The sequence below is a fragment of the Numida meleagris genome, chromosome 4 (genome assembly GCF_002078875.1).
Source record: "Numida meleagris isolate 19003 breed g44 Domestic line chromosome 4, NumMel1.0, whole genome shotgun sequence".
NCBI classification, from domain to species: Eukaryota; Metazoa; Chordata; class Aves; order Galliformes; family Numididae; genus Numida; species Numida meleagris.
Window position 1 is genome coordinate 84,094,807 of NC_034412.1, and position 72,089 is coordinate 84,166,895.

The window sequence follows — 72,089 nt, forward strand, 5'->3', positions numbered from 1 at the left end:
CACAACTAATTGTGGCAGAAAGGAGAGGCTCCTTGATTCTAGGTTGTTTCCACACTAAGGCTTTGGAATGCTTGCTAAATTTTAATAAAAAGTAGATTCATAAAGGACTGAAGGTTTATCCATGCAGCTACACATTACTCAACCTGCTGCTCAAATGGAGTCAGGACATGGGTTTCATATAGTTGGACTCATGCCCTTGGTGACTAATTGGTTGCCATTTACACTCATAGAGTCATTGACCTTTCAATTTGTAATTTATGAGGGAGTCTTACATCTGATGATACTTCAAAATATTTAAGATCTAATTCTTTATCCAGAACAGCTGAATAAATGCTGTAAAAAGTCACTGGGATTTGATAAAGCTGAAATAAACCCCAGCACATTATTTTTGTCAGTGTGCTGCCGATTTTAATTTTTTTTAACTTCAGGCATTTCACTTGATCTTAAAGTTACAAGTAGGAAAAATATATCCGGATTGAAATGGCATCTGCGCTGCCCTATGCAGATGTGTCTTGAAAGGAGCATCTATGATTGTGCTTGTGACCAACCACTCCATCAACACCAGCTGTTTCTCAACATGCAGGATTGTGCTGATTTGACTACCAAGTGTCAGTGTAAGGAATGTTCCAAGAACTCTTTTTCTGTTGCTGCCCTGAGCACATTACCCCTTCCTCTTGCTACTGCCCTTATGCAGGGGAATTGGACAAGGTGGCCTTTAATGGTGCCTTCCAAATCAAATGATTCCATGATTCTATGGAAAGAAAATTAATTTTAAGCTTGTCTAAAAATAAGTTCGGTCTGGAAGTATGATTTCTTGTTACTGTTATTTTTACAAAAGCTCAAATTTACAAATACAGCAAGAGTTAACGCAGAGTGGGTAATACATTTTGCTTTTGTTTTTTGCATCTTTCTTTCGTAAGCAAACGTTACTGGGAAATAGACTTTAGTGGTGCAGAGCAAGGCCCCCTAACACTGAAAGTACTCTTTGCAAGTGGGTTTTTCTCACTCTTCCAGGTGACCATTTTAACCCCATGTATATATTTAAAATATATATATATATTTAATGAGTTCAAATTCCTGTTCCTTACAAGTTGATCTTTTCTTTTGTAAAAACTATCAGCAGAGCTGCTGCAATTTCTCCAGTGATTTGCAGTGTTATGTTACCCCTTCCAGCTCCCCACTTTCAGTTCAAAAAAAGCTTTGCAGGAACAGGAGAGGAGTTTTGTCAGCAGGGGTTCAAGGCTGTCGGGAGAAAAATCTGAAGTACTTGTCTGGCCGGAGTTACATCTTGGATGGAAACCTCGCTGTCTGGGTGTGACTCCGACCAAGAGTAGATGAGGAATTGGGTGGCTGAGGGCGTGAGAAACAGGAAGGCTGCGACCAGCCAAAGGGATGGGGACCAAGAAGAGGATGGAGATGGGATGCAGTGAGGGTGTGTGTGGTGAGCGCTCGGTTACCGGAGCAATGTACAACACCAAACAGCCCACCAGGAAATGAGTTCTGCCCTCACAGTAAGGTTTTCATTTGGGTGTAGTAAATAGAGGAATGTGCCGCGCCTTTCTCGGAGCAATATCTGAGGGAGGGTATCATTATATGTGTGTGCAAGCAGACAGCACTATGGGGAACAGGCGGCCCTGGCATTTTGCTGACTTCTTGGTGTTTCCCTTTGGAGCCTTAATGTTCCTCCATATGGCTTTTTTTGAATATAATATATGTGGAATATAATATGCACATATGAATAATTATACTGGGGTGGAGCCAAGGCTGCAAGGCAACATTTAGTAGAGTTTGAAGACAATTGTCTCGCATCTTAATTAAGTTTTCAGATAGATTGAACTACCAACATTGTAAAAAGGGACATTTTCAGCTTCTTAAATATATCAGAATCGTATCCCTCAAGATTTTTCCAAGTGACCACAAATGGATTCTTTTGAGAATTTGTTCATGTTCTTAATGTTCAATCAGTAATTTGTGAAAATTCGTTTTAGTCTGTGGGATTTTTCTTATACTGGTTGCTACAAATTATCCATGTTATGTGATCATGCCTTGGTTTTGCACATTATTCTTTTTGTTTCCTTATGGAAAGCTTAAGATTGAAAAATGTGCTATCTTGTTCTCTGCTTCCAAGTTGCTTAAGGAATTGTAACGCATATTTCTATACTGTGAAATAATGGCTTTATTTTTCCTGTAAATGCAAAGATTGCATCCATGCTGTGCAAGGGATATCTCTCAGTCCTTGTGTAGTCCTGCTGGCTGGCTCCATGAGAGCAAGTCTGAGCGCAAGTGGGATCCAAGGCCTAAGGAGCAAGCAGGGCGCAAATACCAGCACAGTGAATCACCAGAAGACATAATCGACGCGGGAATAATATTTGCAAGTAAAGTTTGGTGTATTAGCCTAGGACTATGAAGTAAAAGATGTGGAAATATTAACTGCTGTGATTATCTGACAAGTGAGCAAAATTGCCAATAGTCACTACAAGTTAAGCTTGGAATTAGTTAGTCATAGCAGGCTGAAGGGTGAAAAAAAACCTCAAGTGCCAATAGAAAATGCCAAAAATAACTACAGATAAAACAGAATGTTTCTTTTTTTTTTTTTCTTTTAAACTCTCTCTGGCCTCCTTGCCCCTTCCCATCTGGTACTAATTTTTATTTTATTTTATTTTATTTTATATAATCTTTAAGACATCAAGAGCATTAGGACTTTGCAGCTTTGGAGCTCTGCTTTTCGCATTTAAGTGAAAAGAGCCAAAAGATCATACCTCTGGAGTACGTTCATGGTTCAGTAAGGAAGGGTTTTAGGATAGGGTGAACCCTAGAATGTTTTCAATATTGGCTTGATAAATGAAGTTGGAAAATGTTTGGGGGCAGTTTTGTTCCCTGTTGATTTTTTTTATCAGCCTTCAGGAGGATACTCCTGCCTCTGAGATGGACAGAGAGATGCACTTAGCAAGCGAAGGGTTCTCATGTTGATGGAGGGATGCAAGTTTTGTGCTTTCCTATTTCTGAAGTGACATCAACTTGACTATGAGAAGATGCCATTAGTGAGCAGCAGCATCTCTGTGTATCAGGAAGCAGCTCTGGCCTCCCCTAGACATTGTGCAAGAGCTCAGCTGGAACAGGAGCCCCTTCCGTGCAAGACCAGTGGTTTGCTTCATACCTGCTGCCTGGGAGAGGGTGGCAGGGGTACTTCGGCACATAGTGCTACTGAGAACAAAAAGGTGGTCACATTCAGATCAGCTGTAGACCACAGCACTGCAACTGCTGCCTGTGCTGATGACCAGGAGAAGGAAGCAGGTTTATCTGTCCTTCCTGGGAGGTCCAGGCTACTCCACAGTCTGAACACTCTTCATTCTGCACTCAAAACACTTGGAGAGCTGACTGTGGATCTACTGAGTACCAGTACCATGGTGTCTGTGGTCATAAATCATCTACCAGAGTCTTCCCCAGAACAATGCCACCTCCCCAGGTAAGATTTTGCTTTCATATCCCAGTATTTGCACTTTTTAGTTTTAAGGAAAGATGTGAAATGAGGGGAGCGTCTCTGCTTTGAAAGCATGCTGTGACATCAGATGATGAGAATGGCCATCTGCCTTTTTGGGAATTTCACTATGTGAATTGAGTTGCAGTCATGCAGGGCTATGGCGTTCCTTATATTAATAAAAGAAAATGTTTGAACAAGAATAGTGTGTGTGTATATATACATGTTTAACCTATCCTTTCTTTGCCATGGTTAAGAATGCTACATCATTAATATTCTGTGTAGTAGATAGTTTTATGAGGAAGGGAGCTATTAGAAGTGTAAGATTTACAATTCCTTTGTCTAACTTTGTGGAACAATATTAATTTCTCAAGCTACTGCCTAAAAGAAAACATGTCAGTGTTGATATATACTCTTTGGTCAAATACTCACATAGAGTTTGATCCATCTGTTGGATTATACAAATTTTTAGAAAGATTAATTGAAGTATGTAAATTACGTCCTGTTGAGGTTTCTCCTTGTCTAACTTTGTGTCTGTCAAATAGATAATTACGCTGATTAAGTTTGTCAAAGAAAAGGAATTCTAACCAGATGTATGAATAAATGTTTTGTGCTGTTACAGCAATTAAAATACAACAACTTAAGGAAGCATTGAATCTATTAGACTTCATAAAAAAGGAGTATTTCTATGAAACCACCCAGGAGATTTTATGGAACCCAAAATATGTAAGATATTTGTTATGTTTCATTTGATAGTTTTGTGTTTTCTCTGTGTTTCTGTGAATTCATAAAGAAATACAGTGTTTTGGACAAATATTGTCACCTGTTTTTAGTAATCATGTGTTCAGTTGGGTAATGTCAGACCTACTACAAGTCTGACAGGTATTGAGAACTACGCTCAATATGTTATACAGTTATGGATTGAATTCTGTTTATTGAGGTAGCCACAGAGTCATAGAATCATAGAATGACTTGGGTTGGAGGGGCCTTGAAGATGATCTAGTTCCACCCTCTGCCATGGGCAGGGCTGCCACCCACCAGATCAGGCTGCCCAGGGCCCATCCAACCTGGCCATGAACATCTCCAGGGATTGGGCACCCACAGCTTCTGTGGGCAGCCTGTGCCAGGGCCTCACCACCCTCTGGGTTAAGAATTTGCTCCCAACATCTAACCTACATCTCTCCTCTTTTAGTCCTTAACTAATAGTAGAATAGGAAACAATGGGAATCTCACAGGCTATGGAAAGCAGGTGGGCCTGAGAGACACTTTGCACAGAGCCCAATCTGTAAAGCCCAATCTAAAGAAACATTTGCTGCATTGTCAAGTTTGTTGCTATGAAGTAATTTTCTTATCAGACAAATATGAGAGTGTATTGGTTCCAAGTGGGGCTGAAGTAATATGGGTATTACAAAAAGTGAAAACTTCAGTGCGTAATTTTGCCATTTAGAGTTGTGCTGGGGACTTACAGCACAGATGCGCTAAAGTATAGGAATAGTAGTAGGTTGAGTATAAGAATAGTAGTAGGCTTGATGATCTTGAAGGTCTTTTCCAACCTGAGCAATTCTGTGATTCTATGTGAAGACTAAGAACAAGGAACTTAACATATAATCTCTTGGAGACAAATCCATTGTGAGTAACCGCTGTGTGAATTGTGCTTTTGGCTTCAGTGAGAGAAAATACACTAAGCCCACTATCACATCTTCTTGCTCTCAGTGATCAGTAATTGAGCAACATAGGGTAGGAGTTGGGATTGCTCTTGTTTGAATGTTATTTCTTTGTGATAATAGGAAGCAGACCTTTCCCTTTTACTTATTAATGGCAAGAACGTATCTACAAAAGGATCTTTAGTTTAAATATAAATGTAATCAAAAAGAAAAAAAGGTCACTGATGAATAGCAAGAATGTGAGAGAATAAAATATACAATAGTGATCCACCACCATCGCATGGTCATAAATTCTTCATACTTTAATGTGAACAGTAACTCCACCTATAATAGTCTAATTATTTGTTGTAATCTATCTCCATCTTTTGTGTGAAGTCCATGTTTATTGAAACATTTTTGGGGATATATCTCACCCAATATTTATCTTATGTTTTTGTATGTGGGATAATCATAATTCCTAGCTATTATTTTATTATTATATAGAATTTAGGACTGTGCACTCTACTTGATTGTAATTCATGGCATGCTGAAATTTAGTCTTGTTAAATAACCTCTGTGATGAATTGCTCAGTGCTGTTTCTGGGTAGAGGAACAGAAGACTTGGAGTCAATTGGATTTTTACTGTAAACTTGAGAAAAGCTCAGCTTCTAATAGAAGAATAACTACGACTGGAGTATTTCAATGTGGCTAACAGTACATTTAAGACAAATTAGTTATTTTCAGTCCTGTCTATCATAAGGAATTCTACATGACAGCTGGCTGTTGAGGCATAAATTGGCATTCTTTGGTGTAACTGAGACGGCCCTTCCCTTCTTCCAGTCTTTGCAGTCCCTCTGCTAATCTGACAGCTCAACAAAGGTGACCGGTGTCTTTGGTTTTGAAAAGAGTTCAGGTGAACTAAGCCCAACAGCTGTGAGTTTTCTCCCATGAACATCTGGCACTCGTTGTGGTATGTATTGTTGGATGTTTTGTTTTACATTTGCCAATACTGCCTTAAAGCTACTAGAAGGGCCAAAGTTTATTTTGGCTGAGTAGTCAACTATTTAGTATACACAACAATTTTAAATTGCTCATTTCCCTCCGAGCTCCTACAGCTGTTTTGATAAGTTGTAAAACAAAGGAAAAAAAGCCTAGACAAGAGTGCAACTATAAGATGGATTCTCTGGTGCATCTGCACTGGGCTTGCAGCTTGGGTGGCTGCAGGTCAGCTATAGAAAAGAAAAGGGATCATTTCGCACTGGTATTCATCATTACTAGTAACTTAGGACAAATATTAATATTAGTGAAATCAAAGATCCTTGAGTCTTAAATGGGCTATAGTTACTTGTAATAAACTACTTAAAACATGATGAATAGCTCTAAGATTGTAGCCTCTTCAGCAATTAAATGTCCATTAAATACATTTTTGGATCTTTTTGATCACCAGAGTGGTTTCTTTAAAATTCAGTATATTAAGGTGTATCCACTACAATGTGGGTCAACTTAACTGTTGGTTAAAATGTGGAAGCTTTTCCTGAACACGGTGATTTGGAAGTATTGTTTTATTATAATAGTTTCTTAAGAATTTTGACTATAATATCTTCTCTAGTGGGGCTACCAAAAGAAAAATTTTCAAAACAAATAAGAATATCCGCAGAGATTTAATTCAGTCTAAATATGATTCCCAAGAGAAAAAAAAAAAAAAAATCACAGAAGTTCTGCTGGTGGGTCACCAAGGAGAAACGATTCCAATCTGCTCTGCAGAAGTTCACATTTAATGTCTCAGTAAGAATGTATTCAATAGCTTGTAATGGAAACTTCAGGTGGTATGTTCTCTTCTTTGCTTTCTCACATTCATCACAAATCTCAGAGCTGCTCAGTTCTGAGCGAGACACAAAATAGAAACAATCCCCTGCTCATGGAGCTTAGTGCTCAAAGATGGAAAGAGAATATGCTTTGGGTAACCCACTGGAAGGATTAGTTTTCAAATTGTATTTTTAGACAGAAGAAGATGGAATTAATTCAGAAATGAGGATGGCATCATATTTATCATAAACTCCAGTTGTTTCTCTGCTACAAAATGTGCTAAGCTGCCCATCAGACCAAACATTTCAGAGTGGAAGGCCCTACAGGACGTGCTGTCTTCATATACAGTAAAGGACAAAAAAGAATTTAGTACAGAAGCCTGCTAGCAGTTAGATGTAGCAGGGAGAAATTAAAGTGTTGTTTTTTTTATGGGAATCCTGCCCTTTCTGGTTGGATGTTCCATTAACTTTATGGCAATGTGGAAAAAGACACAGTCAGAAATAAACATGAGATGGGACAGCTTGGAGATACTGCTGTCTGAGGGAAGACACGAGACAATTGTTAAGTGGTGCCGCAGAGGTAAAGACAAGCTTTGCTTTGCTTGGAAATGCTTCCCATAAGGGTGTTAGGAGAAAACAGTAGTGGGTGTTTGTATTAAATGGGCTGGAGGGGAGAGGCATGGGAAAGCTGGGTATGTTTTAAGTGTTTCTACATTGTACTTACACTTTCAAAGCTGTTATCCTGCCTCTTGGGTAAATAATATTTAGAAAATATTTATAACATATACAGTCAACTTGATGTTTAGGTCTTACAGAGCCTAGAAAAAAAAAGGAAGTAGCGGTAGTGTTAACATAGTTCAACCCTTGTGTACTTAAATTGTAAACTTATGGAGGAAGAATTGTACAGGGATATGTTTGCGTAGTGCCTGATGCAGTGGGTGCCTGGCTTCTGTGTCCTATTATACTTCACATAGCAGATGAGAAATATAACTGCATTACAACCACTGCATTTTAAAATTATAGTTCAGACACTAGTGATCAAGCTGGTGGTAAAATGGGCTTTCAGTATGTATTTTCACATGTATAATTTGAAATTAAATCCTCAAATAAGCCAGGAGAGGCATAACTGTAGGGAGAGCAGATGTTTGGAGATGAGAGGCCAGAAAACTAGTGGGAGGAAGAACGGGCTCTGGGGTTTCCTTTGTTTCACCCATATATTTCTGTAACCCATACAGCTGCAAAATTACCTTAGTTTGGCCAGCTGCTGCCTCCCTCTTCTCCCCTCTACATGTGGCCTCTTCCTATCATAAAATCATGGGATGGCTTAGGTTGGAAGAGACCTTAAATATCATTCCTGCTTGTACCCACCGCAGCTGCAGAACCGGTAGCATGTCTTAGTCATTTCAAGTGCTTATACATGCTGTTCTTAACACATACCTCAAATATTCTCTTGGAAGACACAGGACAGTATCTTTCCTTATGCAGTAAAATGTACATATATTTTTCTAATGATGGTGTGAGCAGATAAATTCTTGGTGAGACAGCACAATCAAGCCATTTATATTAATTTTGTTCACAAGCTTTTCCTGTTCTCCCACGTATGTGTCTGGGACAGGAATACTTGCATTTTTGATGCAGTGACAGCTTCCATGCTGGTCTTCTTGGGCAGCCCTGTTAAAATCGAACCTCTTCCCCTCTGGAATGGCAGAGAATATCCTCGCTCTGTTGTTCTGCCCACTCTGCACCAACATGAACCCCACCGTCTCTCCCCACAGGAGGAGAGCAAGCAGGTGAAGCCCAGTTGCATGTGCGTGAGGGGAATGTTGCTTAAGGCAGCCCAAGTATTGTGGGAGGCTTAAGATAAAAGTTGGTTTTGTGTTAGGAGTGCAGCTGTGGAATATCTGACCTAAGGCTCAATAGCTACCAGGGACTTTTACCCCCATCATTCAATGGTATAAAGTTTCAAGAGCACTGATTCTGCCCTGCTAATGTCTTAGGTGCAGTGGATGCTGCCTTGAGCTCTTCAGCCGCCTTTGCTGGAGGGCTCAAGAACTCAAGAATTTCTCCCTTCATTTTATTGGATAAGAGAGACCGACACTAGCTTTATCAGAGCCTTGGGACTGCATTAGTTTTGTTTTGTTTTTGTTACTATTATTACTGTTTTTTTTCAGAGGAGCAGAAGAAGATATTCCCTGTCTCAGAGGGAAGGCACAGCCTAAAGAGCAGCATTCTGCTACATCAGGTCAAGCTGCAGAAATGATAATCATGGTATTTTGTCTGCAGTCTCATTTTGTCATTTTGTAACCACAGTGCAGAGGTTATATTTGCTGGTAAACCTGTATATTAAAAAATACTTATACGCACTAAGGGTCCAGTGCCATTTTAATTCAGTTGGCTCCAAGAGCTCTCTCAACGCTATTCCAACTACTACATATAATATCTATTTTTCCCCATATTTCTTTTTCCCTATCCCTTTTTCGCTGCATAACGTGTCATATGGCAATGCTGGTGCTACTTGTTTAACTGCCTTGCTAAAAAATAGTATTTTGCAAGTATGTTTGCTTTCTTGCAACATGTTGCTTAAATTCATTACTTGCTAAAAGTATGTAATGACTTGTTGCTTATGTTATTTACAGTTTAGCCAAGTCCAAAGGGCTGGCTGGGAATAGCTGAAGGTGGAGAATTTGTTTTGCTTTCAACTCTTTTTTTTTTTTTATAATCTGAACATTGTTTTACCTTGCATGCTTTCTTTTGCTTGCACAGTCAGGAAAACATAGAGTGTGGAAGCTCTTGCAATGAACATCAGAAAATCAAGAGGTCAATATTTAAATAAATGAATACATGGATTCAGTTCTCTCAAAATAATTCCCATTTCTGGATGTTCATAATTTCTCTGTTTTGTAAACAAAGTTGATTGGTCAAGATTATGATATTGTGTCTGTCACTGATCCTGCACTTGTGTCATCCTATCAGGAGAGCTGACAATAACCAGTATCAAAATCTAACAAGGTTCATTAATCTTTTCATCTCATAACCCTACACTTTACTTCACGCTGTATTTTAACTGACTTGTAATATATCAGCACCCCTCTCTGTGTGGACCCTGATACTATAATCCACTAACGGTATTTAGGGGCAATGGTGTTCTGATTAGCTTCCGGTGGTGATCAATCCTTTTCTTTTTTCCCCCAGATGGCAGTTGTTTATATCATTGGTAGCACTCTTAGTTCTGACCAGCCCTTACTTATCAGCCAAGTCCTTTTTCAACACCTGGACATGGCAATGGATTTCATGCATCACTGCCTAAGAGCTATTTTAGAGCCATTAGCCACACCAGTGCTTACAAATGTAAATGCTGCACTCTTGAAGCACCATCCTGCTTCCCAGTCCCCATATTCTTCCTTCCCCTCCCTCTCCTTATTCCCTAAATAATTTTAGAGAAACACCAAGAGTCAGGCTTGCCTGGGAATTTTTGGCAGCATATCCTGCCTTTCCACGATACTTACATTGCCTTCCAGTAGGAGGATTAAAAACAAACAAACAAACAAAAGGATCTTTTTTTTTTTTGACTCGGTTTAAACATCTGCCTACTGTTGACGTCGTCTCAATCAGGAAATTTGACAATGCTGTGCTCTAAGTTGGCCAGTAGGTGTCAAAATAACCTGTCATTTGAACAAGTGCAGTGTGTTACTGATGGGAAGCTGACAGTCTTTTGTCTTGGCGATGTTTTGTGAAGGGCTGAGGTCAGTGAGTATCTTGCATCCTTACCCAAGAACAGAGGTGATGTTGCAGAGTTTGGTGCTGCTGTAATGAGTTGTTTTGTGGACACTTTCAAATTTGGCTCAGTAGACACTGAACCTTTGCCCAGGATAGTAATGTTGTGGAAATCCATATGCTTCTCTGCTTTGCCTTCTCCTCTACTTAGCAAGGTAGATGTATGCTTTCTAATGATCTCTGTGTTGTGCTCCTGTAGATTTAGATGAGCACTCATCCTTACTGGTGTTGTTGATTTTGCTTTCAGACCTTTTGTTCCACCATGTTGGCCTTAACTTGAATTTCCTGAGCTTCTTGTGCCTGAGAGGAGACAACAGGAGATGGACTTTGCCTTCAGGGGGCAAGGTGTCTACTGGTGCCCCTGAGAAGTGAAATAGTTTAGTTGAATTCGGTGCCTCATTGAAAAGTTACAGAGCCCGTTTACATTCTCGGTGCATTTGGATTAGGAACTATGCTCATTTGAGCCCTTTGCTTTAGAAAAAAGGAAAATAATGGATGATTTTTGTACTGTCTTCAAAATCAGCAGGTGATCTAAAATTCGGTTATTTGTTTATTCATTTCAGCAGGAAGTGTTCCTGATTAGTAATGCATATGGATATATTTTGTAGTCTCAGTTTACCAGGTAAACTGAAGGTAGGCACAGGCCTGCTATCCTAAAACTTCATATGCTTGTGCAATTCTGCCTTAGTATTGTGAAGGGGAATGCATCTGCATCTATAACTGGATCTCGTAATCAAGTTTTTGTGTTTCAGTGTACTGAACAGAGGGAAATACACAAGCAGTGAATGGAGGTTTAACCTGTCTCCTTTGGGGATGGACTTCTACTGGATTTCCTAGTTTCCTCAATAAGTTGTGAGTCTATATAAGGATGACCCAAACTTTGTGAAGGATGCTGTTGCTATTCCAGTTTATTTCAAGTTTGGTCACCTACTTGTGACAAAAGAGGCACTGAAGCCTTTTGTCTTCAATGAGAATTCCAGGCAGAGGTCTGGCTGGAAGATTGCTCTCCTGGAAATCAGCCTCTTGTCTCTGCTTATAACAGTGATGGACAAAATTAACTACAGTGGGTGGAGAGAAGTAATGACTTAGCAGAGGTTTCACAGAGAAAAAAATCTGCTTTTATTTGGAGTTTTCACTGAAAGAGCGAACAAAACTGAGAACAACAGTGACATAAAAAACAGATGGACATATATTGGTCATAAATGCAGGCAGGCATGAGCTAGCAATGAAAATATTCCCACCCTCCAGAGCTTAGTATTTCTGAAACAGCCTTCTAACATAATGAATGAGAGAAACAAAACCCATGAAAAACAAACAAACAAATCACCGATTATTTGTGGTGAATTACCTAGAAGCAATTATCCGAACTGGTACTTGTGAAGGCCAGAGCTGATGACATGAGGGGTCCTTCCCGGCCTGCTTCTATTGAAAACAGTACCCAAATCTTCATGCTTCCTCTTTGTCACAGGAAAATATTAAAGTACAAAGGAAAAAATAACCCTAAAAGAGACCAGAAAGTGACTCCGATAGGAGGTGTACAAAAGTGCAAAGGCCAAAGTGAGTCCCTTCGATGAACACAATGATCAGTCAGGATTTGGTTTGAGCCAGAGAACTCCAAGTGATGAAATCTAGGTCACATGTCTGGGAGGTCTGCTGGTACCTTGGCTTGGAGAGCAAAATATAATTACTTCAGTGAGATTTAAAATTGAAATACAATGCTTTGCTATGGTGTAGAGTCCTGCCCTTTCAGCTTCTACTTTTTCTCAGATGAGTTTCTGATTCTTAATGCCACACTATAGCAACAATAAAAAAAAAAAAAAAATCTTTTTAATACCTTAAAGCAGCTGCCAGTAATAACACTGGTTTATAATGAAGCCAACAAATACTGAAATTTGAACAATTTGTGAAGTCAGTAGAAAATGTGTAACCACATACTCAGGCAAATAGGCTTTTCTTATATAATAATCACCCTACTCTTATAAGAAGCAGATGCAATTTCAAAGCAGTAGAAAATATGCGGGCTGCATATTGGAACACGCTTATTTAAGAAATCATCTCTCAAGAAGTGCACAGCTTCATGTTTACTCTCTCTGCCTCCTCCTCTTTCTCAGCAAGGTTGTTCTGGGTTCCCCCTGCCACCCATCGAAGGTGCACACCACCCACCTCGCTCATGCTCCATTAAGCTCTTGTGCTAAACAAAAAAGTTCTACTGAGCTTTCATTTATCAACCTTCCCCCTGAAGTGCTTTACGCATTTCATCAGGGATTTGCAAAGCTATTCACGGCTTCGGAAGCACAGCGCTGGAGGAGCATGATCGATGGGGGAGGAATTTGGTAACTGCCCGATGCTGCCGAGCGGCCCTGGAGAGTGGTTTGGGACCGGAAGTGAAGGAGCAGGAGATAATGCACAGAGGGGATTGATAGGGCCCTTGTTTAATATTGGGTGGGATTTTTAAGAGCGCCCAGTCATTAGAGACTCGCTTTTAAATCTCGTTCAAATGGTGTTTGTGTTTGAGAAAGCTGTAATTTAACACGCTGCTGGGTGTTGGTCTGGGCCTGTCCCGAGGAGGTATTTTAGAGAGATGAAGTGCAAAAATATTTCATCTCCTGTACTTATATACACTGATCTTACAAATACGATGTTCAGCTGGTGGATGGTGATAAATACACATGTAAAACCCTGCAGATGATGCATAGCACTGCTTCAAGGTAGAATGGCTCTGTAAGCATAAACTTTTAAAATCTTTATTACCTTGAGTTACCTTAGTGCTCCTACCAACTACTGACACAGCTTAATGCTGCTTATCCTATTAATTAAAATAGAAACACCTTCCTAGGCAGCGTTTTCTCCTCTCCTTCAGGGCCATGACTGGTGTAACACGGTGTGATCTTTCCATGCTGTAGTGAGGGGGTTTGTTCTTGCAAAGAGCTTCAGAGGGTGTCTGTCTGAGCCCCTCTGTTCCGCCTGGAAGAGTGCCGCGTCTCCTCAGCTGGGTATTCTCATTGCTTAGCACATTCCCCGCAGCCCCTGACAAGAACGTTACTGTGGGAACAGGGGAATGTCCAAAGCACACTATGTTCTGGCAAATCCCAGCTGGCAGGCAGCCCTCTGGGGTCAGTGCTAGCCAGATGTGACGTGGGCTGCTCTAAATCAGACCACTGGCAAGCTCGAAGGACCAAGAAATTTTTTGCTGCAGCCACTTACCCCCAGCAGATACTGGGGCAGCTGAGGTTAGAGGCTAACATAGTGCTTCTTAGCAATTTTGGGGTGGAACATCGATCACTGGTTTCCATGAGGAATTAAATGGTACATTGAGTTTATTGACATGAGAGGCTATATAAAAACATTTTCTCTCGTCCATGAGAGAGAGAATTATGATGCTTAAAGCATTCATTAAATCCAGAATTCGTATCGTAAAAACAAGGGACTGACAGCAATGTTGTTTACAGTTTTAGTTAACACAGAATTAAATGGGACTGTTCTTGTGGCCGACCATAAATAATGCTGATGTCACTAAAATTAGAAGTTAAAATTATTTCTGGAAGCGCCTGAACACCATAGCCAGGTTTGGGGTCCTGTTGTGCTCAGCTATTTATAAGCATGGAATAGAAAATTCTTTCTGAGAAGTTACTGGCAAAAAAGTGCATGGCATTGCATGGCATGGGCAAGTAAATAAACAAACAAAAAGTGAAATAACTAAGTAAAAGTGACCACATGAATGAATTGTATGATTGTCACAGCCCTATGTTAATGCTACTTTTCATGATCTTAGGTGAAATTATACTTACTATGGACAAACCATATATATATATATATATATATTTAAATACGCTTTATTTAAAAAAATGCTACTGGAATGAGGACTGCCGAATTTTATTAAAATTGTTACATTTTTTTTTTGTTAATTCTTATGCAGATAATATTTGTCTTATAAATTGCTATTGTCATCTATAATTTCATTAAAACAGCTATGTTTTTTAATAAGTATTTTAATTTTCTTTGACATGTTTAGTTTAGTTGTGTTGTAATTACAACCCTACTCAAGTGGTGAAGAATAAATAATAGATAACAATGATGAATGAAGTCAAGTATCTCAGAAAATAGTTGTCTGATCCAGCTTCTGCTGAAATTAATGAATAGATTCCTATTGACTTTGGTGAAAAAAAGTGGAGAACAGATCTGTCAATAGAAGTTGTAGGCTTTATGAAAAGTTAATTTGCAGAGTTAAACCATGTAGACCTTCACCCCTGGGGTAGTAGTAATACTGTAATTTTTAGGCATGAAAGGGGTTATTAATAGAAAGCCAGTTTATTTTTTCTGACAGTATAAAGATTGTCCTTTTGCATTATTGATTATGGGCAATTTTGGGAGATCTGGGTGGTCTTATGAAGGTCAGGATGAATTATGGTAGTAGTACTATAGATGCATGCGTAGTTGAGGTAGCATGCCATATAACAGGTGCTATGTGACAGTGAAATATAGAATGCTTTTTGAAATCACCTAAAAATACTGTAACATTTCTCAGTCAATATCTTTATATGATAAGTGAACAAGAGCAAAAAGAAAAAAAACAATGGTTCTGTGTCTTTCGGTACATCCAAGAGTGTTACTTATTTACGGAATGTAGGATTGTAGTAGCAACTGCAGAATCAAAATTCCTCTGATGTGGGGCACTTGATGAATTTGCCTCTTCCATGCATAAATGTTAAAATCATTCTGCTCGGGAACTTTTTCTGGATTGCCAACTGAACTGCAGTTTGATCTGTTTCCTGAAGGAGTTGTAATGTAATGGTGAATTGTTCTTTTTCTGTCAAGCCTCTCTGAAACATCCCCTTTTTTTTGGTGAGAGACAGAGTATTTTCCTGCTTACACCTATTGGGTTTACATAATTCTTGAAGATCAGTTTTGCCAAAAAGCAGAATTTCCATAGAAATGTCTTATTCAAATTTTCATGCTGAAGTCTGCACCAACTCCAGGAGAGAAATTGTTTGAGGTAGGAGTTGATCAAAATCTCTTTGACAAATGGAGAAAATCTGGGGAAACAGCGAAGACATGAAGTAACAGACACTTGATGAAACATCTTGTTGATTCATCATAAAACAGACAGTATTTTGATGATGTAAGAAGAAAGCAAGAGGACTACTTTAGATATAACCTATATGTAGAACTTGGCCACAGTGAATGCTACTCGTAAAAACAATTGGAGAATGTGGAAGCTTGATGGAGATGATAGATTATGAGATGCTTACAGTTCCTTAAACAGGGGAAGACCATCCAATGCACGTTCTTTCCTGAGGGCACTCTGTAGTTGAGTTGTAGATTGGAGAGGTAGTGGAGATAGAAATGAACCAGTTTACATAGCTTATGGAGGAAGCTTATGGAGAAAAGGCACAGGTAGAGGATGAAATATCTGTATCCTTTGTTGAAACTGTGGAAGGAAAGAGATTTTTGTCTAATGCGTTGAATGTATAACCAAAATACGAAAAGCAAAGGAAGATTAGATATGAAGAGGAAAAGCATAGCAAAGAGTTTGTAAAAGCAGGTGAAAATTGAGAGACCTTGAAGGTAGAGCAATACCACTTGGATAGGAGGTAGGAACACTGGGTAGGAGATGTGCTTCACTGTACCTGGAAGGCTATAATTTAAAGGGAGAAGATGGAATGAACTGGTGGGTTCAGTGGGGAAGAATTCAATATAGGTTTTCATGGCAACTGTACAAAAGGCAGGAGAAAAGGATGTAAGCCAGAGGTTTTTTGTGTCTTTCTTTTTCACACAGTGCAGGAGAGCAAGACACGTTTCTGTCAAAAGCATGAGGGAAGTAATGAGAGTGAGAACTTACGGAAAGGTAGTGGGAATAACAGAACAGTGGGGAGGATGGACTGGGTCACTGTCTGATGGTGGGAATTGGAGGGATCCTGACAAGTCACACAGTTTCTGTGACAGAGTGAAGGAGGAATAAAGTTAATATTAATAGCCTTCCCTTCAAGCGTGCTTGTTTCTCTAATGGCTTTACTTTATGACACTGCTGATAGCCTTCTGACTCCCCACAATGTCACAGCCAAAAATATGTGCAGGACATAGGCTGTTCTACTGTTATGCATACAATGTAGACTGTGTTCCAGTGTGGTGTCCAAGACTAATGTTAAAGGAAGGCTCTGCTTTTTATTTTCAAGGACTCAGGCTTTCAAAGCTTTAGACTGAGTGCCAAAAACAATTCATCAGGACCGCTTTACAACTCAGCAATACAAAACCTGTTAGGACACAGATCACCCGCAAGACAGAGTTTGGGGAGGAAATATGTAAAGCACTGGTTGACCTCAGCGTGATTAATGGTTTTTAACACATTGAGCTCTGTTGCTTATGATGTGAATTTTTACGCTGGCTCACCCATGGCTGTTTATTTTTATTTTCTGAAGGAGGGAGAACCTCCATTAATTTGTGAAACTTCCATTCGTATAGAAGTTAATGACAGTCCGTGTATAACAGCAAAATATTTATATTGAGACACAAATCTCCCAGCAGATTCTACTATTCCTTAGCAGTTTGTTCCCTTAAAAAGCAGCCTCTAACAATTACAACCCTTGCAAAGTTTGTGTCAATCATGTCTCTCCTGAAAGGATCACGTGCTGGATGAAGGCAGTGGACGAGATCTCTTCTATAACTAGGAAGCCTCTCAGTCCCTGCTCCTTGGGTTACGCCTCTTAAAGGAAAGAAGTCATTTTGATCTGGCCTAGCTCAGACCAAGCAATTATCATTATGCCATTGTGACTTTTTAAACCCAAGGCTTAACAAAGTGAAGGAGTGCCTCTGAAAGTGATACAAGAGTTGCATATTATGCCCTATATTTGAATGATATCTAAAGTACCTGTATATTTCTAGGTGCTTGTAATGATAGGTATAATGGATTTGTTTGTTTTGAGTGAATTCACTCTTCCTGCTGAGCCTGCTTACGCTCAACTGCTCGGTCCTGTCACCTCTGTTCACAAGGCCTGCAAGAGATCGCCAAATATGAAGAGACCTCCCATCTTGCTTAATCATACCCTTCAGTGTGCTCATTGTTACTGAGTGATATCTACACATTGGTCATCATTTCTGATCCTATTTGAGCACTGCTGCATGCCCAGGTCTCTTGGTGCTGTGCACATAAATCCTGGGCACACTGTATGGTGGTAGAATGACACTAATTATGCATTCTAAGCTGATTCGTCATCTTTTTGACAGGACCTCTAAACATTCAAAGTCAAAGGATTCCATCTACCTTGTCTCATCCTCATAGCATGGAGGCCAAAGAGATTACAGTTTGTTCTGGACTTAGCTGCAGAAGGGGTATGTTCTTGTTGGGAACACTGGGAAGGAAGAATAAGAGAGGGGGACTTGTTATCTGTGAATCAAGTATGCAGTCACCTGGAGGCCTGGGTCTCTTCCATGAATTTCTGCACCAGGGTAAGAAACTAGGGCTTGATCCTTCTTCAAGTCACTTGAAAACCACCAGCAGGCAAAAAGCTACTGCGTGAAAAATGCTCGTGTGCTAACTGACAAGGAGGAAGGCAGCACCTGTTTCATGTGTTTGTACCTTTAACCTGGAATTACAGCTTTCCTCTGGTTGACCCCTTACATAAGCAAAAAATCCAGACCTGTTTCCATAAGCTCATACTATCCATTTATCTCCCAGCAAGCCAGTCTCCAAATTTCAGTCTCCTTCCTCTGACTGATGTTACTGGTTAATCCTGAGCCAAGATTAGAAGAGTGAACATATTACACAAGGTTAATACTAGTTAGTTCGAGTCTTTTAGTAGCTGGTACCTTCGTCAATTCAAGTAACGAAAGACAAAAAATGTGACTCCATTTTTTTTTCTTTTTGTTGCATGATAGACCCCCATCTGTTTACTTCTTTGTATATATAACACTTTTCACTGTTGCTTAATTGCAAATTCAAAAGTTACATGCTTATGCTCCTTAGAAGCAAAGATGTTTTTGGCAACATTACCTAAGATTTTGGAGGGTTATTGCTTGCTCTTTTTGTTAGGTAAATCATACAGTTGGAATTTTACAGAAAAGCAGTTATGCACAAGAATATCCGTTTAACTTTTTATGAAGTGGTAATTCAGAGCAATGCCATTGATACACTATTGAAAAATATTAGTATAGAAAAATTACTGATACTTTTTCAAGTAATTAATACTACTGTCACCACTGTAATCTTTCATACTTGCTTCCTACGCAGCTCATCATAACCATGTGATCTGTATCTTAAATATCAGGCATAATCTAGGAGGAAATGATACTATATGGAATTATTTATATGCTGTTAGTTAGCTAAAGCTAAAGAATAATACTGTCACATCAGACCTACAGCAGATTGTTTTCCCTAGCAGCAAGATGGAGCACACTAGAGCCCCCAAAGTCCTGAATTTAAGTATGTCTTCTGCCTTTCGTTCTGAAGGATTCTATGAACTGCACGGCCAAGTGTAACTATCAGGTTAATGTCTAAAGAAAACATGGAGCCTACCCACGGACCCAAGGGAAACTGGTGACAAAGCAAGTATCTGCAAGGAAAAAAGATAATGAAGATGCTGAAATAAACATCATATTTCAGATGAGGTAATCACCTTGCAATGTCAAAGTGCAGTGGGATGGTTTTGGGGAGGGTAAGCAAGAGGAAGAGATCATAGTGCAGGGGTGATGTCAGGCTCATGCCAGGACAGATGGCAGTTTGTTAAGCCAAGTCACTGCTCTGCTGAGCTTTGACATCAATCAGCTACCTGGGTTCTTCTCTTAATGCTTCTGGATATGATGTTTGCAGCTGGCTAGATATATTCTGATTTCACATTTATTGTTAAAGAACAATGGAATAGAATGGAAAGAAAATGAGCTTTTCTAAAGAATAAGGCTACTTCGAGTACTGTATTTTATTTTTAATACTTTCCCCTCTGTTTCACCGTTTTCCAGATGGAAGATTTTGTGTGTTTTTCACTTCCATTGCAAAATTGGATTGTTTTGAAACTTTAGTTGAGCTGTGAGAGAGAAAGTTGACATATATAGCAAGTCAAACAGCAAGTGTTTCAGCATGAACCATTCGGTTAGCCAGAACACTAATATTTATTAACGTTTTCAACACCTTGACTTTTCATCCTATTTTGGGCTAGCTAGGTATTTTGTTGTCAATGTGGAGTGCTTTTATAGAAGATCAATGACTATTAAGAGGCGTTTTGTTTTGTTTGTGCTTAGGACTAGCTTTGTACATATTTGCTTCTTTCTGAAGCAAAGTAAATGAAAAGAAAGTTAAAACTTTTTTCTTTGATTTACCTGCCATGAAATGGGATAGGTGTACAACAGATATTATTGGCAAATGGTCATTTTGAATTCTAGAATAACCTCTATTTTTTTTTTTACCAGGCATCAGAACAACTAAGATCACAGTTTGCTTTCTAATGACTATTTGTAAATTGAGGGTGGATACAGCAGCATAATAAAGATAACATGTATTTGATTCAATGTAATGGTATGATGACACACCTGATAAAAATCCCGTCTACTTCTGATTCAAACGTGGCACTGACACAAGAGTAATAGCTTTCATCCTGCCAAGGGTTTCACGGTCTGAATTCATTCACATTCAGGGTCTGAGTGCTGCTGGGCCCTTGGCAAAGATGTCTGTTTCTGGCTGATGCCAGACTCGTGTTTTTGTGAAACTTGTTTTGGACAGGAATCTGATCCTACCCCTTGAAAACTTGTGTAGGTAGAATTCAGCTTTGCTGTAGCTGTAATTTCTCCAAAGTAATGGGCTTTCTTTCCTTGTAAGTCTCCCATTTTAACGTTTATCACTTTAACTACTAATTCAAAATGAAGCTCTGGCCCACTATGACTACTTTTAGGAAAGGGGAGGAAAAATGGAAATAAACAAAACCTCAAATAGAAGATTCACTTCCATTATTGAATTTTATGAGGTGATACATGGCATATAAAAGCTCTGTATTGGTAGCTTGGGATCACATGCTTGCCTTTCTGTTCTCTCTCATTTGGAATGAGCTTGGACTGTCTGTGTCATGGTTTGGAATGGAGATAATTTTTCCCCTTCTGTTAAACTGGTGACTACAGGATGTGGCAATGCTGATTATACTGAGAATTGCTGTAATTGTTATCAGGCAATAAACATTCAATATATTTTTGTCAGATTTAGAGCTTAGTGGAATTTTTCCAGTATTTGAGAATAATAACTGGAAGCAAAATGGTAAGGATACAAATTGAATTTGGACTTTTAATACTGAGAAAATTGGCCTGTTTTATTCTGTTAAGAAACAGGATTACCATAACACTCATGGCAAAGCAAGATGTGTTCTCAGCTAAGAATGAATATGAATGTTTTTTCATATAAAAGCACATTGTAAGCAGTGCAGGAATGCATACCTGTCATAAGCATAACTGCTGTACAGAAAACAGAACAGGAATGTGAATTAAATGTTCTTACAAAGGACGTAATTTTCCTCCTTGGTTCTCTTATAGGCCATATATGGGCAACTTCTATCAACAAATTCTGCAATAAAAACTCTCTATTGTATGTTCACCTTTAAGGCAACCAAAAGATAATGCTTGTATTATTTAAGTGAGAGCTCTTATTTATTACTCTGAAATTATAGTACTTTTTAAAGTACTCCATATGTGTAGATGGGAGTGAAGATTCTTAAGTTGTTAACATTTGATCTCCTGTTATAATTAATCAGATCCAGAATGTAGCTTAAATAATGTGTTTACATAGTGTTGTCTAAGAGTTTTACTTTACAGTCTTGCTTTGAAACTGTCTGTATTAAATGGGACTAAATATAGGAGCACTCTTTTTCCTTTTGATAAAACACATTTCCACCGGATATTCCTCTTACTTTATTTTAAGAATTGATGATTTAGAAAAGGTAAAGCTAATTCAGAAATCCTGTAAGTATTTTATCAGCCTAGTGAGGCCCATAACTCACTTGAAACGTTGCAGGATGGGAAATTAGGTTCTTGGATTAAAAAAGCTCCCTTTTAAAATAAACAGGAGGAAACATAGGGGAGAGACAGAAGAGTGTAACTTGTTTAACATTTAAGAAGCCTCTCGATCCATTTTCTGGACCAGTTGCTATGCTTTTGAAGATAAAAGCAATTATGTTAGATATGGGGCTGTTTTTTTTTTTTTGTGCACTGAGGATACCCTCAGTTGAGAGAATATGGATCTTTTACAGAAGGAAGAAGGTGATTGCTTGCCTTTGCCTCTAGAGTGAAATCTGGCCTGCACTGAAATCAGCAAGACTGTGCTCACTGCCTTTAGCAGGGCCAGGAGTTTGTCTGTGAATGCTCTAGTTTTCAGCCACTGGCCAGCTCCAGTGGAGCTGCATTTTAAGCTTTTCTTTTTTACTACTGCAAGTTGCTTCATCCTGGCTCCAGCCTGAAAGATGACTAAGAATGTTTCTTTCTCAAAAGTGCATTGCTAATGTTCTTAGCATGGGCTCTTAGCTGCAGTGCACCAATCTCTGAAAGAGTAGGGGCCCAGTAATTAAATCTGAATGTTTGCTAGTGCTGGATCCAAGTGCTGCCTTGTAAATGCTGGATGAGTGGTGGGAAGTTTCTGCGTGGGATCCAATTGTTAAACAGAAAGCCTTGGTCCACAGTGAGATCTCTGTCCATGCCGTAACATAACTAGCAGTGATAACAGAGGGTGCAGGGGAGGAGATCTGAAATCTGTGGGTCTCTAGAAGAGGGTTGCTTTCCTTTATATTACCTCTGCAGAGAGAGAGACACACACACAGAACTAATGCAAACTCGTTTACCTTTGCCTTCTGATCTTTGCCTGTCTCCAAACTAATTTAAAGGAAAAAATTTACAGAAGCTGACTCAGAGACTTAGGAACTTTAGCATGTTTTTTGAAGGCTCAGGTGTTTAGGCCTAACTTTACTGCAGGCCAGTGGATCTTGGAGTCCCGATGAATAATTTATGCCTGAAAAAATGGACCTGGTCTCCAAAGTAATTTATTGACTAATAAGTAGAGACAGAGAGGTGTTTCAGTGCTCCTGTGCACTGACTATGCCTGACTCAAGGCCTCTGCATTTGGGAGAGAAATTTTCATACTCAAAGTAGGTGCCAGAAGTCACCCTAGAGGTTGAGTATGGAGGATCATGTACCAGTATTTAGGTTTGGAGAAGATAAGAGTGATGAGCCTTTCTATTTTCCTGCCAGGCTGCTGAGACATGGATGTTGGATGTCTGTTTTGTTGTACGGAAGTTGTACACAGGAGAATGAGAATGGTGCTATAGTGAAGCTATAGTGAAGCTACTCTGTGAAGCCAAGGTGACCTGAGCAGGTGGGTCAAGCTGTGTCCTACACATGCAGTACTCATGAGAAAGTGCTATCTCTGTTCACTTTGGTTTCCCTCTGCTCACCATTGGGCTGCCATTTTTTAGATCTGACCTGGACTTTGTGGATTGCTTTCTGGATTCTGTCTCTGTTGCAAAGAGAAAATTAGAAAGACAAAAGCCCAGCTAGAACTTAATCTGGCTGCCATTATAAAAAATAACAAAAATATTTTAACAAATACATTAACAACAAAATGAGAGCCAAGGAGAATCTCCATCCTTTATTAAATGCAGCAGAGAACATCACCACCAATGATGAGGAAATGGCTGGGGTACTCAATACGTTCTTCACTTCTGTCTTGAATAGTCAGATCAGTTATCAGCAGAAAGAGTGGTGATGCATTGGAGCAGGCTGCTCAGGGAGGTGGTGTTCAAGAAACACTGAGATGTGGCACTGAGGGATATGATTAGTGGGCATGGTGGGAATGGACTGACAGCTGGACTTGATGATCTTAGAGGTCTTTCCAATGTTAATGATTCCATGATTCTAGGAATCTATGAAAGATGAGGGATGAATTGAAACAATTCCATAAATCTTTCCCCTATGATGTGTCTTCAGTGAAAGGTGAAGCTGTCTTCCAACATAACTCAAATATCATCAGTCATCCCAAATGGTTATATTCCAATTTCAAACTACCCTCCTAATGTAGTTACAAGTTTGTTGCAAAGTCATCTGATGGTTGGGCATTAATCTTTCCCAGTTTCCAGTAGTCACTGTATGTTCTGTGATTTTGCGGAGTTAAAATTGTGATTGGTTGTGCTCTCATTTTGTTAGCTTGCAGTTACTAGAGAACATAAGGAAATGGATGGTGATACCAGTCTTTCTGATAATATGGGGGAGCTGAAAAGGTAATTCAAACTGCAGTGAGTACTGAAGGAATGAAATAGACATTTTGTCCCTACTAGCTTTCTCTCAGTATTGGTAATATATTTAGGATTAAAGACATTCAAAAAATGTTAGGTACTTGCCAAAACTATTCCAGTCCCCTCTATAAGTTGTCAGTTTGCCACTCTGCCATTCAAGTTTTGAGTCTGATGCAGTAAATAGAGATGTTATTTTCACTTTCCTTATTCTCTGTGTAGCTTGCCAGCCTGCTTTGTTAGCCCCACAACGAACTCTGTGACAGGTCAAAAGGAAAGTTGGCAGCTTTACACCAGAATTCCTCTCTTCCAAGTAATTAGGCTATTCCCATCACTTTCCTGGATGGCACTAGAGTCCCTGGCTCCTTTTGACTCTTGAGGATTTTTCCCTCTTCTGTTGAGCCTTGGGACTTTTTGGTTCCTCTAAGAAGCAGCTAGAGGCAGGGCAGGACTGTGAGAGAAGGCAGAGAACTGCTGAAGAGTGGACAGTGTGTTTCAGATAAAGGAGTGAAGGGCGTGAAGTAGCTCAGTATATTACTCCAGGAGGGGTTTGCTGGAGCCAGGAAAATCCAGCTCGTCCAGACTGGCTTTCTTTCCCTTCACCCCCTCCTGTGAGTAATGCGAGTTGTTTGTTTCTTCCTCCCTGCCCTCACAGAGAACAACTAGGTGTTCATCTGTTTCCCAACCCCCTTCTCTCCTTGGCCCCTCTTTGTTCTTTGAAGAAGTGGGGAGGGACAGGGGAAGGGAAAATACTGCAAGGAAGCACACTTTTACTTGTTTTGCTCACTGGATCACAATATGTGTCTGAGCATGGGCAAGAGCAAGGAATTGGTGCAATTTGGAGTCAATGTTTCCCTGGCTGGGGCATGCATCCTGCCCCAGGCCTCTCCTTCTCCCACTCCCAGCACAGTGAAAGCCCCCTGACTGCCACATGGGATTTCCGTGCTCTTGTCTGCATGTTCATTTCCACACAACACCCTACATGACATTTCAGCCAGGACAGGCTCTAAGATAAATTTGAACCTTAACTTCCTTCTCCTCTCACAGTTCTCTCTAGCATTTTCATCCCGCTGTTTTTGAAGTTGTGAGTAATTACTGAAATAGATGTTTATTTGATAATTTACAATTTAATGAGGAGTTTGAAAATAAAATAATCTCATTAAATGGGAAGACACTATGTAATGTCCTCAGGCATTCCAAGTTTCCTCTTAATATTTCACAGTCTTTTTTACTATTTACTTTGTATCTCTTTTCTCAAAAGTGTTTATTTTGGGTGGTCAAAACAAAATTCTCTCTATGTCTCTCATCAGCTGTAAGATGGATGCACACAGTTGGAACAAGTTCCATTGAAACTCTCATGCAGAGTAAACAAAGTCCTGACCGAAGGCTTGACTCATGATAGATCTTTAATGACTATTGTCATGAAAAAGTAGTTAACGTTCTCAACCAGAAAAAAAAAAAGAAAAAAAAAAAGGTGTAGCTTCACTGTGGAGTCAGCAACACATCAAAACGGGGGCAACCAAGGGGGAGAGATTCAAAGGGCAAGGCTGATATGGTGCTGATGGGCATTGGAAAGAGCATTAGCAGCTGTGTGCTCATTAATGAATGCAGTGCAAGTGTGTTGGGGAGGCCAAGTGTGTCATGGGGAAATTCTGATGTTAGAGGGTCAAGCTCTTCAGATGGGAGCAGTCTGCAGGGATGAGTATTACAGTGGGGTGTTGTAACTGTGTAGTCACAACTTAGGCTTTTGTAGGCTGCATCATACTGCCCTGTGGTAGAACAGTTTTGCCTCAAATATTCCCTTACCCTGTGGGGAATCTGACATGGGGATTATTTGGGGAAGGGTGGTTTGCTGTTTCTGCAGATGGAGCTAGAGAGCAGCGAGATGCCTGTGAAGTCACTGCACATCCTTAAACAAAGTGGATCTGTTCCCACTGCCTCTCCTACTGGTGTGACAGCTAGCGTAACGCCTGGCAGTCAGCAAACGCTGCGTGCTGCTCTTGTCATCATGCGGTGGGGCAGGAAAACTGCTGACATGGAAAAGTGCAGACAAAATCAAGCAAAATGATTCATGGCTTGCAAGGCGCTGTGTCCTGGGGAAACATTAATCAGAACTGGCCCAGAAAGCTCAGGGATAGTAATATACATGTGTGTTATAGTTACTGGGTGATAGAAAAATATATCTGGATGGACTGGGCCAGGTCCACAGATGCTATTTTAAGAGGCACATTATTGTTTTTTTTTTTTTTTTTTTTGCTGTTAGGAAAGGCCTCTCTTGTAAAACTCTAATCTCTCTGTGAGTGAGGGTCTAGGAAACCTGCCCTGTGTAGCTTACAGACCTACAATGCTCATAATCGGTCCTAAGGCAGGACTGGGTGGAAAGTCCTAGAAAATTACACTTTCAGACCATTGCTTATTGAAGAAAAGATGCCACGAGAGCTGTGGGACAAGCTTATCAACAGGAAATAAAACACTTAGGTCCTTGAAGAGTTCAGTGATCTGAGAGTGGTTCGGATTGTGATCTCATTCTCAATGGCAGTGAGAGATTAAAATTCTCAGTATAGATGGAAGGAAAAAAATCAATATAGAATATAGACCAGAAAGCAGTAAGCCTACATATCCTGGGCAGCCAGCAGCACACAGAGCACTCAAAAACAAGCATGGTGTCTGCTGCCTCCTGCTTGACCCACAGCTGATAGATGGAGGAGAGATGGGGGCAGTGGGTTGCAGGGAGGGGAATTCATCAAAGAAATATGGAAAAGGCACTTAGGTTGTTGCGGGATGGAGGGGAGAATGATGCAAGCCACAAATCTGTAGGAAACCAGGCATTATTAGTTCCACTGCTTTTGGAACAACTTGTTTAAACTTCCCTTGCAGGTAATTAACTTTCTAATGGCACCATGAGATAGGCCACCTGCAGAACCCTGGGGCAGGGGGATTCACAAGCATGTATGGTTCAAAATAGGGCCTCACGGAAAGCTAGGCAGAAGTGTGTTAGAATAATATTTACATTCAGTAGCATTAAGTACATCTGTTTGTTATTAGTGGGGGGCTGAACTGGCTAAAAATCTTCCACAAGAGAGTGACCCAGCAGCAGAAGGCCAGGTACCTCTGACAGCTTTTCCACAGCTACCAATAGAGCTGTTTTCAAATGCATGACAAGGCTTCCCTCTCAGTGTCAATTTTGAATATGAAGAGTGATCAATTTTTGTTACTGGAATATGTAGATATTTCAGTTATCCCCCCCTTAGGGTATATATAATATTATATATACACACATATATATAAATGTATATGCTATATTTATAAACCTATATTATATATTATATTCCTATGTTTACATGAGTGTGCAATTTTTGTACAAACCAAAAGAGTGCAGCTCTGGTTGAAATCAGTGCAAGCCGAAGATGATCAGCCTGTCAGAAAAATCAAGGGAGACAGGTCGCAGCCTTAACCCTATCAATTTTAAATAATAATTTTAAACTTCTCTAGAATATTATTCAGTAGAAAATGTTATTGTATATTGGAGTGAGACACAGTACAAGAGGTTTTAAGTCGTGTAATTTAGTACTTTTGAACATAAATTTGATGACTGAAGATTGTACACACAATTGCTAACAAGGATCACTATTTCAGTTGTGCTTGTGGTGATTCAAGCTATCTGAAAACAACGCTTATCTTAAGTGGAAATTCTTTGGCATAGCTGGGAATAGTCTTGATCTTCTAATCATGTGTCTTAGATGTGTGTTATGTATGTGTGTACACAGTATCAGAAAGACAGGCTGCTCTTGTATAGGAATGCCACTGATGTGGATTTCAGGTTTTTGGGTTGAATTTCCTGTTTTGTCATGGGTTTGTTCAATGCAAAATTTGGTACCCTACCTTGTAACTGTTATATTATGCATGTGCTTTTCTTTTCTCTTCAGATTTTAGCTTTCTCTTGAAGGACAAGGAAGAAAAAGCATTCTTTGTGTGTGTGTGTGTGTGTGAATAAATAACACACAGCATATAAAATCATGGACATCCTCCACTTTTGCTAAGCAACATTTTTCAAATCTTAAATATCCACAAGTTACAGGGAAGTTTCTGACTGAAAGCTTTTGTTGCAGACTGATTTAAGCCACAGATTTCTGCTGCCTTTTCTCTAAATTATCAAGAATCTCTCTATCTAGCCACTATATATGCTTTCTTTCCCTTCAGGTTCACGCTCACTGTTAAGAAACGGACTTGTTCTTTAGTCTGATGTCTGTTGTCTCAAATTGCTGAATGCTGTGTATTTCCCACCCGGTTTCCATCCTCATTGGTGTTGCAGGTGTATTTTTCCCAGCCGATATGTTACTCCTTTGGCTCACATCTATTGAGTCTTGTCCTTTCCACGCTTTGGGATGAGGGATCCTCAGGCTATTTTGTTTGCACAGCCTTATGTAAATAATACAGATCGACACTCATGCTATTTGAATTCTTGAGGGTGTATGAGACAGCTGTGTGGGGCTGACAGGCACCATACGGGAGCTTGGAAAGACTTATGTACCCCTGGGAAGAGGCATCCTTCCTGTTGGACATCTGGGATACCCAATGGCAATGCTGGTGGTGTATGGGACCCTTATTCATTTACCTCAAATTGTACAAATAGGCATTTATTGTTTATGTGGCATTCTACAGTGAAAAGCTGCCTCACGGAAATCATTCCCAAAGAGAGGAAAGCGAAAAACTTCCTTTTGATTTCACCAAATATGGAAGAAATCTATCCCAGTTATGCCCAAAGTGGAATGAGCGTTGGGAAGTGAAACATCTCCAAACAGAATTAACACAATAGCAACAGGTGTAAAGTGCTCTGTGTGTGGAGCTTAGCAGCAGAAGTAACCACCTTATCGAGAGACTCGGAGTGTTGTTTTGTGGTTTAGCAAAAGCAAGTAGGTATGACCAAAATGACTGTCCTTTGGGAAGGTGGAGTCAAAGGGCACATGCTTCAGAGCCACAAATATGAGCTATTCAGAAAACAAACAAAGACCTCTAAACTAAAATGTGCAGGTGACTGGAAAGGTCACCCGGTGAAAAGCACAAGGAATGAAGCAAAGCAAGGTGATGAGGTGCAGTGTTGGAACAGTGGCCTCATCTCCTGTGTGAGAGCACCAAATGAGGAGCACCCTGGGTCAGTAGATCCCACACTGCAGTGGGGATCCTCCCAAATCCGCTGCTCTGCAGGAGGCTGGGACACAGCTGCTGGTTAATGACTGGTAGTCTGGGTGGGTAATGTGTTCAAAATGTGTTGGTTTCTAGAACTGTGCTATTTAAACAGTGCGGAATGGCAACACTTTGAAACAAACCCTAACATTTTATAAGCTGTGTAGCTGCCTGAGAAAAGGAAGCAAATATTCATTGAAAAAGGAGAGACCACCTACTTAAAATGTAACCCTGCAAGTAAGACAAGCATTTCTTAAATAAACTCAACATGCAAGAAATGAGTCACTCTTTTGCTTCTATAAATTTTTGTGTGCTGTGTTTCCATTGAAAGCCATTTGGTTTCAGAAAGGTGTAGAACTTATTTCTTACGTTCTGTTACTAACTGGTGTTTGTATAAAGTGTGTAGGTTTCTTATTCAAGGACTTATCCCCCTCTGTCCCTACCATCTGAAAGCTCTGGTGCTGTGCAGACACCAGCTCTATGCAATGCTCCCATGTGTGTCATATTAACTCTTTTTATGCTCAGTAAAAGCTGAAGGCTCTGATGAAATACAATTTTTAAATTGCATTTTTTACAAGATAAATTTGGCTGCACTCAGATCCACCAGGCCTGTATGAGGATGCCTGCTTCTCACTGTGCTGATTTTTTTTTTTTACTCCAGCTTTTTGTTTGTTTGTTTGGTTTGGTTTGGTTTGCTTTGGTTTGGGTCTCAGGCAGTTACAACTGTTCTGATGACTCTCATTTTGTCCTGTGTGGTCACTTATCTCTTGTGACCCACTTAGTGGCTTCCACATGTTGCTAAACTGTGCTTGGAAGTGGGGATTAAGTTACTGTTTCTCGGTGTGAGTTTGTTTGCTCACTTGGACACGTTCCGGAGATGTGAGATCCTAGGGCCTGTGTAGGACCTTCCAGTTGGAGATTTTCTATTTTCTTCCCTTGCTGGGGGGGCCCTCACGCACGCTTCCCCTGTGAGCCCTGGTGCAGAGACGTGCACGTAGTGTCAGAGCTTTGTGAGAGCAAAGTGAAATCTCTTCAGCCCAGCTCCTTGGACCCGCTGCTTGTGGGGTACATTTGAGGTGCCTACCCTCCTGCCGGAGGTGGATGAGGGGGAAAGAAGACTGTGAAAGGTCTCTCGGAATATTCAGAGTACATTGCAGAAAGCTTTTCTCGAAAAAATTCCTGACAAAATTTGAGTGAAGCCCATTCTTGCTTCTGAGTTAAAATGGTGAAACTGGGAATTCAACAGTGATGTTACCCCTCCAAGCGGTGTTTTGTGTGGGTTATTTGTGGCACCTCCAGTGTCACCAGCAGGACCACAACATGCAGTAATACAATCACCTTTGTGGGTGAGGGTCAGCATTGCATGCAGTGTGATGCTGCAAATATTTGTCCTTTCTAGCCTGTTTCAAATACACTTCCAATACACTTGGAGGATAAACTAATTTATTTTGTGTAGTACTGCATGATTCTTAACTCAGCAGTTTCCCAAGTCCTCTAGTAATAGAATTATGATACAAAAAATCCAAGAGGAATTACTGTTTTCTTTACAAATACTGTATCTGATACAGTAATGAATGGATGCTGATGCAATGGAAACCAGTGAATTCAGTCCCTACTTGAGTGGTAAAGTATCTGACTATTTACAGCAGTATTTTATCAGAAGAGCTGGGTATGATTTGATGGAATATGCGGTGGCTTCCTGAAACCACTGGGCACCCGAATAACTGAACAAGTATGTCGTGAATTTGAATGTAACTTTCACATTTGGGGCTGTGTATGTACAGGCGATTTTTTGTGTGAATGCGCAGAGGAAAACAGAATGTAATGTCTGCTAGGCAGCCAATAAACTTGAATTATATCTTTCTGTTTCCCTCAGCCAGGAAGTCACCCAGCTATTTTTAAATCTGTATCCGTGAATGTAGTCAGACATAAGGCTAAGTCTTGAGGAAAAAAGGGACAGGAAAAGATTTAAAATATCCTGAAATTCCCTACCCCGTTTATCTCTTGCTGACTCTCTCCTTCTCTCAGGGGGCTTATAGATTGCATTTTTTTTCCCCCAGCTTAAAAACAGGAGTCCAAGTCCTTTCCAGAAACCCTGCATTTTAAAGGTGGCTGTAAGAGCATGTAGGCACTCAGTGAATCTTCCACTCAAATGTGTTTTCCTCTGGCATGTGATCCATCTCTTGGCAAGTTCCTGGGACGTTTGCTAGTGGTTAGATGCTAGAGGAGGGTAATGACAGCCGGTGACAGCAGCTTGTCACTAGAGTGGTCATGACACTTTGGAGTTCAGACATGGATGCATGAATTCATCTCTCTGCTGCATTCTGCAAAGGGAAAAATGAAAATGTAGAGATTTGAACTTTTAAAAGGTTTCACATGGAATCCACTTCTGGTCTTTCCTTCTGCTTATCACTGGGAAAGAAAGCTGAGCACACTAGTTTATTCTCCAAGTCTTAATTTGGGATATTTATTATCTGGCTCTAGTACGGGTATAAGATGGCACTTCAGGCAAGTTACTCAAAATGCAATCATACAGTAGTAAAAGAAAAATTCATTTATTCCTCACAGAATTGAATGCATATTTTAAGGCAGTGTTTTTAACTTGTACAGCCCAGAATGCAAATGAGTTTATCTCCAGTGATTGCTTAAAATGACAGAAATGACAACTGTGAAAGGAAAACAATTCCCTATGGAATCTGATACCCTGTTATTGTTTGCGTGTAATATCATTGGAGCAAACTAGCAAACAAGGACATGTGGATGAAGGGGAACAGCAGAAGGATGTGGAAGATCCATATGAAAGTAGGAGAGGAAAGAGAGAAAAAGAGAATAGATGATAGAAATCTGGGCTGGTAAGCTTTTGATGTTCATTACTTGTCTCTAATACAGGAGTTGAATTTTCTTTACATTCATATACCTGATCCCCAGAGTAGAAGGCAACCTACCCTTTGCTTTGTGGGGTCAGGATGCCACTGCTCTGTTCTGTGCATTGATTTACATTCCCATCACTGCAGATTCATTTCTGAGAAGGATCAGAATATTATCCTTGTTGGATTCATGGCACATTCAAATTTACATTAAGCATTTACATTAAGTGTTTATTAATAGTTGAGGAAGGATAAGTTATATGTTCATTTTACAGTTTTCTTAAGGATCATTGTCTGGGCATGTGCTAGCTTAAAAATTTGTACTGAGTGATCATAGTTTAACAGCAATACATTTTTATACTGGAGATAAAGCTCCTTAAAACCCAGCAAAGAGCATGGGCAAGTAATGGGAGATGTGCTGTCACAGTGTTGTAGAATTTCTGTAGTTAGGATTTGGAACCTACCATTTGGGAGCAGTTTAGTAACTGGGGAAATCCGGATCAGAAATGTTCTTAGTATCATGTATCTCTGCCCAGATGTAACTGAAAAATATTTATTTGTTGAGGAAACTAATTAACAAGCTATTATTGTGAAATGAATATTGCTTATGTGGTTACTTAATACATGAGTTACCATTACTGATAAAGAGGATATTTCATATATTTCTGTTTTTAGTGTAGTTTATATTAAAGAGAAATTACTTCTTTTGCCTTCCCATGTGATGAAGGCCAGTCTACTGTTGGAAAACTAATTGATATTTCTGTTTAAGAAGCAAAGTAAATGAAGTAAAATCCCTGGGGTGGATGCCTCTGCCATGTGCTCTGGAAGGCTCTGGTGGGACAGAGCTGCCCTCTGTCCACACACAGATCCTGCGATGAAACCCACGTGGGGCATTAATTCCTGCAGACTTTATAGCCACCTCTGCACAATAACAATATATAATGAAATAAATGCTGAGCACTTTGGCTGGTTGATTCTCAAAGCACTCTACAGACCACTCACACAGTAGTGCATTGATTTTTCTCACCCTTGAAATACAGCAATCCTGTGCCAGAACATGACTGCCATTTAACAGCATATAGCAGAATAACAAAGCATTTAGGACGGGAATTAAAACTTACTGTAAAAACAGCAGGTATTTTTAAGTTTTCAAGATATAGGAGTTATCAAATAGGGAGTATGCCTGTCTTTTCTGATCTATGTCTATCCTTGCTAATTGAATCAAGGGCCAGAAAAGAAAACTGCAGCAAATGGCTATGTTATCAGTGCTGAGCCACTCAGCCAAGGACTTCTCTTGCTCTTCTGTGAGTATCTTCCCTTTTTCTAGTACCAAACTGCTTACAATGTGCATATCTATACAGTGATACTAATAGCTGAACCTGACCAAAGCAGATGTGATCCTTATGCTGTTAGCCATGTTGGTCCATTTTACCAATCCAGTTGGGTACCAAGAGCAGAACAGAGGTACCTAAGTCAGGCCAATGGGTATTCCTCTGTACTGTGACAGTGCTCTCCTCTCATATGGGAATTTTCAATGTGTCACATAGCACTGAACTCCTCTACAGATGTTAAGCTGTCAACCCTTCTATAGTTAGTTTGGAGCTACCACTTAAAGGACTTATTCAGTATGTTGTCTTTGATTCAAATGTATTTGTTTGCATTTGCTCAGATCAAATGCAGATGTTTTTGGTTTTACTTGAGAGTCCCAGTATCTTTTGGTTCTTCCACATTTATCTTAGTATTTCTTTTCACCGAGACCAGGCTAAAAGCTCATTGGTTTTCATTTCTCTTCCTCACGTGTGTACAAGTGCATATTTATCCCAGTTATCCAGCTAATAGTAAAATGTCTCAGGTTATTTTTCAAAACTCTGTTGCTAATATTGAAGATCCGTTCTTCCCAGGTTCTCTGAAATTCTGCATTAGAAATTTGAATTTGAATACTTTATGGTTTCTAGTACCGAGCTGCCTCACACCACTGTATTCTCTGTTGTCTTCTCCCTTATTCATGAGAAATGAATGGAAAACATGTAATGAACTTTACCATGCTTTTGTTTTAAGAAATAAGGAGAAAATGGTGTCAAAATCTGAGCAGTCTCTTTTGCTCTCTGCCCTGCTCATATTTTCCCTGAGGTCTGAAATATCCTTGATAACAAATTATCATTGAAGTTTAAGAATAATTTTTTAAACTCTTATGTCAGATATTATTTATTTCCACTCACAGCAGTTTAAAGATGCTTTTTTATTTTTTAATAGTGAGCACTGTTAGAGGAACCACTGTGTGTTCAGCAGAGAGGAATGAAGCTCTAAAGGTATGGAAGTTTGGAAAAGTTCAGATGCCTCAAAATGCTTGGATTCCTCTCAATTTTTTTTCTTAGCTGTATAAATCTACCACCCAGCTGTCATCCTCTGAGGAATTAGCAGAAAAGCATATTTATAAGACAAATCGTTTGGCTGATGGAGAGAAATATTTTAGCAATATTTTTTGATTCCCATTTGAAAGTAGACTGTTTCTTCCATTGCAGGCAGAAGTCAGGGCTGTGAGGAGGTTCTTTCCAGCAGAGTTACAAAAGCCTTTTTCTTTCTGCAGGCATTCAGCCACGCCACTGCGGGCTGTGATCTTGTCAGTTCTCATAAGCTGGTAACACCAATGGTAACAAAATACTTTCCCTAGTTAGAGGATGTACATTTCCATGAATTAGTTTGGTTCATCTCATATATGAAGTGTCAAATCTTTTTTTTTTTTAATCTTTTTTTTTTTTTTTAAAGCATGAAGGGCAATGAAAGACTTTTGAGTGGTTTCCTCAATGTTAAGGCAAGTCATACACTGAGAAGCAGTTTCTTATAACTGACTGAATAATGGCACAAACCTGTCAGGCCTGGGAGACGGGTAGCTCCTTTCTCTGTGTCTGTACTGGCAAGGTGAGCTGACTGAGCTGCGCAGGAGCAGGCCCAGAGCAGGTAAATGAGGTGGCAATTCATGGGACAAGATTTTGCATCTTCTATAAAACAACCCAGCAATGGGCAATGACCCCAGCAGGGACAGACAAAGCATGGGCTCTCCCTCTTTGGCTATAGAAGCAATTATCATACAGGTGGATTTAAAAGGGCTTTACGGCCAAGCTTGTTTATACAGTGTGTTAATTAGTGTTGCTTCTGCTGCCACTGAAAGCCAGCCACTTACCAACTGAATCATGGCATCGGTTCAACACACGTAGCAGCAAAGGGCGGTGTGGTAGGCAGTGAGTGCAGACACACGTAAAGCTCAACACCTGAGTTCTGACATCAGCTCTATTCTCATTTCATAAATGTCTCAATCTGTCAGAGTTCTTTGACTAGGGAGATTCTTAGAGAGATGCGATAGCTGCTCGCAGCAATAGGCCCTTCTTCCTGTAAAAGCAACACATTGTGAATGCAAAAGACTTTTCTTGCTAACACCGTTGAGAGGATGGAAGTTCTGGTGGGAAATCTTCCAAGTGAAACTTTGGCTTCACTCAGCTGGAGTGGCACAGTCTCCATACTAACAGCACCTTTTTTTTTTCTTCTCTATTTTTTTTTTTTTAAACCACAAACTTCCCTGTGTCACAGCTCTGTGCAAATATTTCCCATATGTCAGCTGGCTGATCCAGTAATCACTTAGGGCTGGAGTGTAAATTACACAAGGAGCAGCACGCTCACAAATGTCTGACTTGTACGGTTCTGTAATTTGGATAGATCTTACTATGGTGGATTGAACTGATCTTAAAATATTTCTTTTCATAGCTGTACTATGAATCAGTGCTAGAAGGGCTATTATTACGCCTTCCACTTCACTACTGGCCAATGCAGAAGGTCTCACTTGTGTTTTAATGGTGCCTCTCTCACTGTTTGCTTTCTCCATCTGCTTTCATTTCTATCCAGTGTGCAGTCATTACACCATGAACCGGATTCTTTGGGTAGGAACTGTCTTTTTTTGAACATCTAGAATGTGCATGGCATTTTCTAAACAAATTAATTAATAGCGTATGCTATTGCTTATTTTATTTCTGTAATACTGCTTGTGAGAAGTTGACTGTAATGTTTCAGACAGGGTAATAGCCAGAGAGTATTTTGATTGTAGGGAATTCTGGGAGGCTTTAAATTAATCTTTTCCTTCAAGGTGGTAGGAATGCATTTCTCAGCCCAACACTGCCTGAGTATATGCTGGCATTCATGGGAGGCAGAAGAAATATAATGGTGTGGGAGGCTTGAGTTTCAGAGATTTTTTAAAATGAAAAGACTGTTTAGAAAAGAATGCTTTGAAGAGCCGGGGCTGTGGGCTTCTCTCTCCATGTGCACACAGTGCTATGAGTGCAGCGCTCTTCTTGCCTCCAGCACTGGCTGCTTAACGCGGGGATGGGGCAGGCAGCAAGTGGGACTGCCGTAGGGCTGAGGGAGCTGCTCTGGTTGTTTTTCGTTCGGGGTAGAGGAGCCCTCTCACCCAATTTCACAGCTGTTTGCAGCAGCAAAACTTGTTGATGTCTCCTTCTCCCATATTATCACTGCTTTTATAGTTGTCACCCTCTCTGCACCTGCGGAGATTTACAGACCAGTCTTTAACTCTGGCTGTAACAGTTCCCATGCAGGTAGAAGTGGTCTCCCTTTCCCACTTACTCTCTTTCATTTTTTTCTTGATTTTCTGCAGTTTTTCTTTGAAGTTCCTCTTTCTCCTGCCTTCTTTTATTCCCCAGCCTCTTTTCTTTCTAGTACTGTTGCAGGCATGGATGTTGAATGCTGTGGGAAAATACAATAAAAATGGTTTCTGCATTGGAGAATTATTAGACTTATTTGACCTTTCTCCACAGCTCATGTTCATTCTCTCTTTCACAGTTGTTTTTATCATAAAAGCATATATTTTGCACTGAGCAGTTCTGTGAATGAATGTGGCCTTCAGGTTGTTGCGAGCAGATTCAGTCATAAGAATTGAATCTCTTCTTGGTACAGCGGACAGTAAAGAGCTTGTAAATGCAAAATTTGAGTTTTATTGCTTAGCTGTCATTTTTTACTTCTGTCCTTCCTACTCTCCTTCCTTGAATTTGTCCTCCCACCATTCTTCTTTCCTTTCTCTTTTCCTGCCCCCCCTCCCTGTCTTCCTCTTTTCCTCCTTTCCCTGTTTCTGAAAGTGGAACAGATGCAAGCTCTGTTGCATGGTTTTGGACAAAATTTTTAGCTGACTGTGTAAAAGAATCAGTCACATAAAGATGGGATCTAGCCTCAACAAGAAGAAACTTTTAAAGAAATATTTTAAGGAGAAAATAGGAATTAGGAGGAAAAAAGCCCAAGGCCAAGAAGTAATTTGGTAGAGTTTCCATACAGTCGGTTGCATTTGATATAAACTGATGGAGCACATCCCCAAGAAGAACACCCAACCAACATGGACAGCTTCATTCAGTGCATTTTTGAGTAAGTATGCTGGTGACTGCAACCTTTGCTCTTCTGGTGGCTGCCACAACCCAAAGACGTAGTGGAATCAACTTTGCTACGAGTGACCCAAAACAAGCTGTCTGGTACCAGCAGATGAGGCTCATTCAGTGAAGTTCTGTGAGTGGCCCTGGAGTTTCTTTGGGGATGACTCTGATTTTAGGGGAGCTTTGCGGAGAGGTAGAAGTGCTGTGCGCTCTTCCTTGGGCAGAGAGGAGCTTTCATGGAGAATAGGAGCTTTTGGTCTCCCTTCACCTGCAGGAACTAAATTGGCTGGAGATGCTCTTTGTGGAAGACTTTTTTAAAGTCTCTGTAGCAACTCTGCAGAAATCATGCAGGAAAACAAAACTCTTGTTGCCTTCTCTTGCAAAGGGAAGAAGAAGAGGAATGCTTTATGATGTTTTGTAATTGAGAATTATTTTCTATAGCAATTGTTTTTGAGAGTTCAAACTATTATTTTTTTTTTCTGGCAAAACATGCAGAGATAAAAATGGTTCTTACTGCACTGGTGCAGTGGCAACCACTGCAAAGCAAAGTGCTCCCCCGAGATGTGAAACTCAGCAGTTTCCCACTGAGTGCTGGACCAGCTGTGGGAGGAGGGGGAATAAAGGGTGATATGATTTAGATTTATGCTGATGTATGAGGTGAGTGTAGACTTTTTGCTTAGAAGTTGCTAGAAGGTCATGGTATTTTACCAACTGAGATTTATACATTTGAAAATGAACCTCCAAATGGGAATGTATCCAAAGTCTAATAAAGCAGAGCTATGCTCATACACTGACCTTGGCAAGCCTGCAGGTAAGTTCCACAACTCCTACCACCTTATAAACACTAAGATGGGTTATATAGAAAAAACTATAGAGGCTCTATTTAGAGACTTATGGTAGCAAGTAGGCAGAAAAACTTCAAAACCACCAATTTAATTTATTGAAGGTCTCAACAGGAATATATAGGAAAAAATTCTGTCTTCCACGGCAAATATTCCCCCAGCAACCCAATCTACCAACCAAGAGTACCCAGAATTGAAGGGGGGAAAGAAAATCATGTTAAACCTATTCAGTAATACCACTAAACAAAACATGAACATGAGCCTGGTTTTATGTCTTATGTGTTTAGCTCAGAAGGGAAGAAGTTCTGAGAAGTTCTCCAAGCTGTACTTTACCACTGATGCAATTGTATGTCACACCTTGCTGTGCACAACACAAGAGAACATGCCCTGTGGTTTAGGCACATTTTTTAGAAATTATTCAGCCTGTCTGTGGATTTCAAGAATGTTCTTAAAAGTTCACTGTGGAACCAAGTCAGGAAAACACAGGTGAGATCAAGAAGTTTTTCCTAGTGTCGAGTAAAATGCATGTAACAGCATTTTGGTGTTCCAGAACTCTTCTAGAGAGGCAGAGAGTGCCAGAAAAAATGCAGGCCAGAAGAGCCTGGACCACTCTAACCTTGAGAGGCTTCAGGAAGCAGCCACTCCCTGTATCATCTCCCCAGCCTGTCGGTGTGGCAGGGCTCCATGACTCTGCCTGTGCTGGCTCCCAGCCACTCTGAATTCTAGGAATTTCTAAAGGCCAATATATGCGTTCTCTGCTATACTGGAGCAGCACAGAGAGGCCACAGTAAGTGGTAGGAGTATTTTCACATGTAATATCAGAAAGTGACAGGAGTCACACTCATCAGCAATAATTTTGTATTAAATCATTATTAGATTCTTCACTAAGTTGTTTCTAGGAGTGTACTTTTTTCTTGCATTGTCTATTCAGGATAAGAGGAAATCCAAGTAATATTTTACAGTAATCAGGCAGAAATATTATTTTGAATTTTAGTATCTCTTTTGATATGTTGAGCTTTTAGATTTTTTTTAATCCCAAGATGAACCTCTGATATATCTGAATGTGAAAAGTACCAGCAGGGGCTCTTCTAAAGAGTCAGGAACTGGTAGTGGAGCTGTTGTGTTTGTATGTAGCCTTCGCTGTAAGAAAGCTGAAAAGTCACCCCTCTCATGGCTTTTAAAGTTCTATTTGCTACACAGATGTATAGTACTTCTGCGCGAGTAAAGGGGAGTAGAGTGAAAAACATGGTATGAATAATAAGCATGCTTGATTTTTGTGGCTGATGGCACATTCCACCTTGGTGGATCTTGCAGAAGGGATGAGATTATGCTATTCGCAGAAGCTGGAATATTTGCTACATTAAATACTATGATTTTTACCTAATTTTTCCTTATTGTATTTCTAAAAGTTATGTTTCGCTATATCTTATCTTAATATAATGTACAAGAGGTTGCTGTTCCATTTAGGAATCTGTCTTGTAGGTCAGAGAAACTGGCTGAGTTTAGTTTGTAAGAGTACATTTCACTATGCAAAACTGATTTGAGTTGTGGAACCTTGCCAGTGCTACTCATAAAGTGGACTCGCACCTAACATAAAGTTTTTAAGGCTTATCCTACATCTGCAGTTCGCGATTTGTGGAACACACAGGCCATGTACTGGAGGATGTATGGAACTCCCAGCTGGTTTCATTAACGTAGGCTTCCAGTTGCACACTGGGGACCTACCTTTGCCTGTGCTGAACAATGTTTTTTACAATGATTTTTGCTCTTCTAGCAGCAAGCTGTTGAAATTGTGTGAAATTTATCTTTTATTATATAAGCAGAAAAAAATATACATGCATATTTTTTTTCCCAAGATTCATATTATTGTTCTTATAAAGGAAGCATCATTCACCCCATACTGATCTCTCCCCTCTGATTAGAAAGACTGGTCTTCTAGTTCCATTAAACTGTTTCTGGCATAACAGCTAGGAACCTTTTTCATTGAAATGCAATTGCCCTGTAATGAAAACAGAGAGTAATACTACAGAGTTCTGCCTGAATTCCATATCTATTTAACGGAAAAGATTGAACCTTGCTGCCATATTTTTCCTTTTTTGCTTTCACTTTTCTTAAGTCATTCTTACTGTATCTAGCCCTGAGTAGATCCTACCTTGCTACAGTGCTGGCTCCTCCTGACTATATCTACATTGGCCTTTTGTCCAATCCATCTTGAATGTAGGCCCATAAATTGTTGTGGCCTTAACTAAGTATCAGCGCATGTCAGATGAAGCATTTTGGGACTACAGCGTGTATTAGTACAAATGTAAGTTTGTCCCTCTCTGAAGAGAGAACCTGCCAGGTGCACTGCAATCCCAGTTCTCCTGTGTTACTCTCATAGAGTACATATCAGACAGATAAGGTGAATGCAGGATCATCCTAGAAGAATGACATAGAGGTAGATGGGATGTTTTAGCAATGTGTGCCATTGCTGACCTTGTCGTACTGAGGATGTGGTGAGCTGAACAACAGCTTGGGAATTTGGGATTTTAAAACCAGATTAGACTGAAATTAGACTTAAACAAACTACTACAGACATGCCTTCCTAAACTGCAATGCAAGCAAAACCTTTTTAAACAGCAGGACTGTTCCACGAAATGCACTCTAGAGGGACCTGAAGGCTATAACTATGTTGGACTCACTTGTTCTGAGTTATTTAATTTCTACTTCCTCTTTGCTATACCTTTCTTTCTCCTACTGAATTAGATAATACAAATGGTCAGTTTCCATTCTTCCTTATGTTGTAATATTGAAATAGTGTACGTTATTTCAACTCCGTATTATCACTCCGTATTATCATTCTTAATATACAAAAATATTTGCACATTCCTATTTCATCTCACTTCCACAAAATCCATTATTGTTCATTTTAGAATTTTCTGTATCTGTTCTTACATTCTCATCTTAATTTAAAGCAGTGAGTCCTACTGTAATGTCAGCAACCTCTTTTATATTTGAATTTATTCTTATAATACTTTTACAAAGGGAGCATCAGCTTTGGGCTGTGGCTCACTAGATCATGTGCAATACAGAATATCAGCATTTCTGGAGATACTTCTCTTGTGGACATCCATTGTGCTTTATAGTTCTCCGACTATACAAAACCCATGTCATTAGGCTGAACATCTAGAGCCCTGAAGGAGAAGAGAGCAACCCAAAGATGTCATACTTCACATCAGTTTCCTCACTTGTCATTGCGATAACATACAAAAGCCTTTAGACATTTGAATATACTGTATAAAAAAATACAGTTTTGCCTTGGGAGATAGGTGCTCTAAATCTAATTGCTCATGTCTTTAGTGATCAGGGAAATAGCTCTACCTGCTCTTGAAGGGTGTATTTACATTAGTAATTTAGTGTCCTTGAGGAGTATTTTTGGTGTATAGAACCACTTTCCTGAAGGTAGTGTGTGCAGAGAGTTGTGCTGTGAACTCAGACTCTGCAGTCTGTGATGAGTACTAATTATATTCCTTGTAATGTATCTACAAGAACAGTTACATCTGGAACAAACTTTTAAACACAGTTTATAAGGTTTAGTGAGAGCCAACTAATTCAGAACTAAAAAATAATTACAATAACTGAGAGAGAGGTCTGAAGCTCCTTTGTCAGCACCTGTAAACAAAGTTTAGGATATCTTGGCAGAGCCATATGACAACCTTCAGCACTCCTTTCTTGGGAGAAAAAAAAGATTTTCATATATTTGAACTGTCACTTCTAACTACCTTAATCTTTCTGACAAAATTTTTGGATTGAGAGATCAGTACAAAGATATATGATGTTGGTACGAAGTGCTTTATAAAGAAAAAGTCATGTGGCAGGTTGAAGCTGTGGATCTGTCAGAAAGTTCAGACTGAGGAGCTGCCACTCAAGCTTTATAAAGAAGATCTTTTTCTTTGTCCTGACCACTCTCCCCAAGTCTGACATGTGGCTCTATGGCATGCTGGTCAGTTCTTTGGTCAATATTTCCTTGAACCTTTATAGCTCTGCTTTAAAGGTGGAATTCTCATCCCGAAGATGATAATCCTTCACCATGTAAAATGACCATGGTGTAATAAGATCTTCTTGCAGGGTGCAAATGTGTTATTAGGTGTCAATCTGCAGGCTCAGGTCATCCACCAGCTGTTATACTGCACAGGTTGTATTTTTTTGCAACATTTGGTGGAACATTTCAGGACTGCAGGATTATCTGAACCAGATGTGAAAAGCCATCTCCCTGACACAAGTGTGCAATTAGTCATAAGTGATTATCCATGACCCCTTGTGTGCAATGGGAGGGAAACTTAGGGTTAACTGCTGTCTGCACCTTAACTGAAGAGGGCTATAAAGTTACTTTTTTTCACTTCTCAGCCTTCAGCCAATTTTCTGCTTGTTCTTGCTTTTGAGATTTTCAGGGCCATGTAAACCAGGAGAAACCTAGAAATCTGAGCCCTGCTTGGAAAACCGTAGCAAAATATCACTGGGAGATAGAATCCCAGTTGTTCTGCATGTTTCTTTGTCCTTTGCAGTTGCAAATTCAGCTTAATACTGCATCTTCTCATCAGTGCAGGGCCGGATCTGCCCATTGGCCAAAGAGCAAGAAACAAAAGAAAGACCTTGCTTTTTCTAGATAAGGCTTCTCTTAAGTACAAAGGACGTTTTGAGCTCCCTCTGCCACCAATAGCTCTACTAACATGACAAAAGGAGAGAGATGAGACTTTCAAGAGGCTTTACCTTTCAGGGTCAACACCTTGACTCTCTCTGGCAACTGATAAGCACTCAGCCCATTAAAACTGGGCTCTAAAAAGAGCCCTGCTGAAATATCATTTCTCTCAGCTAACGAACTACTTAAAAGCAGCCCACCTCAGTTTCTGGATAGCTCTAAGCAGCTGCTCTATGTATGTGCAGAGCTCCTAATACAGTGAGCTTCCTATATCTGCTGAGCTGTATGTCTGTTGACGTTGCAGCAACCCAATTACATGGTTGTGTTGACACTGGGAACTGTGTGAGGCCTTTCATTATTTGGGGCCAAATGGAACACTCGTATGCCATTGGTGGGCTGCATGTTAACTTATGCTCTTCAGCTAATTAATGATTTTTCTTTGTACCACTAGGGTTCATCTTTACTTCCCCAGTGTGATGCTTACGCCTAGTTTCTCTTAGTTATGGCTGTAGTCTATCAGCTTTTCGGGTGTCTACATCTGTCTACAGCTCAGCCACAGCAAAAAGAAAAAAAGGTAGCTGGTGCTACATAGACTTTGAGCAGCAGGTGGAGATATAAGCTGCCACAGGTTGCAAACCTTGTCACAGGAGATAGATTTAGTCAGTCATAGATGACTGATTCAAGTTGTTGGCCAGATACTTTTTCTCTTCAGCCAAAACTGCATCAGATTTATCAGCACTAACCTTTTCCCGTCTGATTGTAATGGGGACCATCAACAGCTTGCTCAGACTCAGAGGATGTGGGTGAACTGAGCTGGACAAACTGCCTTCTGAAACCCTAAGAGGAAAGCAGAGCTCTCTCTGAGTTTATCAGGGGACTCATTTCCAATGGGCTCAGCACAAAGCGCATCTCATGTGAAACTTCAACATTAAGCACGACATCTTCCTGTGACTGGTTTTGGAAAAGAACTACATGATTTTGCTGTGGTTGGCAATCCAGCTAACAGCAGTATCGCTCTTCACCACAGCCAGGAGGAGATGTGACAGCAGACCTGCTCACAGCTCCTGCCCTGTTCAGTTATGAAGGGTCAATAACACATGGAGAATTAGGCCCTGTGAGAGATGGCTCTTCACAGCCAATTTGAATCATCTGGGTAAAATGATTATTTCTTTATCATACTGCCTTTATGGGAAACTCAAAGCCTTCCTTCCCTCCGTGAAGTATTTAAAAGCTTTACCAGCCTAACTCTTCTACTCTGTTGCCCATGAGAGTGGGCTACAAACCACAGCTTGGCCAGAGAATCCTTCCAGGTAGTTTTGGGTTCCCAGGGCTTACCAGGCTCAGACAAAGAAGCTTTGGCATTTGTCCCCTGGAGAAATCTTCTTCCCTTAACACTGGTCAGCTATTTCAAAATCTGCAAGTTTTTAAATAAGAAGAAACATGCTCAGGTATTCAGATGTAAGCCTTTCGTCATCTTTCCTGAAGGATTTTTTGCCCAAGTGCTTACCGTCAAGGCTAGGCTGCACGAAACACTTCTACTTCTGAGTTTTCAAGCTTTGCCTGCACTATAAAATTTAATGGACATCTAGGGAAGAATATTTGTTGGTCAAACAACAATTTTTTGTGATTTATAGTTTCTATCACTCCTGGTTATGACCCTACCCTCTATTCCAGCCACCTCTCTCAGCATGCAGCTGAATTTTTCCAGTTTCATGGTACACTTGAAGTTCTTCAGAATTCAGTATTCATACAGAACCCTGACAAAGCGCTGAGTGTTCACCCGAATGTTCAGATAAATATCAGACCCTAGCGTTGCCCTCCGTATGGAGACAAGAATCAAAACAAAGCTAAACAACCTTTGGAGGTAAGGCCAGTTGCATCCAATGCTTTCTTGTCAGCAGAGGCCGTCCTGTCCTGACAGTGAGGAGCCCCTGGTCCAAATAGCTCCGGCTACAACCTGAGCAGTGCATGGGAAAGGAATGGCGACATCTGCATGAAGACCCTCTCACCAGGCAGAAAGCAAGGTGTTATTCCAGAAATAAGGGATTAGCATGAGTGAAAGAGAGCTCTGACTGTAATTTCCCTTTGGCAGCTTGGATGCACGCTTAGCTTTGAATGTGTGAGCAGGTCTATGGCAGCAAAGCAGCCCGTTCACCTCCATGCAGCGCGATACGTACTGGAGCTTTGTGGGATCTGTGCTCTTGTTTGGATTTCTGAACTCCTGCCAGATCAGGGCATTTAGTTTGGACCATAAGAGAAATAGAAGCTGTTAGCAAGGCTGGGGTCCAGATTTCCACACTATTTGCTGTGTTTGGAGATCAGTGTGGAGGTTTGATACTCATAAAAGTAGAAGGGAAAGAAAGGAGCATTTAATAAAGAAATGAAATGTGAGCAGGAAATAGGGAATGAACGCAAAGGGTGTTGGCCCATGTTCTTGGGAACCGATGTTCTTTAGTAGCACTCATGGAGAAACAAACAGATAGGGGACAGTGGAAGAATAAAAACAAAGGTAAAGTGAAGTCAGATTTCAGTGGTATAGGGGAGGTGACCAAGCCTTGATTGATTATTCTTCTGAAATTAAAAATTAACATTGACGTCTTCTTTGGCAAATTTCTGAATGTAGATGCTAGAGACTGAAGTAGAGAGTGGGAATGTGGCAGTCCTGAAAGGTGGTCCTGCACTGAGACAAGGGGAGCAGCTGAAGTCTCTTCAGTAGGACTGCTCTAGTGTTCCCAGTTTGTCTGGTTGGAGAAAATAAGAAAATAAGATGTGAAGAACATTATACTTGGGTGATGGGGCTGATTTAGATAAATATGAGACACTGATAATGAACTTCTTCATGATTACTTAAAATTGGAAATTGGGGAATTAGTGAGAAATGCAATAATGTTTAATTGGAAGAAGTATTATCTCTGTTACCGCTTTGAATATAGTTGCAGAAAATTGCCATCAGGTAGAATTACCATCCCCATTAATTTAATTGGAAAATAAGAAGAAAGATTTGAAGGTTTATAAGAAAGATGTTGTAAATTTTACGGTAGCTCTTCACAGCCAAAAAAAAGGTACCAAAACGATTAATGGAAACATCAATATTACATTGCATAAAAGCAGAATCAGGAGCTCAGTCATGGATTGCCTTCTGAACAGCACTTCCTTTCTTGGAGTGATTTTCACTGTCTTTCCAAAAATCTAGGAATGTGTTTCAAAAGTTTAAGTTAGCAGTGTAGCAGCAAGAAGTTTAAATATCATTTAAGCCCTCTTAATTCAAAAGAACAAGTAATATTATGTGCTGTCAAACCACAGAAAGTAAATGATGACTGAATCACCTGGCACTGTATCTTTAACACAAGACCTTCTATGTCTAAATGTGTGTGGTGGTTTTATTTTCCTGTTTTGGTGGTGCTGCTTCTCTGTTGCCCTCTTCTCCGTATGACTTTATTTTCCATTCTGTTTTTGTTGTTGTTTAGATAGGTGCAGTAATAGCATTCCCAGGGCAAAGCTTGGAAGCACTGGCTTCATTTCTGGGGTTGGAAAGCAAAAGCTATTCCAAAGCTGAAAGCTGATTTTGCAAAGCACCTTGCATTTGGGACAAATTTTAACGAAGCTAAACGTAATATGCTACCACAAGCATTTCTTCCAATGGCCAAGAAGTCATATATATCAAACAACCTGATCATTAATCATTGGTATTAGATTATTTATTTGTTTTAGGCAATGAGGGATGTTACCTGATCTTTTTCTCACTGACATTTGTCTTGCGGTCTCCTCTGCAGATGCACTGGGAAAAGATTATGTTCCTTCATCTCCCAAATCAGCTTTTTGTTTGTTTGTCATGGCTTTGGTACAGCTTTCAAGCCTGAATCTCTGTGTGGGATTAGGTAAATTTTGGTTCCCCTGAAAGCTAAACAATACAGTAACTTGCTTAAAGGAATCAAGCTATGATACGCCACCTTTTCTTGTGCACCAGTTAATCCATGAGATATTTGGGAGTGTGGGAGCTGAGTGGATATACTTTTGAGAGATAGTAAAAATAATTTAGTAAAACGTTAAATTAATCTAAATTAAAGTAAAATACCAAAGCAAGACTTTAAAAGTGTTCTTTGCAACTTCTCAATACATGGGAAATATGTGTGGCTCTCTCAAAGTTGTAGGTCTTGAAAAATAATGTTTCCCTTCTCTGCTGAAAGTTTTCAGTTTTCTCTTACCATTTCATGTTTAACTCATTAATCCTTGCTATGCTTCCCTGAGGAAAGAGAATATCACTACTATTTTATATCTAGGGAGAAAAAGCTGAAAAGTATTAAGGGCTGGGCTCACAATGGCGTGTCATGGTGTAAATCCTCCAATTATGCTGATATTGGTGGGACTTGGACGCCTGCATGCCTGGGGACCTTCGTGATATAAGCTGAAACTTTTTGGCCAAGAAATCACTGGGAGCCTTGGTCAGGCAGGAAATTGAATCTGAGATTGCACAGAGATGCTGGGTTAGTACTCTAGCTAATGGGTTGCATTTCCTTCTGCCCCTCTCCTCTTTTGCTATCCACCTACCAGTCCTCATGGATGTTTGCTCATATAATGCCTACACAATGATGTTGTATGAACAAGGTAAGATCATTTGGCTCCAGTTTAGCTCTAGTGCAGTGTCTAGACTTTGTAAACAAGCACTGTTGGCAGGTACCTGACATACAATTTGTGCCAAAAGTTAAGGTGGGGGACTAGGAGTAATACACAGCATAAGCGGTGTTACAAGTTCCAGCACTGACTGTTGCTGAGCTACAGATACTTGCCAAGTAACTGTGTGTGTACTGAGTCATGTCGTATAGTTAAATGTTTTGAAAACAATTTTTTTTTTAATTCCCTTTTCAAGTTTTCCTTCATCTTCACATACTGAAGGTGAAAGCTGCCAGTTGTATTAGGAGATTTTATTCCTTCGCTTTGACACATTGTCATCTTAAAAATTACATATGTTCTACAATTCCTTGATTCTTTGCAAGGGAAGTATAGGAAAGATGATATTTTGGATTAGAAATCCCAACTGAAGGATCACCATTTCATTGTTTACTTAGATTAAGCTAAAAACATTTGTCATTAGGAACGCAAGAGGTAATTTCCTGCCAGAACACCCAAACCTTTGACATTTTTCCTTCAAAAATCCTTAAATGTGTTCTAGAGTATCAAAGGTTTTTCCCTACCATCATCAGCAAAGGTCAACAGTTTCTGACAGATGCATATTAGGCCTGACTTAATTATGACTGAGTGCCACACAGTTTTATACCATCTGTTATCCAGTGACCAAAAAAGTGTCCATAATTCTATTTTTTTAAAGGACTAGCAGATGAAAATGACAATTTAAATTGGGAAATCTGAACTGACAGAAGAAAAAAAAGAAAGTTTTTTTTTTTTTCCTGGAATATTTCTAGTAATTACTATAATTTTGAAGCAACTCAAACTTTAAAAATTCCCACACGTGGCCTTGACAAGGTCAGCAAGGCCTCAGTAACTTTTGTGTTTCCTGCATGATCCCTGCAGGTTAAAGAGAGGGCCTCACTGAAAGAAGGCCAGCCTGCAAAATAAATGCTTTCCTATAGCTCTGAGGAGCAGCTGCTGCTGGGCTGCCACAACCATGCACCAACAAGCCCATTTTCACAACTCAAGCAAAAGTCTACCTCCTAGATCATTAATATGTCAGATAGCTCAGGTCACGTCAGCAGTTTCATGAATAAATAACCTTGCTTGAGCTCCAGCATTCAGGAGCAGAGCCTGACTATATCTGTCCTGCTTGGGCACAGTTTGTTGTGGTGTGTCAATTGTAGGTTGCTATTCACAATAGCAGTACTTGAGCATCTTTCCTATAAAATAGAGCAACTATCAAGGCCGTAACAATCTTCATGGAGTCCTTGCCACCATTTGTGTTAAACAGCGTTGGTGTATTTATTTGTTTGTTTATATTTGGTAGATTTTACTCATTACTCTTAGGGGATCTTCAGTTTCAAACAAAGACACCAGCAATATGGGGGCATATTAGGCACATTAGAGCCAAAGGCCCAAACATTCAGCAGATTTTTCATGGTCTGAGAAAATCAGGCAGTTTATATTTCAAACATGGCATTATGAAAGCACTCTAAAGTCTGAGAACTTCTGCTCAATATTTAACTCAGACTGCTGGATGGTGTCTGCAAGCTGGGATTTCCTGGAACTTGGTCGAGGGAACCCTTTTGAGACTGAATCTTACTTCAATGGTTTTCTAGGGAAATTTGTCTGAGCTTTCTCTCTGCAGGTCTGAATTACTGCAAAAATTTGTGACTGTTAAGCAACATACGCAGAATCTGATCTAGAAGAAATAATGGGATCTGAGGTTTTGCACATGTTTCAAGATTTGGGAGATGGAAAATTTTCCATTGAATATAAATGTATATTTATTGTTCAGCAGATCACAAGTAATTTTTCTATGTGGCAAGTTCAGGAGCTAACAACTAATGGAGTGACACGTGAGGGAAATTGCAAACCGTTTTAGAACTGCTGGACAATTCGTCAGCTCTTGCTTCATTTGTCATGTATGTACAAAAGCTGCTATACATTATTATGCCTATGCTGTATTGCACTACTGTAGCCTAGATGGGGATAGTTTTGATTATTTCCTTTTCCTGATAGGTAAATGCTGAGCTGCTACTCAGTTTGAGCAGTTTTCTTATTCATACAGATCATTCAGCGGCCAAAGCTGGTTTTTTATAGTTTAATAGAAAGTAAATGGGGAATTGGCTTTACTGAAGTAGCTCAGGGGGATGAAAACATTAAGATTCACTGTTGTCTGGGGAGTTTTTTTAGTTTTCTAAGTGATCTTTAAGCATCCAAGAAACAGTAGCTCATTTGTTTATTAATACGCTATTTAATTGTTATTGGTGTATATCCTAAGCATTAATGTCTATTGCAATTGATAGTTGCTATTTACAACAAAATTAGTATTTGGTTACTAAAGCTTAGTTGTAGCTGTTTTATAACATTACAAGGAGCAACCAGTATGTCAGCTACTAGATGGAAAGAAGAAACTGTCAAAGGATGGCAGACTGGTTCTTTCTGTATCTGTTAATGTCATTGTTTACTGCAACAACATCAGCTGGGACTGGGTCTCACTGGAAAGATAGGACCATTAATCTCTTCTGTTTGGACTGGGATGTATATTATTTTGGGGGGTGGGGGGTGGAATGAGTGTTTTGGATGATGATAGAAATCCATTTTCATGTTTTTTTTTTTAAATCATTATGCAAATATTTCTGTAATTTATCACTTTTTTTTGGTATACATATATATATTTTACATTTATCCATTGTATTTATTGAAGTAAAAACCTATTGTGTTAATGAAGGGATGGAATGGATTTTCATTTGTTTGTTTTTTCTCTTGTTTCAGAAAGGCTGAAGGTCATACACATGGCAGAAGCCCCCAACCCTGCCTGCAGGAGCTCCTGGTAAAAGCATTCAGGCAGGGTGAGATGCAGAGCCTGAGCTGCCACTCGATGTTGGTGAGTAAGGGCCAGCTCAAAGCCCAAGACAAAATCTTTCCCCACTTAAATGGAGTCAGAGACTTTAGAAGTGGGCTGCTGTTAATGACTTCTTTCATCCATTCTTTTCTCTTGTTTACACCTCTGTACGTTTTTGTTTCTACCAGCAGTGTTGAATAGCCAGTTTTCAGCCTGACCCTTTTTGTCCAGGAATCTGGTATCTACGAGTGGGACAAGAGTGAAAGAATACATTATGTTACAGGTGACAAGGGCTATGTACGTCAGGCCTCTATTCTTGGGACCAAGGTTGTAAGTGAGGTTGTAGATTAATTGTGTAACAAGGTGTCAGAAAATATTCTACAAATAAACGGAGCATGGTTAACTCAACACTTTGAATTTACAGAAAGTCTAAATTAGATCCTTAAAATAACATGATTATTGCTAAGTTCTAGCCTGAAGCTAAACTGGGGTTCTCCTTTGAATGAAGGAGCTCCCAACTGGCAGGAACTTAAAAGGTAACTTAATATGCTGCACTACCAGAAATATAACAGACTGCTTATTGGGACATGTTTAAAAAAGAGAATGTATAATAGCTTTCTGATCTCACTGATACGTATTTCTACAAATAACACCAGAGACATTTATGGTTCGCAAGAAATCAACTGGATGAAACCCGAGTTTCAGTTTGAGCAGTCGTACATATACAGAGGACTCCCAGCAGAATCTTTAAAAATAAGCATATGTTTCCCCAATGACATCATATTTTTCTTATCTGCATTGTATCATAGTCATTTTTTTTCAAATAAGAGACAAAGAAAGCTACAGAAAATTTAGAGACCATAACTTTTCAGTTTAGTTCTGTTTATTCCTACTACTACATTTAAAATATTTTGATTAAGTAATAATTTAGTTAAAAAGCAGGGATGGTAAGTACTCCCATGTCTGAAAAGCTTGTAAAGCAGTGCAGAAATTCGACTTAATCCTTATTTTCCTTGCAGATTAAAAAGAAGAGATCTATACTCTAGCTCACTAGAGTATTTCAGGGAAGGTAACAAATAAATAGAGGTTATTCTGTTGCTTATTTTAGTTTATCTAGTTCAGTCAAATCTTTACTTTTATCTTCATTTCTGTTGTTGGAACACTAAGGTTGTTTCTGTTAATCTTGCATGCTTTGTGGGATGAGAATAGTATACAACTATACAAGAATAGTACACAAGAATAAAGAAACTCTATGTAGTAACTTTAGTATAATTGATGTGCACTGGCAAATAAGTAAGTCTAGGTTTTAATACTCATATCTAATATTAGAGTCTGTATATCTGTGTATAATTTTTCATCACTGAGGATTTATTTCTGCAATCTTTGCAGGTTTATTAGGAATATCCATATTAAGCATATGTGAAATGGAAAGGTTTCTCTAGAATGAGCAGAATCTAACTGTTCTGCAGCTGACAGGAAGGAACAGCTCCTCTCATTTAAGATGTATGCTGTTTCTAATAAAAATCTGTGTGAAAATCTGTGAATGAAATTTGGTATCAGTCTCTAAACCACAGGTTCTCATCTGTTTTACCTTTGCATTCCTAATTGCCAAAAGGAAGTACTGGATTATTCAACTGCAAAATTTAATTAGAAAAATGAAAACTGCTAGACACACGAACACAAAAGTGCTGGTAGCTGTTTCTTCTGGCAGGGATCATGGACTGCCTTTTAAAGTTGTCTTTAAAAGGGCAATGGATGGATATAACGGCTCTAAATACACTTAAGCAGAGAGGCAGAAATGGTGCGTAGCACCATGAAACCTTGCTTTGAGGTTGCCTGAGAATATGCTGGTATATAGAGTTATATAGAAATGCTGTCTGGAGCCCTACAAACCCATATGGGACACCATTGTCTATGATATTCACAAATGTAAACTTCATAGCTGATGAAGTAGTACTGCAGAAAACATCTGTACTCAGTCCAGGATCCTTTTGTTTGCAAGACTATTCAGCAGCTTCGCCTGAGATAACATCAGCAAATCAGCAGTGTCACTGTTTTCAGCGCAGTTGTACTGACCTTTGTCACCTAAGAACTTAGAAGATGAGTGGTATAGAAATTTGCCATTAATGATTACACTGAGGTAATTTCATCCTCTGTGTGTGTTAATGATTATTGCTATGCTCTTGTGCATCAGGTAAGTTTAAATACATTTTTAATTCTAGCATATAAAAATCATAATTTTCTGCCTTGTCCAGGGCAGAACTTATGCAAATTTTAGCATTCTTTCTAGCAAATGAAAAAAATTGAAAATTTTTTTGCAAATTGAAGAGAATATTTAGAAAACACAATAATAATTCCAGAGGCAGATTTACATCTTGGTTCAAAAGATTTAGAAGATACTTGCAGGTGCTGCATGGGTGAGCAATGCGTAAGGTTTGAGAACATTCCCCACGAGTTTAGTACTTTGCTTCTTTGCTTTTTTATCAACTTATGCAAAAGGAAAACCTGAGCAATTTCAACAGGACCTGCAAATGCAATTTAATATCAGAATTTTCCTGGTATGAGCTCAGCTCCTGGTGTTATAGAGGTAACAAGGAAAAACAGAGACACAAAGAGACAGAGTAAGCTTTAAACCAATGGTCACTGCTGTCTTCGTGATTCAGTCCAGGCCATCCACCAGCATAATGCTGTGTTTCCGTCCTCTGCTTTCACTGGAAGTTATGCTTGGCATGACTCTTAAGTGCATTTGGACAAATAAATAACATCCATCGTCGTTATTTATTTGCTTTCAAATTTTAATCAGTATTTGTGTAATCAGTAGTAATTTACTACATTCCTATTCAAAGAAATTGGCACAGCATTTATATATAATCACCCTATGTAGCTGTTTTATTTAAGTAGCGGGTTCTAAATACACATAAATTCAGCAATTATCTCTGGAACAAATTTTAAACCTCGAAGTGAATTATACCAGGAGGAGTTTTCTGCAGTTGAAACTGGAAAAACAAACAAAAAAAGGCTTCACCTGTTCAGCTGAGGAATCTGACGGTGACTTTTATGCACATGCATTTGGTATTTTATTTTTGGGTGCAAAGTGTATAAAGCCTTGGGAAAACTTTCAAGTAACAAAATGCAGGGCTTCCCTCAGCCACATGTCAGTGCACAGTTTGGCTTGTGAGGTTGCAAAATCTGCCTTTCCCTTTGACTGCTTTTGCTTCTACATAAAACAGCTAAGCCAAATACTGAATAAAGTACCAACAGTACTTTAGCCTTGTTTTCTGCTTGGGGCTTAGCAGGTGTGGGCACCTGTGCCCATGGGATCTGTGGCTGTTAAATGTGCCTAACCCAGTTCACAAGGGTAGGGCTATCCACCTGAGCTGGAGCAGATGTGAATGAGTTCCCCACCACTCCGCACTGGAGCAGCTCAGGGATATGCCTTCAGACTGTGGTTGGTTAGAGCTGGGAATAAAGTGCCAAAGTCAGCAGCTGAAATAAGTAGAGTAAATCAAGTTAAGAGGAACAGGACAACATTTTGGAAAAGGAGGGAATATGGGTTAAAACCATTACCTAGAAGTACAGGGTTAAGATGATGAGATATAAATTGACTGGTATTTCCTGGGTTTATAAGGGCAGGCCCTTATGGATGACATCATCATCCCCTGGCTTTTCGTGTTACTGAGCGCCCACTTGGGCTGCCAGGATGCTGTGGATCCCGCTCTCACTTTGAAAGCCACAGAAATGTTATCTATACAATCTATATAGGGTCAGGCCCATTAAAACACTTTAAAAAATCTGATGCTCCTAAGCCATCCATGCTTATAGTCATGATGTTACACTCACATGGACAGATACTGTATGAATGTGCCTCTTCTGACTTTGCAATACAAGGACTTACAACAATGTAACTGCCTCCATTTAATGCAGATTATTAAGTTGGCATTCACATTTCTGATTGAGTGACTTATTAGTGGTTAGCCAAAGCTAAACACTGTGTTACCAGCTTGCTCAAAGTTGCGTAGAAATGAGACCATTCATTCTAAATTATCCTATTTAAAATGTTGCTTTCATTTGACATTGTGCAGTTTGTAAAACATTGAAGTGATGAATATTTCACAGATCTAGGAAAGTATTCTTCCCAGAGAGAATTTTAAGGCCACATGAAATAAAGACAGAACATTCAAAAAGAGATTGATGTGGTCCCAGCATAACTGTGACAGCTGTAGAACTGTGCCATATTAAGTAAAACAAGGTACTGAAGTCCAATCATGAGGACAATTCCTTCTTTTACTGCACCAATCTTATTTATGAGATGTCTGTTCCTCAGGGTTTTATTCAGTAGTGCTGTGGTAGTATGGCGATTAGGGCAACAAGAGATAAAAGGGCAGCTAACAAAAGAGCTGGATGATCTAGATGACCCAGAACCCAATGAGAGGACATAGAAGGTTTCTAGTAGTAAAGAAAAAGTGTTTCACAGCTTTCAGTATTCAAGTCTAGTAGGTTGAAGATTCAAGATTGGAAGAGAAGAGTTATGTGAAGTGAAATGTTTTTCTGCATCCTTGTACTTAAATTTAACAAGAACTCTGGAAACTCAGGTCCCGGATGAATTAGTGACTGAATGGTGTGATTCAGTGCTTTTGTGGGACTCTGCTGTTTAGCCATTTTTAGAGGGCCTCAAAACTTTTACTTGTTTGGTTTTATTCTCTTTAAGAAAGATTGATGGAAAGTTATAGGAACTATATCCAGTTATGTGGTTGCATTCTCTCAGTGCCCTCACAGACAATAACAGTAATATGCCAAAACACGCTTCTACTAGCTTTGGGGAAATAAGCACTTGCATCCCATCAGCTGACAGCTGTGACATAGACAAAGAAAGAGACTGGAAAGTCTAAATACACATCTGAAATGCTGTACAATCAATAGTGCATATTGAAATTATCAAAGCCTGTTCATATGATGTGTTTCATGTCACTGGAATGACGGTAATGGCTCCTAAGTGCTGCAATAGGATTTACAATATTGTATATTATTAAAATAGGGGATTGTGCTAAGAAATTGGTGCATATTTCCAAAATTATTAGGCACAGTTGGAAACATAGCTGAAAGCAAGACTGCCTTCAAATAACATGCTGCCAGACCTAACTGCTTTGATTTCTTAAGACTAGATGATGATTGTTTGATCATTTTATTAAAAAAAAAAAAAAGTCTAGGTGTCAAAGAGTTTCCTTATGTCTAAACAAGTGTTATTAACTTCAATTATGGCTGCCAGGTGGAGAACTGTGCAGTTCTTTTACCATGTTTCAAAATATTTCATTTAGACATTTTGGAAAAACATACATCCCTATTCATAACCCCTGTTACTGTTCTGATTTATAAGTTCTGCTCCACTGTAAATCATTCAAAATGAAAAAATTAAATTTTATGGCATCAAACTTACGTGGCATCGTGCCTGAGCAAAGGGCAGAAGGAATGTAATTCTTGTACTGCCAATTACCATTGAACTTGATTTTTTTTTTAACAGATGGCTGTGATACACATATAGAGAAAGGTAAAGAATACTTATTCTTTATTTGGACTTTAAATTAAAAATAAAACACCCACTTTGATAATTTTTTCAAGTTGTTTATAAAACTTTAACTCCTAAGTATTTTTTTTTAATTATACAAATATTTGCATCTAAACCAGAAAATTTTGGTTTCAGGCCATGAGCTTTAATTGCTATGGATGGTTAAACGTATCATTTATTTAGTTGGACAGGCTTCTGGGGAAAAAAGGGTCACTGTGTGGGAAGTAACATTGAGAAAAGTATGGAATCTTATCATTTTTAAGTGGAGAGAGAATCATGAAATCTATTAAAAACGTGTCTTCTGTTCTCTAGTCAGAAGGAGATTTTGAATAAGGGGATATGACATTATATTTTTAAAAAATTCTGTACTCTTTATATTTTTTATTCCCTAGTACACTCTATAATTGGCAGCAAATGTCAGTGACCTGGCATGATTCCTGGCTATGAAGTGGCTCCTTTTTGGAAGAAGAAATTTTTGCTCCAGTTCCTGAGTGTTTCCTGGAAGGCATGATAGCATTTATGGGCCTTGATATGACTTTAACTCATGCAACAATGCAGCAACTGGTTTAACTGTCTGATTGAGGTAATTCTTGAAGTCAGCCTAAAAGCATCTATCTCAAGGCCTGCCAAAGATATGCTTTTCAGACATACACAGATGTAAGAAGACATGATTTAAAACCTTCATGTGATAGAAATTAATCTTAGAAATGTGGATATGTGTACCTGTTCATACCTCAGCCCTCTCTTCTGACACAGTGTTTCTTGTTTCAGTGATGTTCCTCTTACTTTACCTGGGAAATTTCTTCATCAGCTCATCCTGCACTTCTCCTCAGCCCAGCTAATAATCACACACTGCCTTTCCATATGGGCACTCTGGCAGTGCTGATGAGTATTTTCGCTTTAATAGAAAACAAGACTGAATAAAAGATCAAAATATTTTCCATGCTATTTTCTGGTCTTGTGTTAATAGAGAATTTTGCAACCATTTTTCTAATAGCATTTATGATTTTTTTCTCAATTTGGTTATCTGTGGCTTCTTTGAAATCTCTGTTGAAATCTGATCTATAAAATAAAATGAATGTTGAAATATCTGCTCTCCATGTTGTAGGTAATAAAAACAATGTACAGGTTAATAACGTTCCCTTTAAATACAGAATCAAGCATATTAAGTATCTTGGAGTTAAGATTTTAACTTTCTTAGATTTATGGTAAGAATTAAAATATCCTCTCTTGTTACATTTATAAAGATATAGCTCGTTAGATGAAGGAAATTTCTTTTATCATTAATAGGTCACATAAATGTGATAAAAATGTCTACACTCTCCATAAATTTTATTCTTATTTTAAGCAGTTGCCACATATAGTGTTTTTCCTTCAAAATTTTCAATAGCATTTTTATATTCTCCAATTGAAATAATAAAAAGCAAAGAATGAAATGAAGCAAATTAATCCTCCCCTGGGAAACAGGGAGAGTAGCACTGCCAGATTTTGAGTTGTTGCATTGCTTTGCAAAGCTTAAACATTTTCCTCTCTCTTTCCATGATTTAAATGGGGAAATGAGTTTCTTTTCTGAAGGATCTTGAAATTAAATGCCAAAATTGCCTTCTAGGCAACAACCTTGTGTAGGGGACCTGATACTTCCTTCCACTCTGCATAGTTTTGTTGGCCAGAACAGGTAACTCTGGAAGCTGAAGCAGGAGTGTAAGAGTAAGAGGGTAATTTCTTCTCAGCGATACTGACTATTTTAACAATGTAGAAGGGAGGAAAGGCAAAACTGAATGAGGTTCAGGGGCTGTGTATCCTCTTTTCTGATTCTGATAGCAACGACTCACAGCCGTGATTCAGAAGCTCTGTTTTTATGAAAACTTGGCCATATTACATTACTTTATTGATTCCTGGTCCAGTTTCATTTGGAGTCACTGCCAAGCTTCCTACTGGATGTAAATAAAAGAAGAGTCAAACCCGGTGTTTTCTGGGTAGCAATTCACAAGGTCTAAATCCAGAACACTCACAAATTGAGATAGAATTTGTTGGTGGTCTGCAGAAAACAGACTGGTCAATCTGTGTGGGATTTATTTCTGGTTTCTAGCTGCTGTTGTATGTTTTCAGTCTATTTGTTGTGAAATGAAAAAGTTTGGCGGAATTATAAAGTTATCTGGAAACAAGGGGCCAATGGTATGCAAGATAAGGACTGAGAAGACAATAACCAGACCTACAATAAGAACTAAAAGTGCTGTGGAAAAGCAATTTTGTTCAGAGAAGTGAATAAAACAAAGGAATAAAACTGTAATTGCAGGAGAGTCGGCTGAAACAGTGCAGAGGCTGAATGGGTGAAGGAAGAGGGTGAAGATGGCTGTGATCTGTGGGAGTGAGTGAACATGTGTGTACCTGTATGGGTGTGCAAGCAAGCATGAGAGACGGAGAAAATAAGAGGTGAGGAAATGGTTGTATGACTCTTTTTTTCTCCCAAAAGTTAAAAAAAAGTCCTACCCTTATTGCAATTGATATCTCTGTACATAATTTTCAGTACTCTATCAAAAAGCACTGATTTTAGCGAATGATACATTATGGTGGAAAAATGAAACTGTCAATGACATTGTATTTTGAAAAAGTGCAAATGAAGTGTTGGGTCAGGAAGGTACAATTTCATTTCTGTTTAAAATGGTGCTTCTGGCTTTGAACTTAACTCTGTAGTTAAGATAGAAACAAAGGTTTTGGCTGGTCAAACTGACAGGATTTGATGGATAGGAGTTTTTAAAGTCTGACTTTTTATTGTAGTTGAAATTTTTTGAAAATACTGGAACATCATAACAGAAAACAAGGATTTTAAAAATCTGTATTACTGATACTATTTTAGCACTTCAGTGACTGCTATATCATCTACAGAATAAATGTTGATAGGTGAGGTGAGACACTTCCTGCCTACCCTTAGTGCCCCCGCAGTAGGAAATGCTGCAACAAAGACTTCTGTCTCCTCAGATGTCAGAATAAGAGTCTGGATGAGCGGAGATAAAGGTAAGACTGATCTTCTGTCATGATTATGTTCAGTTATGTATAGCAAAAGGAAGCTGCACTTAAAGTCTAATTTATCTATCAATGTAATAACTCTGAATAAAAGAACTTAGAAATTGGGAATGCATGGTATTAACAAATTGGAAAAAAACTTATCACTGAGCCACAGTACATCTGAAGATAAAACTTACCATTGAAATAACTGTCTAGTTATTTCAAGTTATATTCTAGTGATGTTCATGCTACATTATGTCATAGCTGACTAGAGTCGCCTTTTAATATGTGGATTGTTTGGCTTCATAAAATGCTTTGCATACTATTGCGCTTCTGCAGGATAGAATCTGGAGAAAATCTTTCTCTCTTGTGCTTGACTAGCCTGTATCTTCTGACATAGGATAAATTATCCTTGCCTTGAAAAGATAAAGCAAACAGAGCTTAATTACAAGCTTTTTTTTCTTGGGGGCATTGTTTAAACCATTTACTCTCCAAAGAGCCTTAATGAGCCTGGCCTTCTCCACACTCTTATGGCAGTGTGTTTTTAAAATGTTAAGGAAAGCACAAGGCAATAAAATAGTTTTCCTCTCAGTTTGTAGGATTAAAGCATGATATGAGGAGTAATCCCTCATTAATCACCACTACCTTAAATGTCTGGACTGATAGAAGTTAAATACAACCCAAAGCCAGGGGTTGACAGCCTTATCAAAGGGACTCTGGACTGCTAGTCCAGAAAAGGCCCCTTGGGCTGTGTCTGGTGGAAAAAGTTAATGAAGGATTCTACAGTAATTAACATAGAAATAAATACTTTGTTAAGGGGCATGTGCACTTCATGAATCTTGAACCAGAATCTACTCACGCCCATTTGGATTCTCTTTCGGTGGATGTGAGGAGGAAAGAAGTGTCAATGAAAAGTATCAGAGCACTTACAGCAATTCCCTCCAGCATTGTTTTCTCTACTGTTGGCTCTGGGACACTGTTATCTCTGTCAAAACCATCTCCATATCTGCTATTGAGCAGCCATTGGAGAAATCAGGCAATAGCAGCATGCTTACAATGTTTGGAAGTGTGTGTGGGGGGAAGATGTCATCAAGTTAGATTACATTTTGATGTGCTGTTATATTTTTTTCCATTTTCTTTGAGAAAAGCATGCAATATTGATCATAAGAGAGTTATCCTAACAGCAGGGAACAAATTTGGAATTAGAAACAAGAATAAGTTTTAATAGGAAAACAATTCTTACAGGGGTAAATAAACATTTAGGAAAGATCTGGGATTGAAGATGGATCAAGATTTTAGAGTTGTCCCTTTAACAGAGATGGAAGAATTACCTGCACAAAATAGTAACCACACTCCCAGTCTGCAGCCAGGAGAATGATTAGTTATTATTGAGTTTGGAAGAATAAGAACCTTTGGCACTATAGTAGTGAAAAAATACACTTTAAAATACAACAGAATACATGAAAAGCATTTTTTTTTATCAAGGGAACTAGGAATAATACACCTGCAAGTATAATGAATGGCATAATATTGGCACTGCATGGGGCACTGAGCAATTTGTACCACATTTATGGGTTCTTTCTTGCTATTAATTTGAAATAAAATAAACATTTTTTCCAAATCTTTGTTGTATACCTGGCTCTCATTTATTGTTCACCAACTCCTTTACTTTGTGTTTTGTCTTTGCCAGCTCTTTCAGTTTCTCTTATGTTTCTTGTCTGTTCTCTTAGCTGTTTCCCTGGCTTTGCTCCATCTCCTTAAGTTACCTGCAGAAAAGAAAAAAAAAGAAAGAAAAGAAAAGAAAAGAAAAGAAAAGAAAAGAAAAGAAAAGAAAAAAGTGAGCCTCGTGTCCTGAGCTAAAAAAGCACTCAAGCATGTACCTGAGTGTGGGAAAGATACTTCACAGATGGGTTTTCTTTAAAAGCACGCTAAGTAATAAATATAAGCTTGTAAAAGACTTGGGTGACATGAGGATCACAGGGGAATTCAGTAATGTATTTCATATACTGAATAGTTACATTTTAAAAAATCTGAATTAAGAACTGAAGTCAATATAAAGGGAGAAATCCCTTCTATTTGAAATGTGTATTTTAGACACATTCTCTTGCTCTGAGCCCTTACCTACTGCTAGCAGTATTGCTTTAATTACTTGTCTCTTCAGTTTTGACACAGGTTGTGCTTTCAACTTCTAATTCCCACTGCAGCAAGGAAGCTCATTGCCTCAGTCCTGAATTTCTGTTACTGATAGAGATCCGTCTGGATACTTCCCTGTGCTAGCTGCATTTCTAAGGTCCCGTGTCCTCCTGGCAAGTTTGTGGAAGCATTGTTACCATACACAATGCATAAGACAAGAGTTAGTGGTTTAGTTATGCTGGGAGAGGTTCAGATTGGATATTAGGAAAAATTTATTCTCAGAAGGAGTGATGAGGTATCGGAACAGGCTGCCCAGGGAGATGGTGGAGGTGTTCATGGAAAGGGTACATGTCACATTGAGTGACATGGTTTAGTGGTACGGTGGTGATGGGTGGCTGGTTGGACTACATGATCTTAGTGGTCTTTCCAGTCTTAGCGATTCTGTGATTCTGACGTAAATGTATCTCCTCTTATGGTACTACTGTGCATCAGGTAATGTGAAAAAACTTCCAGTGTCCATCCAACCTGAATCTACTTTTGCTAGCCCTGGAATTGAGGTAGTAAAGAGAAAGCCAGATCAGGTACACCATAGGATGAGTTTCTAACACATTGCTGACACACAGCTTGTAAGTATCAGACAAAATCAAAAAGCACTGCCTTCATTAGGCAAATGCAAATGTGGATAGCACGCAGTTCAGCTCTTCTGAGACCTTAAAGAGAGGAGGCTTGAATCTGCACTGCTTCTTTTCCAGGTGACCATGTTAACCACTGGATACAAGAAGGGAGATCAAAGTACATATGTTTTATTTTAAAATGCTTTTTAAAATGAAACAAATGCAGACAAACTACTTTGCTTTATATTTCAGGCAGACTTTTTAATAATTCTTTTTTTTTTTTTTTTGGCTGATATTCTTCAATTTGGTCACCCAGGCCAAGAAAAAGCCCCCTGTAGTACTAAGTTCTCAAGCATGAGATTTACGTAGGAGAGCCCCTGTGCAGCTGACAGCAACATCTGTGTAGGCTGGAGCTGGTCAGACCGCATACGTCTTCCATTTTCTGAAACCTGAGGCCATGCCGTCAGCAAGTACACTGTCAGCACAGAAGTGGCTCCCAGGCAATTGCTTTGTGCATATACACCCCATGAGGACAGCCTTAAGTGCTTTCTATCTAGAGCATATCATATTACTGAGGCAAAATATCCCCACATTTCTAGTTTTGTGGTTGCATAGCATAGTTATTTCAGTCAATAAATAGGAAAATATGATTTTCAGAATGAGAGTCCTACTGTATTAGTCTGGTAAATCCCAGTGTTATGATACAAAAGAAAAACAATGTTCTTGTTATTTCTGGAGGTTTAAGGAGATTACCCTACCCTGGGATACAATGGTACTTTTCAGCTATTAATGCTTCTAAAACTCATTGAAAGTAGTATTTGAATCCAAGAAAGATTACATTGTATTCTGTGTGTATTAAACGGTGTTCTGGGGCTAAATTCAAGGATACATATTCTTTCATTCTTAATTAAAAACTACAAAAAGTAAAAAAATATTAGTTTAGGAACTGTATAATATTTACTTGAGTGAATCAAGTGAAGAAGGATGAAATGCTGAACAGAAAATAAAAACACTCATCTCTGTTTTTTGACATTAAACACAAAGTTCAGGCAGCTGCCGATTAGCAGTAAGCACTAGATTAGCAGTAGGTAGGGAAGTTAAATATCTAAAGAATTATACTTATGCCACCATCAAAGATTAAATTAAAAACTGGGAGCAGATTCCTTAAGGGAAAAAGGAAAGAAACCAGAGCTGGCATAAAATCAGAATCCTAGGGCCATCGACACGGACTGCAGTCTCCGTTGCGCTGGCATGTGAGGTTCCAGCATGTCATGTGGAGGATATGGGGAGGAAAATTAGCAAGTCATTAAGGAAATGACTGGTGAGCAGTTCATGATATACTGCCAACATTGGCTTATTTGCATTGCTGAAGGTTGAAACAGGATGCTACCTGCAGTCTGCACAGAGGGAAAGGGTCTCCGCTAATTATTAATGCATTCATACCTGTATGCAGCTGAGTTGGCCTGCTCACTGTTAATAGAAAGTAGTGATAAATAAAAGGGATAAAACATATACGTAACAGAAAATGACAAAGACAAACTGGACTTTTGATCCATTAAAATAAGGGAAAGGTTAAAAGTAGCTGTAGTAGTAGCTGCTCACAAGAAGCTTTAGCAGGAAATGGGAAAGTAAGCATTGAGACAACACTGTAACTACCTTGTTTGAGTATATCTGTTTTGTAACATCTTCTTTGCTTTCTTTTTGAGGGCAAGGCAAAACTTTTACAACATTGACTCAAACAGAAAAGTATACGTGGAGCACTGCGCAGCAGAACACAGGAAGAACTTGATGGGCACTGTGTTGAAGGCAGGAACTGGACTGGCAAAGAGTAAAAGTAGCTTCGATTATTTTTTAAAACGAGAATGGCTTGCTTCTGCAATAACAAAGCAAAGGGCCTGACCTTGCTATTGCAAGTGCTACTGCAAGGTATGTAGGGTGACTGTAGGATGTGAATAAGGAATTAGTTGCAGCTCCTCCACATGTGACAATATCTTTTTGCTTAGCAAGTACACTTGTGAGGGCACCTGTGCTGATCAGTAGTTTGTTAAGCACTTTCAAATGTTTTGGTCTGAAGAACATGGTATAAATAAATGTAGCATATCCTTCTTCACATATCTCATAGTATTTGCTCTAGGATTTGAACTGTGGAAGATGTGATGCCCCATCCCTGCAGGTGTTCATCCAGGTTGGGTGGAGCCCTGGACAACCTGATCTGGTGGGGGGCAACGAGCCCATGGCAGGGGTTTGGAACTAGTAATCTTTGAGGTCCCTTCCAACCCAAGCCATTCTGTGATTCCATACATTCTCTCACACAGTTGGAGTCTTCAGGCTGTAGCACAAGTGTCTAAACATAGGTAAGGACCTACTGGGAGTATGACGTACTTAATAGAAAAATCTATTTAATTGAAGTTTTGCTCATTCCAGGAATGGATGAGTTTGTCCCACTTGCTTTTATACCCAGTGCTTGTAATGATCTTTATTTAATTTTTGGTTCACGACACTTCCACTTTTTAAGCAGACAAAGTGTAGGCTTCCTCTAGGATCTCAGGCACGCCAATATCCATCAGTATTCTCTCACTTGAAAGATAACTGATAATTAAGTGGCCTTGCAATCCCTTATTTCGACTTGCTATAACCTGTCCTCTGCAGATTCATTTTGTGACTTGTCACCAGTCCCTGGGGGGGCTGTAAGTTTCTTATGATTGTTTCACAGTGTCAGCTGCTTTTTCTGTAGCAGTCAAACCAGCTATAGCATTTATTTTCCTGGAGTTAGCATACTTCCGCACCCATATAGCTGTTTCCCCTGTGTCCAATTCAGTCTTTTCTATTAACTACACCTTAGAATTTTAATGTTCAAGCCTGTTTCCTGATTTAGGTAAGTCTCAGTTAACCAATTATATCATATTTCCCCTTACACACATGCGGTGCAATTGCAGGCCTTTGTTTCATATTGCTTTTAAATCTACCTAGATTTCTCCTGTGAGATATGACAGTTCCTCTCCTGTTTCTCAAAATCTTTCCTATCCAGATCTGTCTGCAGTGTCTTCATTATTTGAACCCTTCTGGAGCATCAAGAGAGCACGGGGATCCTCAGTGAATATCCCTATAAGATGCTGTGCTCACTGGCCAAAGGGATCATAAAAAGCTTTTGAACATCTGAATCCAGCCAGATGTCTCTGAGTTTGCTCCATGCACTGTCAAAGGGTTACTGGCTAGAGCACAGCCACATTTAACAAAAAAAAAAAAAAAAAAAAAAAAAAAAAAAAAAAAAAAACAACCAAAAAAACACCAACTTTTAAAAGGCCCAATGGGAAATAATTTCAAATTACTTTCAATGAGGGTTGAGGCCACCAAGGAGATAGGAGTGTGTCAGTGCAGTTCAGCTCTGGGCTTCATGGGCACAGATATTATTCCCGTATGACTGGTATCACAGAAGGTGCCCACATTTGGTCTCCTTCTACCACATTGTCAACGGTTTACGGGCGTTAGGCCCGATTCCGTGACAAAGGGGACGGGGGACCCAAGGGCCCACGTCCCGGGAAAAGGGGAAAGGGGAAAAGGGTAGGGAGATGGCCCTGAGAGCAAAGAACAGCGGCAACAATCTGAGGAGAAACAAACTAATTTACTAAATAAAATATCGGAATGCAAAACAACACACTATAATACAATATAATTACAATTTAAGCTGGAATCCCTGGGACGGAGAGCAGAATGGCTGTGTGGCACTAGGGTCATTCATGTAGGAATTGGAATTTTGCACCCACCTTCATCACACAGTTTTGGTATGATCTGTGGCCTCCTGAGAATGTCTCTGTGGCAAAAGGAAAACAGCATGCTGCTGAAGAATACAGTTATGGCCTGAGTTAGCAGGAATAGCCTGAGGAAGACCTGCAAAACCTCCTGTCCTTGCAGAGCTCTCTCATATTCAGGATATCTTCCCTATTGTTATGTTCACAAGTCAACACAGCTATGAGCTGAAGATCTGTTTTCTTATTAATTCCAGTAAAAAACTCAATGGGCAGGACACTGTTTTTATCTCTCCTTGAGAAATGGTGCCAAGGTGCTAAGGGGAGCTGTGGTAGCTGTACTTGTTCCCCATGTCTGTCCTCCCTCTTGAGCTGCCCTGGTGCAAGAGGTGGGCAAAACTCCAGGCTGTTTCCTACCAGGGGAGTGGGGTCTTCTCTCATCTGTTACAAAAAGTACCAAGGGAATAACCATGACTGCACTAAAGGCATCTTCAAATTCCTCTACTCCCTCTTTCTCTGAGTTCCTCATATCTCGGAGGAACAGCTGCTTTGGTCAAAGCTTTACATCCTCATTGATCAACCTTGGGTGTCCAGTCTGGGATTCTGGAGCAGAATTTTCAAAAAAGCCTCATAGGAATCCTGTACAATAGCTCATATTATGTACTTTAACTTTCAGGGATCTGTGGATGAAACAATGTCTGGAAGGATAAAACTTCAATATTTTATGCTTACCAATCTATTTGGATATTGGCAGGCATGTGCTTCACCACCATGGTTAAACTTGTAAATATATGTCTATATATATTTAAATGTACAGTGCAATTGTGGAAACTGCAAATGCATCTCACTATACTCCATTATAAAGTGAAGTATTTCACAGCTAAGCAGTTTTGCACTTGCCTAGTGAAGAAAGATGTAGGTGCTCAGATTTTTCAGAGAAAATCCAGTGCCCAACAATATAAATCTCTCTTTTAATTGCTGTTATTCAAAGTAACTATCCAACTGCCTCTCAGTGTCAGAGAGAGTGACAAAAGGAAGTAATACTGTTTAAGGTTATATCTTGCATCAGAATGAATTCCATATGTCATTACCTAAGGACTCATTTATATCATAGGAAGGCTCTGATCAGCAGGTTTGTATAGTAAGTGCAGACTTAGATCAGATGGGATATTTTGTTGGCCAAGTGATATAAGGACTGGCACTTAAGGAGTTAATAATACACAATCTCAAAATAAGCACTATGATCAGGAAGGGTTAAAATATCTTTTCCCGGTTTCTGACCTAATGTTTTACTTCAGCCTATAGTATCCACAGGTAACACTCAAAATAAATCACATTAACAGGTTCCCCAAAAGCGGTCGAATTACACCATTACTTAAGAAAACCCCTGGGTACATGTGTGAGCATTATGTGCTGTATCAATGCAGAAAGACAGCAAGCAAGATTGAGAAAGCTATACTTTTTATTTTGCCAATGAATCTGTTGCACTTCGCAATGTTTAAGTGGGCTTATACAACATAAACATTTGGGACATTTAACATATCAAGCTCAAATAAAAATGACATGCAGATCGTTCACTTCTGAAGCTGCCTTGTGTTCAGTTATTGGAACACTCCATCCCTGTGGTTTCCGAAATATTATAAGTATATATTCCAGATTAAACTTTCTATTTTCCTCAAGGTAGGGTTGCTTTTCAGCCCTCAATGGCTTGGTTTTTGCCTAAAGAATCAGGTCCTATCAGCAAAATCAAAGGCGATTACACAGCTCAGTAGTCATTTAGGATTTCTGTGGCTCAATTAAGCATGTATAGCATGCCACAGCCACTGAGACTCTGTTTATTCAGTGAAAGTGCTCTGTAATTTATTTAAAATAATCCATCTTTAACAAATAAAGAGGCCATTGACTGGCCATCGCTGCAGGCATCCATTTAAATGCTGCCTTCTTGATGGTCTGTTTTGCTGGTTTAAGTTAAATACCTGACAAAAGTCATTCAGTTTTTTAAAAATAAGATTTGTATGCATGAAGTTTATTTTCTTTTACACCAGTAATCAGTTAGAACTTCTTTTTAACAGATTGACCATTAAAAATGATTAATGCTATTCATTGTGATAATAACAGATTGTGACTGCCAGCTCTGCGTGTGTGTGTGCGCGTTTAAAACTGCTCAGGCATTGTGTCTTTATGACACCTTTCTAATTATGTTAGACCTGCTAGCGTATACATACACTGAAAATTAGATTAAATGTCAAATGCTGGTGACAAAAATCTTTTCCAACATGAAAGTTTCTTTATCTTTTTTTCTTTTCCCACTTGACTATTTCTGAAATGAATTGTTCATCTAAGCAACACCAGCAAGCTGCCCTAGAGACATGGCAGTGCCAGTGAATCTTCCCTGAACATCAAACAGCTGCAGTTTAAGTCCCTAGTAAGTGCTGTTACTTGTTGAACTGGAACATGACCAACTCAGAAGAAGCTTTTTCTTTGTAACGAGAAGCAGCCATTAAAAACTGTCCTGGGAATAGAGCAAAGTATGGTGCTAAATTTCCAGTGGAAAGGCAATAGAGAAGGCTATTGGTTAAAGGACTGCTTCTTAGGGTTAAGGATAAATAAAACTCTGGTAGCCACAATGGCACCTCCTGTCCAGCAGCCACACAGTATAACTGTGTCTTGTCCTCTTTTCAGACTTTAAAAAAAAAACACAACCTCACCAAGAACAACGCCAACCTTAGAGGAGGTGAAACTAAGCTGTTTGTATTACTGAATAATGGCTTTTTAATGGTATTGAACAGAATCATGGACAGCACTCAATATTTCTTTATGTAAGCCTCTGAAGAGAATATGTCACATGTTTACAGAAGAGTTTCAAAGTCAGGGCAGCTCATGTGCTTTGCTGTAAGTTTATTCTCATACTATTTATTCTTTTTTGCTAATTTTTAAAAGCCTTACTAATTGTTCATTTGTACTTGATTAGATGGGAATCATTCATAAATGCATGTTGTTTGAAGAATGCTTAATTCTAAGAATATTTTAAACATGATGATTTATTTCATCTCTCAAGACAAATGCATTTTCAGTCCTATGGGTTGTCATGTTTTTACACTGACCTTTGTGGTTCTCACACATGAATGCAGCTATAGCTTCATTACTCATCTGAGCTGCACAGGACAATATCACTAGTACCTGCACACATGGAAATAAGAGAGAGAAACAGTGATTCTATCCAGTGTAAGGCACTAATAACCATACTAACTTCCCCTTTGTTTTTGTATTTAATCACCATTACAAGATTACACACACAGAAGAGCAGTGAAATCTGCCTGATATCTATCCAGATGGCCTACCTGAAACTTGAAACTGCTTTTATAAGGAGTTCTAGTTTATCCTAGGGTTAGAGTTCTGTCAAGTCTTTTAAGATAGTTCCTGGACTTTGGCTAGTCCCAGCAGTCTGGTACTATCTTGAGTTCAACGTGCAGTTGAGGAAATGCTCATATTTTCAGACATTAGCTCAACCAGCATGGCAGCCCCACAAGTCAAAGGACTAGCTCTTCATTTAGGACTCGTGATTGTACCAATGACTGTTGTTCAGCTGTTGCTGTACAGATACTCACAGCTGGAACTATGAGAAAACATCAGGACCTTATTGTCACTGGTTTACATGGCAGAGGAAACAATCACATATTCTAAGTCAAAGTGTTATGTGGTTGTGTTTTTCCTTATACATTTGGGGAGTTTCACTTTTCTGTTATACTTGCTGGATGTTGATATTGAATTAGATTCTGGAAAATATGACTCATCACTAGGGGCCCTATGGCCCTGCAGTAGTGTCCAGGATCCAGCCAGACTCTCTGTTAACATTTAACTCTCTGTTCAACTTATGGGCAGCATGAAGCAACTGAGAGTCGTATCTCCACCTCATGGAGAGGAAAAGCGACATGAAACACAGAAGGGGAGAACAGACTGAAATTTTGCCTTGCTATAACATGAAGGTTAGACAGTCTTACTGTCTAAATAAGGGCTGCCAGTAGGTATCCAGTCCTCTTATTAGTGCTAAAGTTTTCTTTTAAAAAAAGAAGCAGAAGTAGCTTTCTTTCTTCTGAATGTGGATGGTAATGGCTAATAGGGGATGTGCCTAAAAAAAATGCTAATTTGTTCCCCATATTCTCTGTTTTGGAAGGTGCCCACCCAAGTTTTCAACTCAGGGGAGAGTGTCCTGGTTAAGGGGTGTATGTAGATGATATCTGAATTCTGAACAAGCTGAGGCAGCTATGCAGCTCTTCAGTTTGGAGAATGTGTGAAATGGGCCCCTTTGGAACCTTCCAAGTCATGGAGTGGTGCAACTGGAATATTTAGTTGCTTCCAGTTTTAGAAGAAAAGTAAAATTCTTCAGCTGCAATTTAGGATTCAGGTGCTGCATTCCTGCTTTGGGTAAACTACTCTTTGAGTTCAATGGCCATTAGCATGGAAATATTTCCTTCAGGGTTTAGCAAAATGAGAAACTGAGGTACCAGATACTGCACTAACGGCTAAGGTCACACGAGGCAATATGGGAAACACACACACACACACAAAAGTGACCTAACTCCAAGCCTCATGTCCAATGTGTGAGATGATGTTGCCATCCTGAATAGGATCTTTGTATGAATGATGAAACATAGCACCCCGAGAAAAGGTAAGAAGACTTTAAGAACACAGATTTCCTTTGCACTTATAATTCAGAATGTTGCTTTTCATTCACGGTGGTGCAAATATATTACCTTGGTGAGAAACCAGGGAGAACAAGGACCATAGAAGTGGGAGCTAGCCTGTGGGTACACATGGGGAAGAGAAACAGAAATTATGCTGTATGAGGCATTGGAGGCCTTCCAAATATTTTTATTCATTATTACTATTTTTATGTGAAAGGGAACAGCCTTCCAGGACTGGCTGGTTTGCCTCAGGCAGGGATTTTGTCCAGTTCTAGTCCAAATCCATGTTTGAGAATGTGTGTGTGCGTGTATGTTTGCAGGGTGCTTGCATAATGTCCAGAACGTGCAGCTTTTATCTGCTACTGCTCACATTTGCTCTCTCGTCAGTGCAACAAGCCTTTTATTTAACCATATGACCTTCAACTTCCAAACTTGCTAGTGTTTTGAGAAGGGAATTCATTAGATAGAACTTTTTATTGAAACACGTGTAAAAATATCAAGCTAAGTGATTAAAGAACATTTTAAAACTGAAAGAATTTTTAAAAAATGAAAATATGAAAACTCATTTTATTAGATCAGCTAGGGTGAAAGTGCTGATTTTTTTAAGAAAATTTTTAATAAATACATATTCCAGGCACTGTATTTAAAACTGTATTTTCAATTATAGTCATCCTTAAACAGACTTCCAGCCCAAGTGGTGTAGTGTTTATGTCCCCAGTCTGACTCGGAAAGAACTGCACCTCTTGGTGAAGCAAGCTCCCAGAAACTCTGATTAGTATAAATTTGAGTTGTTTTTTCTTTTTTTTTCTTTTTTTTTCTTTTTTTTTCTTTTTTTTTCTTTTTCTTTTCTTTTTTTTTTTTTTTTTTTTTGTGATGAGAAGGGAATAAAAGTTGCCTAATTCCACAAAACTTGAGGTGAATGCAATGAAGAAAGAAATCCAGAGGCCACCTTCCTTGAAGGCTTCATCTGCTTTGGGTGACTTGCTCTTTGGATCTGCCCAGGCAGGAGGGATAGATGCAGTAAAGCTGCCTACTCTTGATATTCAGGATTGCTTTGCTGGTTAAAAAGTGCATTACCAAGGCTTGCAGCTCCTGCGGTCAGCTCTGTCTCAGCTTAGGCAAGGGCTGGAGGTCAGCTGCAATTCTAATATCCTCCCTGTGATGAATAGAGGCGAGGCAAACAGAGAACCCACACAGCCTTGGAAGGTCTAGCTGGCCATGTGCAGGGCAGTTCTGCAAAATCAGTGCCATGAAAGGCAGCTATGGCTATGAATGCACCTGTAGATATAATCTGGTAGTTCCGGCAGCAAGTGGGATGTCTTAGAAAGTATAGTTTGCAAACTACTGTATGGAACCTGCTTTGGCAGAGGATTGGACTAGATGGTCTCCAAAGGTCCTTTCCACCCCCTATGATTCTGTGATTCTGTTTGTTCCAGTCAGATTTCCCACATGGAGAGCAATGGCACTGAGGAGTCTTGGGAAAGGGACTTGAAGGTTTGAACAGAGCCCAGTGCTGAGCACCTCTGGGCAAGGGAAGGAAAATGCTGCTACCTCCCAGGCAGCTTTGGAGCAATGCTTTCTGTGATGCTGTGTGGCAAAGCTGTTGAGAACCAGTAGGAATGCACTTCAGGAGGTTATTTTCAACAGTTTGAAACACTGCAACTGGATTGCTACAATGATTTGGGAGCTGTTCTGTGGGCTCTCCTTACAAAATATAGTAATATAAGGAGAGTAGAACTTCTCTCCCTATAATGGTCTCTAAAGCACTTTCCCTGCATTAACTCACAAATAAAGACCAGATTTAATAACAGAAAATACATCTGAGCAGAAACACATTGGAGATCCCTTGGATTTAGCCTTATGAAATAGTTTTCTGGGGTTTTTACAGAGTTTCTAGCCAAGGTGCCTCGAGTGCAATACACAAAGG

The 72,089-nt window shown here is 39.4% G+C and overlaps 2 long non-coding RNA genes across 2 annotated transcripts; both read left to right on the top strand.

The window, feature by feature from the left end:
• Positions 17,554-23,030, top strand: LOC110399067. Its single transcript, XR_002438863.1, has 3 exons — positions 17,554-18,143; positions 19,144-19,301; positions 22,908-23,030. It is a non-coding gene; the product is annotated as an uncharacterized LOC110399067 (long non-coding RNA).
• On the top strand, positions 48,728-57,252 carry LOC110398363. The gene is made up of 3 exons (XR_002438345.1): positions 48,728-49,492; positions 50,346-50,457; positions 56,371-57,252. It is a non-coding gene; the product is annotated as an uncharacterized LOC110398363 (long non-coding RNA).